The following is a 72,089-nucleotide window of genomic DNA, read 5'->3' as shown; positions in this document are numbered from 1 at the left end:
CTTGGTTTGTGGTTTGTTAAGTAAGAAGCTTTTCCTCTTTTTCAAGAGGTAAACTTTGAGCTCTTTTACCATCTTTCCTCTCTCTTTTCTTTGCCTTTTCATACTGATTTCAGAGCTATTTTAAGCTTAAAATTGTGATTAAAGCTTGGTTACAAGTGAGCGAGCTAGCCACCCTTTCATTGGCTAGCTCATTAGTTGTGTATCCCTTTTCTTTTTCTTCCATTTTTTTTTCCACATTATTTGGTTAAGTTTCAGTCCTTTTTAGCACTGTTTTAGGCTTGTTTTGTATAATATAAATTGAATATGGGCTTATGAAAGCGTCCTAGTCCTCTCCACTACTTGTTCTCTTACTTCCTATGCTTTGAATATCATATTTGTGTTGTTGTAAGTCCTCTCGGATTTGGCGTGTTTAGGATATAGCGGCCAATCCATTGAGTTGATTGTCTTTACCTTGTTGTAGCTTTACTTGAAACCTTGTGGTCATGGGAGGATTAGAGCTTAGGCTTAGCCACCCCACCACAAGTTTTCTTAGCTAGTGTAAATTTCTTGCTTTCATATTCTTGTTGTCCACCTTGAAGCTAGGTAGTAGCTTCCGTGTGCAAAGTGTTGAAAAACTCTCTTATCTATCATTTTTGACACACGAAAATGGATGTCTCATCTTTGTTCCATAAAAAAGAGAAGTTATTAACAACTTTGGCTAGTTGTGTATTTAAGCTTTGATAGGTAGCTTGCTCATTGATTTTGTTTTTTTTCTTTTTCTTTTTCCTTCCTTGTTTAGTTGCTCCGTAATCATCACATACTAGTTTGTGATGTTTGATGATTTGTGAGGCATGCCAACCTCTTCCTTGAACAAATTCATGATAGGAAAGAGGAAACCTTGTTTTTGTGTTTAGTTAAGTCTTCTCCAATTTGCTCTTAAGATCATCATGCAACAACCTTGCTATGATTGATGATTTGGAAAGCAAACCTACTCTCTCCTTGAAAATCCTCATGACAGGAGAGAGCACGAAAGATGAACAGCTTTTGGAAACCCTCTGTTTTGCTCTGTTCCAGCTCTATTGCAGCATGTTATTCCTCAGAAACAGTGGCCAGTCGACCATTATTTCATACGGCCAACCAGTTTAGTAGGTTGGCCGACCACAATATTGTACGGTAGTGGTGGTTTTTCAACAAAACAAAATAGAGGCACAACCATTTTTCATTAGATTCGGCTGAGCCTCATTGTGGGCTGGTCGGGCTTCAGTGTTAGAAAAACAGAGCATTGATTGAGGGTTAAACAAAAAAGCTTCTGGCAGTGAGCAAAGGGGGTTTCTGGAGGATGTTCGCGGTTGCGCACATGCAGTTCCTCGCCTCCTGTTCAAGTCCATTAGATTAGTAGCTTTAATATTCATATTTGTAATAATTTGCAATTAATTAGTTGCTTCCATTTGAATTTGTAATAATTAATTAGTTTATTCATTTTTGTTTGTAATAATTAGATAATTAGGACATTCATTTAGACTCTCTTGTGCGAGGACAAACTTGTTATATTTGTATGTCTTCCAACCCCCATTTCTTTCTCCCTTTTATTTATATGCTTACTATGGTTGCATATAGTATCATATTTTCGTTTCATATCGTTGCCATGCTTTGTATCCATTTTTTGCATGCATTGGGTTTGGTTCATCATTCTAATATTATTGTCATTTCCTACTTATTTGAACACGTGCATTGCTGCATGCTTTGAGTTATTCCATATGACATATTAAATGGCCGAACCTAGTAGTTGCGCTTTGTATATATTGCATTAGCCACTTGTATATCTAGGATCATGCCTTTTTCTAATTATTGTCTTTTCCTTTAGCTTACCTCGGAGTACTAGGTGACCAAATTTTGGCTTTAGCATATTTCATGTGTATGATTGTTGCCATGTCAAGCATACGACCATGAGGCTATGTGCTTATTTGAAATACCTCTTTGAATGCCTGTAGATGAAGACTATTTTGCTTAAGTTGGAATGATTTTGGTTGGTGTACATATGAGCTCGTTTTTTCTCCGAGTTGCACATATTTAAAACTCTTTCAAAAATGCATGAAATCAAAGCAATCCAAAGTAAGTGATGTGGTCTATATCTATTTCCTTCATATGGTAAGTTAGCATAATAATCAGAACATGAGCATATAATGTACATGAAATTCATATCATGATTAGTAGAGGCCGATCTTTGATCGGGTGAGTAGGGTGCTCAATTCATGACCTTCCCCTCTCATACCTAAGTTCCAAAGCCGAGAAACTTTTGTTATGATGGACAAGTGGCCTTTGGTATGAGCCACGAGTTTCTTAAATTTTCCAAAAATATTTAGGTGGCGACTCTGAAATTTGGCAATGCAGTGTATTTTTGGCATCTCTAATGATTAATGGATTTTCTAGGATCTGCCGGATTTGGACTCTCATTCATTTTTTTTTTTTGTTTCAAATTGCACTTATGGAACTAGATTCAGAACCACGGGTGCCCAAACTGTAGGGCTATCGTATCCGAGGAGCACGAAAAACTAGTTACAGTTTTCTGGCGACTCTGTTTGGGAATTAGAGAACTTAACTTGGACCTCATGGTGTGAACTTTTATTTACATATATATATGTTCATTGCATTGCATTTGCATGGTGCGCTTAGGTCATTGTGTTTATTATATGATATCCTAGACGATTTGTCAGAGGCTAGCCAAAAGCTTTGCCAAAAGGCTTGTCGGACGTAGACAATGTCACGTTGGGACCACAACCCTCGGATCTGGGTTACCGCTGTACTGTTTGATCCTCCTTTCACTTTTCGGTGTTAGGTGTGAGAGGCATATTAGGTAACCTCGTTGAGGCACCCTTTTGGACCAATCAACCTAGCGTATATAGTAAAGCTTAAGTAACTGTTCCAAACCAGGACATGAGGCTCACCAAAGTGCAGGATATTGTGAAACCACTTATTTGAAGTAGTGAAACACTAGATCATGCCAAAATTAGGACATGGTAACCTTACCCCCTCATAGCGGTGTTTTGGCTCTGTTTACCTGCTATGTGCTCTGTAGTGGATCTGTATAGGAGTGCTTCATATCAATGGTTTAGTTATATCCATTTGTGGGGCAGAATTCAGTGGTAGAGTATAGTCAGTCAACTATTATCATATCTATTCTAGTGAAATTGGGCTGAGGTGCTGTCTGTCTTCTCTTTTGCTAGGTAGTCCTGGAACCATAGCTTCAAAAGGCTTTGATATCCCCTAGGTACTCTGGACTCATGTCAATAGACTTTGTACGGTCAGAGATTTAGTCCAGGGACGGCCAGTGTTTACTTCACTATCGCCAGTGGCAAGACAAAGGAGGGCCAAATGGGGTATATCGGTTCCGACATTCACCAATTAGATCACCTCTGTTCAGCTCACCCTAAGCATAATCATCTACTCCCATAATGGCACAATATCTATCATCAGATCTGGAGGACTTACTAATTTGTCTGCAGCAATCAGTGGATTCGCTTTAGTACGACCTAACCCGTCAAACCGAGGTCATGAATAGGTTGCAACAATAACAACAGCAGCCGACTGCAGCTTCTACTTCGTACACACCTAACGTGGCTACTCTTATGCCCAGTACCACTGCCAACACTACTACAACCCAAGATCCACTGATTGAGGGTGTTTCAATTTTTCCCATCCAGGCAGATCCAATCTCGGTCAAGATTTCTAGAGCTCTAGTTCATCAAATTGTGGCACCTTTTGAGTTCGAGTTTGACTCAACCCTGCTCAAAGTCAACAAACTTGAGAAACTTTTCAAGAGGGTGCAGGGGGTTAACTCTATTCTAGATATTGAGGACGAATATACGGAGTCTGTTGTTACTCTGCCGAAGCGGTTCAAGATGCCGCATATTGACCGCTTCGATGGCTCTGGAGATCCAATGGTACATTTGTGTCTATTTTTTGATATCCTGGGACTAATGGGTTTGACCAGAATTCAGAAGCTGTCACTATTCGGCAGGACCATGTCTACGATAGCTGCTATCTGGTATGCTAAATAGGAGGACATAGTGAAACAAAGCTGGGAGGAGTTGGCTGAATCTTTCATTGCCCAATATTCCTATAACACGCAGATCGAGGTCACTACTTGTGATCTCGAGGTGACATGTCAAGAACTGAATGAGGGATTTTTAGAGTTTGTTACGAGATGGACGGCAAAGGCGGATACAATGGCAAACAGGCCTCCAGAGAAAGAGCAAGTCCATATCATTGTTAGAAATCTGCATGAAAGGCTATTGCAGAAAATGATAGTCCTCCAATTATTCAACTTTAAGGACCTCTATGAAATTGGGGTTCAAATCGAGGATGCCATCAGACAAGGGATAATTGTGGAAGGCAAAGAGCCTATGAGAAAGAATGTTATTCGCAATTTCAATGCTACTACCAGTAGTAGCACAACTGCGAAATGCTCAGAAGTAAACACTGTCACCAGTCCCATCAAAAACCCTTTTGCTAATAATAGCCTAAGGCCAACCACTTCAACTCGGCCTCAAGCCCGAAATTTCCATCCTCTTTACATGGATCTCTCTCAAGCCTTGAAAATTCAACTAGAAAAAGGGAACCTAGAGCTCCTAGAACCCTGACCTCTCCAAATTCCTCTTCCACCAAGACATAACCTCGCTAAACACTATGCTTATCATTAACAACTGGGTCAAGATACAAACTGTTGCATAGGCTTTCGTCATAGGATTCAGGATCTTATTGACGAAGAGATCATAGCTCCACCAAAAGACCTCAGGCTACCACTAACCCATCGCCTCCACACCTCAACCTAATCTATACACTGCCATCTACCTATAACCCTAGCATATACATCACTCTAACCCATTTACCTAAGCCTGAGGTGTTGATTCCAAAAAGCACATACTTGTGTATGATGGATGCACTTGAACCCTAATCATCTCAAACCCCATCAAATACACCGTAGGCACCAATGGCCAAACCCACTACTTTTGAGCTGTCAAGCATGATTGAAGATCTTTAGAGAATTGTGGCAGATTTAGCCTTTGGGATCTTGGAACCATCATCGACCACATCATATTCCAAAAATTTCATGTCAAAAAGCTCTCCAATCTTGGGGCGAGCTACAATAAGAAAGGGCCAACCCGAAACTACCTCAAGTCTGTGTGATGACATGACAACAACAAATGGGCTTCGCTCCGATATAGTGACCCAATCCCTTAGCAAAGCAGAAGTAAGTGGCGAGAACAAGACTGGGGCAAGTATTGATCCCTATGCATATCTCTGGTGGGCTATTGAGGCTTTGAAGGTCAAAGGGTTGAACAAAGAGCAAGTGCTTGCAATTGTTGCAAAAACTTTAGATAACACTTTTGTCGCTCGGGTTGGGGGCATTTTGGATCAGGAGGTAAGCCAGGCAACACCTGCCGACCCCTCCATCAATATTTCCAGGACTGGTAGCCGCACCTTTAATCCCATTTACATGACCTTGTCCAAAGCTCTTCAAATCCTCATAAGACAAGGCCATCTCAAACCCCTTGAGTCTCGGCCTCTCCCTAATTGCCTTCCTGCCAGGCATGATGCTGCCAAGTATTGCGCCTTCCATTAGCAGCCCGACCATGACACTGATCGTTGCTTTCGCCTTCGCCATGAAGTTCAAGATCTAATTAATAACAAGGTCATTGCGTCACTAGGTCCTACAAAGTCTGTCAGCACTGGATCAATGAACTTGGGGGACAATGCGATTGGTTTTGTGATCGGAAATGAACCACCTACTGATGGCACACATTTTACTCCCGGCACGGTGGATGGCACGCACTGATTTTAACAATTTGAGAATGTTGTTTATTTTACTTTTTGAACTGGGTGTTTGTAGACACGCCCGCGTGAGGCCTTCATGCTACAGTTCGGACTCGATTTGCGTCACGGTTCTTAATCTGAACCAAAGAGTCCAAATCTGGCAAATCGTTTTGAGAAAATAGATTTTTGAAAAGAAGTGCCAAACATGGACTGCTTTGCCAGATACAAAGTCGCCACCTAAATATTTTCTTTTATGGGGGAATTTAGGAAACCCTGACTCGGTGCCAAAGGCCATGTGTCCGTCATCACCAAAGTTGCCTCGGCTCGGGAGCTTGGGTACGATTGGAGAAGGTCAGCTATGAGCACCCCCTCTCGCCCGATCCGAAGATCGGCCTCTACTAACCGTGATATCCATTTTTGAAAACGTTATGTGTTCTTATTCCATTTATTAGCCTAGAATTACTATGTTATGTGCGCAGCAAACAAGTATAGACCAAATCGCCTAAATTGGAACAAAACATTGCATGTTCGTTTTGAAGATGGTTTGCTACTCGCAAGTAGGCTAAAATGCAGGTTTTACCACCCTCGAGTGGGCTTTTAGAAAAGATGGTTTTGCCACTATCTAGTGGGTTTAAAACTCACAGTTTTAAGGCATTATTCCAATTTAGGTAATTCAACCTCCATCCATAGGCACTCAAGCCGTTATATCACATAAGAAGCTAGCCTCATGGTAATCATGCTATTATGGCAACACTCACACGCATGCGGTATGCTAAAGCATAAATGCTTACCAAGTACTCCAAGCCAAAACAAGAACATGTTAGCAATCATGCGTGGTCCTAGTTCATGTTAAAGTGGCTAATGCAACGCATACAGAATGCAATTAGGATAGGCTCGGCTAATCTAGAAGTGGCATGTGAAATGCACCAACATCATGTATTCAAGTTAGATTTGAAATACTAATGCAGTTAGCATGATGCGCCGAGCCCAGTGCATGCAATGCTGATGAATGATGCACGCATGCATAGCATAAGGTATGCTAAATTAAACATGACCTATTACTAACCATCAAAGCAGGTAAGTAAAAGGAAGAAAGAAGTGGGGGTTGGAAGACATGCACACACACGCATCCACACTTATTACAAATTCGCCCTCGCTCGGAGGGACCAAAAGAATAATACAAATTAACTAACTCGTAAGCTAATTAATTATTACAAATCACCTAATTAATTAACAAATTAACTAAGCTAAGAAAAGCAATAAAAGGGGGGCCTCGGGAAGAGGGTCCAATGCACGCGTGCTCGGGTCTTGCTCGGAAGTCCACTGCCATGCACAAGCTGTCTCTGTTTTCCCTGCTCAGCTCCTCTGAAGGCTGCCAAAGTCTCAGGCTGTGCTCACTGGATGTTAGGGAATGCCACCGGCTGGAGGGAATCATCATCGGCTGTGATTTGGTGTCGATCGGCCAAAAATGAATCCATCGGCCACCGATGGATTGCCGGTCGGCACTCTGTGCAGTCGATCGGCAAAAAGTTCCTGCAGAATCTGTTTGACAGCAGTAGAGGACAGAGCTTTGCATGGCAATGCAATTCAAGCAATGTATGCACCAACCATATCCCTTATCATGTTTATGACTCAAAGGGACGTGATCCTCGATTCTCGGGCCACCAATCATGCATTTCGATGCATGATGGCCCAAAGAATCGAGTGTGCAACTTCAATTTCAAATGTAATGCAATGCAAATAAACAAGCAAAGGGGCTCAACCTCTATCATGCTGAACTCAAGAGGTATAGCATGCATGTTAATGCAATGCAATCCTAAGCATGTGAGCTAGCATGCAACATAGGCAATGCAATGTGTACATGCAAGTATGCAAGCAAACATACAAGAGGAGGATGCAAACAAGCAAGGAGACAGACTTAAACTAAATTAGGCCACTCTCAAACAAGCCTAAATCAGCGGCCAAAGTGCTCAAACATGAGGGCCAACACACATACACGCATGCACATGTTAAGACCTAAACACTTAAGCATCAAAGGATATCCTTGAAGAACACTTCAAGGGGAATAATCACGGACATATGACATGCATTGGAAGCTTTAAAATCATGCTAAATGTGATACCAAATCAATTAAACATGACAAGCCAAGGCATGCAACCAAGGTCCCAAAACTCAAAGTAAGCTAAGGGGCATTAAACTACCCTTGACAAAACCAAACATGGCATGCATTAAACAACTAAAATCAGATTTCTAGCATGTTAAAACAAAGCCAAAAGACTACTTAGATGATATCTAAGAGGCCTAAACATGCAAGCGCACCAAAGAGGCTAAACATGAAGCATGGAATGTCGACCTTTGAACACACTTAAGGGGCATCAAATGCAACCACACGAGCATGCTAAGTGGGCTAAAATAACATGGCAAGTGGTTCCAAACCACTGAAATGAGGCAAGGATGCATGCTACACACTCACACCCTTGAAGCCTACAAGCTAAAATGCAAAGAGGCTATGCAATGCATGCTAAAGTCGACCCGAACAACTAAGGACAGACCTTAAACATGGCAAAATAAACAAGAAAGCTTCACAAAGCTAAGCCTAAAGCATGCTAGAACAATCACTACAACAAAAAAGGTCTATGGTGACGAAAACACGTGACGAAAAAATATTTAGTCTCCAAATATGCATATTTTAGTGATGAAAATAAGATTTCGCCTCCAATTATATTATTTTCAGAGACGAAAATCAAATTTCATCACCAAATGCTTAAAATCAAATAAAACAATAGGTGACGAAAATTTATTCGTCTCTAAATTTTATTTTTCGTCACAAAACAATTTCCCGCCCTTGGAAAATTTGGTGGAAGATTTGGCGCCATTTTGGAGACGAAATTTGTCGTTACCATTGTAAAAAATTTTAGAGAGGAAATAATTTCGTCTCCAAATATATTATTTTTAGAGAGGAAAACCAAATTTCGTCACCAAATGCTTAAAATCAATAAAAAATACAAGAAATCTAGGCTATTGTGACAAAATTTGGTGACGAAATTTTTTTGTCTTAAAATTTAACCCAAAGATGACGAAATATTAATTTTGTCGTTTGTTTTAATTTTTCTCAAAAGTATAGGAGACGAAAACAAAATTTCGTGTGCAAAAATGAGGCGCCAATTTCATTTGCATTGGCGCGAATTATTTTAGCTCATTGGAGACAAACATTTTTGTCACAAAATATAATTTTTTTTGTGACGAACATAATTCGTCGCCAATAAATTCCATACCTATTAAACGATGTTGTTGCATATTTCCATTTATTAGGCAACAAATATATTTTTGTCTGTGAAGGATAAGTTATGGAAGACGAAAATATTTCGTCACCAATAAACACTCCATCATGCAGACAATGTCATTTCATCTTTCTATTAAATAAGGGACAAATATATTTTTGTTTCAGAAGAATAAGTTGTGGGAGACGAAAATATTTCGTCACTAATAAATTCTAATTGATTGCGTGACGAATATATTTTTCGTCTCATAGGGTTAAGTTGTGGAAGACAAAAATATTTCATCACCAATAATAAATTCTTTGATCTAGTATTGAAGGATACAAAAATATTTTATCACTAATCATTTTTCTTTATTAAAATGCCGTGGTTTTGTGTTTCAAAGCATTGGAACTGTGACCCCAAGAGATACACTCTGATGCTTATCACTCATTTTCATGTACAAGGACTTTGAAGTCGTGACCCAAGAAAACACTTTCTACAAACCCTCATTTCTCTCTCGCACTTGAGTCTACTTTTCTCTCACAAGTATTGAAGTTGTGACTCAAGAAGACACTCTGTAAATCATTTCTTCTATTTCACGCTAAAGCCCCTCTATTCTATCTCACACTAAGCCCTTCGTGCATGCCAGCATTGAAGCTATTATCCAAGAAGGCACCCTATGCAAACTCACTATTCTTTCTCACAGTAAAGGCCCCTCTTGCACGCAAGTAATTTTTCTCATTGTCTGAACCAACTCTACCCTTTCCGTCTAGAGCAATCATTTAGAAAAATTGAAGGTCAAAACCTCTCTCCACCAAAAAAAAAAAAAGATAATTAATGTAGTTATTTTTTTGTGAGAAAAAATATAGAGAAACAAATAATAAAAAATTTGTAATTTTCAAAATTAATAGAAAACTTTACCTTGTTTAGTATGGAGTTTTCAATAATTAATTTTTAAAATTTGGTGATAAAATTTATTTTCGTTTTAGAACGTAACCCAAACATGACCAAATATTACTTTTGTCGTTTCTTTTAATTCTTCTCAAAATTATAGGAGATGAAAAAATAAATTCGTCGGAAAAAAAAGAGGCGCCAATTTTTTTCTTGTTGGCGCCAATTATTTTAACTCATTGGAGACGAACATTTTTGTCACAAAATTTAAAGTTTTTTGCGACAAAAGGAATTCGTCACCAATAAATTCCAAACTTATTAGACGATGTCATTTCATTTTCTTATTTATTTGGTGACAAATATATTTTTTGTCTAGGAAGGATAAGTTATGGGAGACAAAAATATTTCGTCACCAATAAACTCTTCATGCTCATTTTATCTTTCTGTTAATTAGGCGACAAATATTTTTGTCTCGGAAAGATATATTTTGGGAGACGAAAATATTTCGTTACTAATAAATTCTCCATGTGTCGTATTGCATTTTGATTGATTGCGCGACGAATATATTTTTGTCTCATAAGGTTAAGTTGAAGGAGACGAAAATATTTCATCACCAATAAATTCTCCATCCCCACACAACGTTGTTTTTGTATTTTTGTTGATTAGCCAACGAACATATGAGTTTAAGATGAAAATATTTTATCAGTAATTATTTCTCTTTATTAAAATATCGTCAGAAACTTAGAGACACTCTAACCTTAATCACTTACTTTCACACACACACAAATACTAAAGTCATGACCCGAAAAGACACCCTCTACAAACCCTCATTTCTCTCTCGCACTTGAGTCTCCTCTTTCACAAGTATTGAAGCCGTGACTCGAGAAAACAATCTCTATAAACCATCTCTTCTATTTCGCACTGAAGCTCCTCTATTCTCTCTCACATTTAAGCCGTTTGCGCATGCAAATATTATTATCTAAGAAGACATTTTGTGCAAAGCTACTATTCTTTCTCACAGTAAACCCCACTCCACAAAAGAAAATAATAATAATAATAATAATTAAACAAGGAAACAAAATATAAGAAATCTAGGCTATTGTGACAAAATTTGGTGACGAAATTTTTTTTTGTCTTAAAATTTAACCTAAAGATGACAAAATATTAATTTTTTCGTTTGTTTTAATTTTTCTCAAACGTATAGGAGACGAAAAAAAAAATTTTCTGCAAAATTCAGCCGCCAATTTCGTTTGTATTGGTGCGAATTATTTTAGCTCATTGGAGACGAACATTTTTGTCACAATATATATATATATATATATATATTGCAACGAACGTAATTCGGTCACCAATAAATTCCCTACCTATTAAACGATGTCGTTGCATATTTCCATTTATTAGGCGACAAATATATTTTTGTCTAGGAATGATAAGTTATGGAAGACGAAAATATTTCGTCACCAATAAACACTCCATCATGCAAACGATGGCGTTTCATCTTTCTATTAAATGGACGACAAATATATTTTTGTCTTGGAAGAATAAGTTGTGGGAGATGAAAATATTTCGTCACTAATAAATTCTGATTGATTGCGCGACGAATATATTTTTCGTCTCATAAGGTTATGTTGTGGAAGACAAAAAAATTTTGTCATCAATAATAAATTCACTGTTCTTATATTTAAGGAGGCAAAATATTTTATCACTAATTATTTCTCTTTATTAATATGCTATGATTTTGTGTTTCGGAGCACTGAAACCGTGACCCCAAGAGACACACCCTGACCCTTATCACTCATTTTCATGTGCATGGACACTCAAGTCGTGACCCAAGAAGACACTTCCTACAAACCCTCATTTCTCTCTCGCACTTGAGCCTACTCCTTTCTCACAAGTATTGAAGTCGTGAAGCAAGAAGACACTCTGTAAACCATTTCTTCTAGTTTCGCACTAAAGCCCCTCTTATATGTCTCACACTTAAGCCCTTCATGCATGCCAGTATTGAAACTATTATCCAAGAAGGCACCCTATGCAAAATCGACTATTCTTTCTCATAGTAAAGGCACCTCTTGCATAAGCACTTTTTTTTATTATCTGAACCAACTGTACCCTTTCCGTCTAGAACACCCATTTTAGAAAAATTGCAAGTCAAAACCCCTCTCCACCAAAAAAAAAAAAAAAAAAAAAAAAAAGAAAAAGAAAAAGAAAAAAAAAAGATAATTAATGTAGCTATTTTTTGTGAGAAAAAAAAATAGAGAAAAAATTAATAATAATTTTTTAATTTTCAAAATTAATAGAAAACATTACCTTGTTTAGTATGGAGTTTTCAATAATTAATTTGTAATTTTTAATCTATATTTTTTTAGTGAACATTTTTTAATATTATAATTTTTTTTCTTTTTAAATCCCTTTAATTTAGATGAGGGAAAATTACAGAAGTTGTCCTGGTACTTTGGTCCTTGATATAAATGGTATGTGCCATATCTATATCTATATCTGTCTATAAGGAAAATGTAGTTTAACACTTACAAGCCTTGTGGGAGCTTCAATATCTCAATCTTAATTTTCTAAATTTTTGATTTAAAAAAAAAAAAACTCAGCATTTATTGACTTCTCTTAACCCACTTTTTGACTTCTCTCATATTTACTCCTAACATCCATTTCAACTTCTCTCATATACTATGACTAGTAATGAAATTGTTAAATTATTTTTTATAAAAAAATCTTTAAAAAAAAATAATTTGTATATTAAAAAAATATTTAAAACAAACATAAATTCTTATTAAATCTATCTATCTATCTATCTATCATCTATCTATACTATATATTAAGCAAAAGGGGGTTTTTAACCCCCAATGCTTGTAGGAGTTTCAATATCCCAATCTGAATTTTCTAAATTTTTTATTTTAAAAAAAAAACTCAACATTTATTGATTTGGTCAAAATTCCCTGATGAGCATTTATTAACTTTTTTCAACCCACATGTCTTTTCACATGCCTGCATTTATCAATTTGGTCAAAATTCTCTGATCAGTATTTAAAATCCCCTCATACAAATAATTATAGATACAATCCGTGTATAGTTACTGCAGTACTCTTTTCAACTTCTCTCATACACTATGGTTAGTGATAAGATTGTTAAATTATTTTTATAAAAAATCTTAAAAAACATAATTTATATAATAAAAAAATCTAAAACAAATATAAATATCTATAATTATCCCGTGCATAGCACGGATGATAGGCTAGTATATTATATGAAGAAAAAGGGTTTCTAACTCATATGTCTTGTGGGAGTTCTAATATCCCAATCTTAATTTTCTAAATTTTTGATTTTAAAAAAAAAAACTCAGCATTTATTGACTTCTCTAAACCCACAAGCCTTTTTGACTTCTCTCATACCTACTCCTACACCCTTTTCAACTTCTCTCATACATTATGGTTATTCATGAGATTGTTAAATTATTTTTATAAAAAAAATTTAAAAAATAATTTGTATATTAAAAAATATCTAAAACAAATATAAATTCTTATTAAATATATATATATATATATATATATATATATATATACATATTATATAAGTAAAATGGGGTTTCTAACCACAAGTCTTGTGGGAGCTCCAATATCTCAAACTAAAATTTTTAATTTTTTGATTTTAAATAATTAAAAAAAATCATCTATAGCTTTCATTCAAGCAAAATTACATCCTTTTCAACTTCTTCCGTACACTATGGTTATTAATGTGATTGTTAAATTATTTTTATAAACCAATCTTAATTTCCTAAATTTTTTATCTTAAAAAGAAAAACAACTCGGCATTGATTGACTTCTCTCATACTTACTCTTACACCATTTTCAAAAAAATAGTTGCGAACCTTAAAAAATAAAAAATAAAAAACAAAAGAAAAAGATTGAATGTATATTTAGCTTTGGTTGTGAATCTTTAAAAAAAAAAAATGGTTGTGAACCTTAAAAATAAAAAAAAAAAAGATTGGAGGTATATTTAGCTTTGGTCGTGGATCTTTAAAAAAAAAAAAAAAAAAGTTGGTTGTGAACCTGAAAAAATAAATAAATAAATAAAAGAAAAAAGATTGAATGTATATTTAGTTTTGGTTGTGAATCTTAAAAAAAAAGAAAAAAAAAAAAAATTGGTTGTGAACCTGAAAAAAAAATAAATAAATAAAAGAAAAAAGATTGAATGTATATTTAGTTTTGGTTGTGAATCTTAAAAAAAAATGGCTGTAAACCTTAAAAAATAAATAAATAAATAAAAGAAAAAAGATTGAATGTATATTTAGTTTTGGTTGTGAATCTTTAAAAAAAAAAAAAAAACATATGGGGAAATTAGTGGGTACCTATCCCAACCCATCCCCTATGGATATTTAAAGAATATTACTTACCCTACCCAATGGATAAGAAAAAAAAGGGAAAACCCATGTATTTGGGTTGGGTTTCCATGGATACCCATAGGATAGGTTATCCATTGACATCCCTATCTAATGAGCTGTCCACCCATTAAAAAAAAAAAAAAAAAGCAGTGAAGTAAAAGACAAAAAATGAAGAAGAAAAAGACAAATTAATGCTCTATTAGATATCTATTTTTAGAGGTCTAAATCATTTTTTTTTTTAAAAATAGGGGCAAAATAAAAATTTTGGGAGCCAAGCACCAAAAAAAAAATAAAAATAAAATCAAAAGCTTAAGTCCCTAATTCATTCTCACACCCAACCCTGCCCTAGTCTCTCTCTCGCAGTGGCGACCACACCTAGGCGTGAGCATGGTCCGGATTGGACCGGATTAGGATAAAACCAGGACCAATCCGTTATCTACGGTTCCTAAAAAATTGGAACCAATCCAATCCGTTTAAATCATGAAACCAATCCATTTAAATACGGATTGGATCGGTTTAGGACCACGGATTCACATAATTAAATAACAAAAATATATATATAACACTTTAATTTTATAAAAATTTAAACATAGCGCTATGTTAGTTCCACAATAACAACATATTTTTCTATAATAGCGACATACTGTTCTAAAATTTAAATAACCATAAGAAAACTGGTTTCACTATAAGTATTTAAACCATTACAAATTAAAACTAAAAAACAACAAACAAAAGTAATAAAAGAATATATTATATGGTTTTAGGTTTGAGTTTAGATTTTATATAGAATTAAGAGAAGATACTATGGGGGAGGATGTATAATAAAAATATAGACTATTTATATACGGTCCGGATCGGTTCCAATCTGGAACCGTGGGATTCAATCCGGAACCAATCCGTAGACTACGGATTTTTAATTATTCAATCCGAAACCGAACCGCGGATTCAAAAAACCAATCCAAACCTATCGGATTGGACTGGACTGGATCGGATTACGGATTTCACGGATTACTTGCTCAGCCACCGACGTGTGCAGTACCCCCTTCGGCGTCTAGGTAAACCTCACTATTACAAAAACAGTTAAAGATCACACTTTGACAAATAAAAATATCTCACTTTTATTAGAAGTGTGATAAAAAAAATTAGATTGACATTTTAATCACACTTAATTTGATTGAGTGTGATAATATATATTTTTATGTCATTTTTTAATTAAGTGTGATTATATATATATATATATATTTAAGCTCACCTTCTAAATAAGTGCGATTATATATATATTTTTTTAATCACAATTTTTGAATAAGTGCGATCAAAAGTTTTTGGAGGGATATTTGCCACCTAATTTTATTTTATGTTTAATTTTATTAATTTTTTTTAAAATTTTGTTTATTTCTCTGTATGTGTCGAATAATACATACACAAAGGAAATACCAATCAACACTCAGTGTCTTACTCTCACTGTCACTGTCACTCTCGCTCTCGCTCTCGTCGACTGCCCATCGGTCTCCTCTCATCGACTGACCATCGGCCACCGTCGCTCACCGTCTCATCGTCGTGATCGGTACACCATCTCAGGCCCATTAATTTTGAATCAGGTTTTTCTATTTCTCTCTCTCTGCCTCTCTTTGTCTCTCTTCCTTTCTCTATTTCCCTATTTGACTCTGGTTCTAAGATTTGTTTGTTTTTGTGTTTTGATGTTGTATGGGTTTGATTTATGGGAAATGAGTAAATGGGTTATGATTTTGATCTCCATTTAGGGGTTATTTTTTTTTTTTTTTTTTTTATTTTTTTTTTTTTTTGTAAACGAATCAAACCGTTGTATATTTGATCCCTTGACTTGTCACTAGCATCAGAACCCAACATGGCTAGGAATTGATCAATTTGAAACTGTACCCATGAATGCTGAATATTAATATGATATCGAAATGTATATCAGTAACTTAGCAAAATTTCCCAACAAAGAGTTCAAACTGAAGTTTAGAGCAAACATTTAGGTACAAATTGCAACAAAATTTTGAAAAAAAGAAGGGTTAGAGAAATCACCCTCATATTTTTATTATCAGTATCCGCATCTGTTGAAGTATCAGTCGTAGGACTGATATCTGCCATCTTGGACTTTTCTCAATCCTTAAAACAACCACTATTCAAACCAAATTTGGTTGTTAACTTTTCTGTGATGGAAATCAATCACAACCCAGTTCAATTGCAACACAAAAACACTTACTGAGATACTTATACTTAGCTTTGACTTGGTTAAGGGTAGTCATATGCAGAAGAGTATATATATGCTAGTCTAATATGGGAAAAAAATCAAATGAAACTTGAGCTTAAGCTTTGAATTAATTTTTGAAGTAAAACATATACAAAGAATAATGCATATAATAATCCAAAACTATATACAGAGAACTATGAATTTGAGACAAAACCCTTTTAAAAGAACCCTTGAACATTAAAATTTCTTCCACTATACAAATATAGACATGTATGTGTAAATACAAGGGGTTGGGAAGTAAATGAATCAAACCTCAGTTGGGCATGGCTTGGCTTGCTCTAGCATTTGCAGATTCTGTAAAGCCTACAGGTAGACGTTCTGGTTTTATTATTCGAAAAATTCATTATTATTAGCTCTAATCAATTTATGTACTTTTTTGGGCTTGGCTTGGCTTGCTCTAATCAGGTTATGGTGCATTATTCTTTGTTTTTCTGATATAATGTTGATAGTTCATCACTAATTGTCGATGTTTGAAGTACTAATAATGGATGTTTGATTTGATTATTTTCCCTAATTATGCTTAAAGAAGAACTTATTTTGAAAGCATATAGTTGTATCACTCATCACCATGAGGGCAGGCATTTGTGCAGCGCTGATTTTCTTTGCAATTATCTGCTTTAGTTGTTTTATATTGAAATGCTTAACCTAATTAATCATTATAGTAGTGTAAAGTTATGATTATGTCCTATTGATCTAGTAATTGGATTTGTGTCTAGAGGTTTAACCAATTTTATTTTATTTTATTTTGTTTGTTTCATGCCAGATTCAAGCTGCCTTTCGGAGAGATGAGATTCGGAGAACTTCTCCAACCCCACAAGATGAAATGAGAGCAGGAATGAGCTACTTCCACGAAACAATCTGGAAGGGTGTTCCTAAATTTTTATGGCGTGTTGATACAACTCTAAAGAACATAGGAATAAATGAATGTGTTCCTTACAATGCTCCCCTTATTCAATTCTCATCCTGGATGGGTGGCGATCGAGATGGTATGATCCTTTTCTTACCAAATTGAGAAGTTAAAAAGTACTTCAACTGCCATTTTTCACTAGTTATGAATACTTCCAAGTTTTCATTTTATTTAAGTGGTTTTATTAGTTAAGGGCAGCTTTTGAGACCAGATTCCTCTCTCTCTCTCTCTCTCTCTCTCGCTCTCTCTCTCTCGCTGTCATTTATTGCTTAACATATGTTTGGCATCAAATGTAGGTAATCCAAGGGTCAGTCCTGAGGTCACACAGGATGTTTGCTTGTTGGCTAGGATGATGGCTGCTAACTTGCACTATTCTCAGATTGAGGACCTCATGTTTGAGGTTTCAACTCTTTCAATTGTTGTTTATTTCGGTGATTTTATTCTTTAAGGAGCTCATTTTTCTTTATGTTCGATAACTGTTACTGATATTCTAATTCTTTTTTTTTGGCCAGTTGTCTATGTGGCGTTGCAGTGATGAGCTTCGTGTTCGAGCCGAAGAACTCCACAGATTATCAAAGAGAGATGCAAAACACTACATAGGTAATTAGATTAATAAGAAAGGTTTTGTCTAGCTAGTTCTTGTTTCCAACACAGAATTTACAAACCAAGGTGGTGTTTTATTGCTGCTTTCTCAGCCTTTTAAATGTGTGTTTTCACTTTGAATTCAGTTTGGTCTGTTGTATTTAAAATAAATACACCAGATAATCATTGTCAAAAGCACATAAAGAAGCCCACAGCCCCGTTTCTGTGTGTGCGCATTGTTAGCAGTGTTCGATTGTTGACCTTTATCATGATGCAGAGTTTTGGAAGCAAGTTCCTGCAAGTGAACCTTATCGTGTTATCCTTAGTGATGTGAGGGATAAGCTATATCAGACACGTGAACGCTCTCGCCATTTATTAGCCCATGATATTTCTGACATTCCAGAGGAAGGAACTTTCACCAATATTGAGCAGGTATCTCCTTCCCTTCTGGCTTCCATTTTTTCTCTGCTAAATATTTTATTATTATCCTAAATCTCCACCAAAACCTGTTTTCCACTTTGTCAATGCAATTTCATATATTTCATGTAAAGATTTATTCAACTGTTTCTAGTTGGCATTTGGCAAATGCATCCACTTTTGCCATGTGGTTTTGTTGGGTGTGCTCATCTGTATGGATTGGGCATTGACTAGGGTTATTATCCCTTTGGTTTTTAGTATGCATTGCAATGGAAATTCATAATTAATTTTCCTCTGTCTCTCTGTCCAATGGATTTCATCCTAATTAGGCTTTAAATTTCATGTAGTTCTTGAAACCTTTAGAACTCTGCTATAGATCTCTGTTTGTTAGTCCTTGGATGTATGACTAAGAGTTACCCCATCCTGTCCACCCCATCCATTCATCATATGGGCCAAGTAACTTTATTATTTTGATTTCATGCAGCTGTGAAGGAAGGTGCATGAGGTCGTTTCATGCCACTGTTGAAGCTGGTTCTGAATCCATGTGTGAATCTCTCTGCCTTTCTGATGAACTAGTAGAGGTACGCTATCCTTTGGTCTCTACTATATATTCTTTTTTGGCTTGCATTGTTTTGGTTGTTAATGTTGTTTGATAGATTGTTGGCACATTCTGAAGTACATGTGATGTATGTATTTTACAGGCAATACAAAAAAAAAATTCTGTGAGAACTGTCAAAAGAAGCAACACCAGTGTTTCTCTTGTGGGGAATTAGGTTCTTCTGATAAATTGTCTGGTGCTGAGGTACGAGTTCTTCTGGAAAATTGAACTACTATTTTAATGTTGACTCTGCATTTTCCCCATTGGATCATCATAGAATTCTTTTTGGTTAAGTTTAGCTATTATCATTATAAAAATTGAAGGTATTCCATCAAGAGCAGAATTTAGCGACTTATAGAATAACATTTAAAATAATCTTCTTGGTTAAATTTCAACAAATATTTTGAAATGAGATAGAATAATTATTTTACATTATAAATGAGTCAATCAATCCCTGGAGATGCTTAGTGTGAAGTCATATTGGATGATTTTGTGTTGCATAAATCTCCTCCCCTCCCCTCCCCTCCCCTCCCCTCGCCTCCCATCCTTCTCTTTTATGGTTTTTATTTTCCATGAAACTTAAATCTTAATTTTCAGAAAGGGGTGGATTTGTCTTCAATTACCATAGTGGATGATTCTTCAAAGAACAGTGTGTGAAAATGGACTGGATCCAATTATTCAAAGAAATAGAAAGTGGGGGATACAACCAGAAAGCCTCTAAACAACACTGGCTCTACAAAAGTCAGTAAGTCCTTCACCGATGGAAACAAGTTTTCCTTGGGGAATAGTGTGTACAACTTGATCAGCAAAGGTTCCAAAACGAAGTCTAGGAAAGACACACCTGATAGTGAATATAAGCAAACCTTGACCAATAAGCCTGTTGCAAAGGAAATGAGGGATTCACTGTCTCTGGATGCTGATGCAAAATAGAGGTAACTGTCATTTCTTTCCGTCACTTTATTGTTACATCCTGTGTTATTTCTCTTTTCTTTTTAATAATTCAAATGGGAATTATAATAACGTGTCCTGTAGTTTCAGTCGGTGATTGGAATTGGTTGTACATTTATTTGATTGCTTTATTTCTGACATTTATTTTAGGGTTGTACACAGTGTGGTTTGGTTTTGAGCTAAACCAAGAACCAAACTGTGTGGTTTGGTTCCAGGATTTTGTGAACCAAACTAAACCTTAGACATAAGTTTGGTTCTTGTTGAGAACCATGGTTCCTTTCCGAAACAACTAGTTTCATTGTATGATGTTGAAACAATCAAACAAATATATATATATATATATATATATATATCTTAAGTTGTCCATTGGATGCATACTTTGATCTATCTCTTTGATGTGGTTTCTAAAGCATGCTTTCTCATATATATATATATATATTGTGTATGCATTCAGGTTTTTTGGTCTTGACTATGACTTGGATCTCTTCAATATTGTTGCTGTTTCAGATTTTAACATGTAAGTCTCAACATCGTCTTCAATCACACTCTCAAATACCACACTTTAATAAAACTTGAAAAGTGTGATTAAAAAATATACATCACACAAAAAAAGTGTAATCTTTATTTACATTTGTAGTAGTGCCTCCTCCTCTCATGTCCTCTCATTCTCTTCTATCGCTCTTGTTGACGCTCACAATCTCTCTCTCGTAGACCGGCGTTTGCAGATCTCCCAACCCTCTCACTCTCTCGTAGACGTATATTGAGGTCGGAGATCCTTCTAGATTATTAATCTAGAAGGATTTGGATCAGCCGGAGTTTGATCGGCCTCCGGTGGGACATTTGTTGGATGAGAAAGTTATTATCTCGGAAATACGATGAAATGGGTTACATTGTTTAAAGATTTCAAAGAATAAGTCGGGTCTTTGTCAGCCTCCTTCCTCTTCTTCTTCATCTTCCTCGTCTATTAACCAAGACAACAATGTCACTTCAACCACACAAGTCTCATCTGCATCTTCATCGTCTTCAAGGTTTGTTTTATCATACTATCTAATTATTAATGTGTTTTATGTTCTCTTGTAATGCCCTAAATTCAATTTTACTGAATGATTTATACTGGGTTTTGTATAATAGTGTGTTGTTGGGAGATGTTTGAATCTGCAAGTGTTTGATTAATTTACTCATTGATTAGAACAAAGCTATCAACTGCAAAGTGTTAGGGGTTTCTAATAGATGAAAAGGCATGAAAAGGGGGAATAAAGCGAAAATGAGGGTGTTTGGGTTTCTAACTTCAATTATCCACTAAAGTTAGTAAGGACTTTTAATTAACTTGAGTTTATAAATTTCATTATCAAGTAGTGGTTTCTTATTAAGTAAAAATTCGTGATTTATGATGAAGCTCTGGTGCATTGCATTTTGAATTTCGTTTTGAGTTAGCATGAAGTTCAATGTGACTCATGTAACTTTGTTTTCTGAATTGATTCAAACATTCTAATTTGCTATATTTTTTTGTTAAAAAGGCTTCGTGATTGATAGTCTGATTTGAATTTCTGATGCATTGTGTTTGTTTTTGTATTGCTGTTTGTTATCTACTTCATTAGGCGTAGTTGATTTCTATATTGCTCTGTTTAATTCTGATTTCAAGCTCTGTATTGTTGTGCATTGCTTCTCTACACTCTCTACCAGCAGGTTTGATTTTCTTTTAATTTGATCCTGTGTTGTATGATATCAAATTTGTGTCTCAATTTGGTTGAATTGTTGTAGGAGCTGTATGTGTTTGTATGGGAAATGATGGGTTTAATTTCTGTTATTTAGATATTAATTTGTGTCTTAATTTGGTTGAATTGTTTTTTGTTTCACTGTCAAATCAAACCAAAGCAAGCTTGGTGTCCATATCAAGTGGGTTTTGTTATTGCTTTTGAGTAATAATGATTTTTTTAATGGCATTGAATTGGATGTCTGTTAGGCTTTCTTTGTACTTTTTTATAGCATTTTTGTTCAAAATTACTTTGTAGGCAGGCACAGACTCTAAATTGAGCCTATTTAAGAAAAGCAAAAAACCAATTCTAGGGGTCACAACTTCACTAGTTTGAAACCTTTTCAGTGTTTGGTAAAGCATTTCAGAAGTACATATGCCAACCTTTACTCGACAAAAATTCCCAAAACCTAGTTAAAATCCAACCAAGTTGGCTGGTTTTTCAAAATTTTTGATAAATTAATGAAAGTGTCTGGTCCATTTTTTTGATTACCCAAAGCAAAGTATATAATGAAATTGAAATGTTTTTCATTCTTAATTTTAAGAAATGAATGACTATCATTTTCCTTTTATTTGAGCATTGTCATGTTTGTTTTATCTTATGAAATTCTTCTCAAAAGTTCCCTCTCATAAAAAGGTAAGATCACTTCTGTCACACTCAAATAAATTTTCCCTTCTAATTTCTATTTAGGCAAGCATATCACTTAAGTGAAAGTATAAAAAGGTTACTTGAAATCTGATCATGAGTTGTCATGAAGAAATAATGATTATGCAAAATTCCTGATATTATGCCATTATGAATTTCCTAACAAACTTGCATCCTCTTCTATATATCATTTCATTTTGAATAATCGAAGTTAATGTGAACTTCAAATATAAACTTGATTTGCAATTTTGAGTTCATGTTGTTTTCTTTGTCTTCTTTGTCAGAATCTACTATTGGATGCCAAAAGAAAGCTTGGTGAAATTTTATCTGCATTTGAATTTTTGGATAGCAACTCAATGGATCTGGTAAATTTTCTCTACTGGATATGGATACAGATATTTGAACTAAAAAATCTTTCTTTTATTTGCATTACATTATTTAACTGCATTAGAGAGAGATTCTTCAAAATTAGAAGGTTTAAGATTAGTAGGACCAATATCAGTCAGAAACATGGGCCTTGTTTGGTTTGTGTTTGTAGAATAATTTATCACACAGCCATAGATTTGTATAGGAACCAACAAAAACACCTTAGGAGGGACCAATATAAGTTGTATGAACTTACAGCACATTAATGGGATGCACCATTTGTGAATTAACCTTAAAATTAATTATTTATTCTCATAATCTCGAAAAAAAGCTTGTTAGATGGATAACTTGTATAATTGATCTAATTGTAAATTGATGAGTTATTAATGTTTTTAATCTTTTGTATAATTAATTAATTACTAAAGTTTTTAATTTATTTTTTTGCAGATTGGATTGGGGTGGCATTTTTGACGTGCAACAATGATGTAATTTACTTTGAATGTTCTTTTTTGTTTGATAAGGATACACATACTTTGTGGAGTTGCACTAATTATTGTTGGATGTTTGGTAGAATTGTATAAGTTATAACTTTTGGATATTTCACTATTTTATTGTATTATGATGAAATTATTTGTAATGATGAATGAATATTTTTATTTTGTTAATTCGTAAATGTGTTGATGATAGGTTAGGTTAAGTTGTGATGAAATTGTTATATTCAACAGGTTTCAACATGAGCAGGGTTTTATTTGTTGAACTAAAATTCAGATTTTGATAAAATAGGTATATAATGTGGAAAAAAATATTATGGAATTAGTGACAAAATTTTCCATTCCTAAAGAAGGTTTTTTCGTCTTACTTGGCTTAGGTGGAAGATTAATTTTGTTATGAATTTTTTATTTCGTCACTAAATGAATTTGTCATGATGAAAAGTATTGTCACATTTTGTCACTATTACCCTCAATGTGTGACGATTTTTTTTTTGACATTATTTCATCTTTTTTAATGATAAATTTGTTTTTGTCTCTATTGGTAGCTTCTTTGACAAAAAATTTTCGTCTTTGTTTATATTAAACATAACAAAATTATTTCGTCTCTATTTCTTATATTTATGATAAAATACTTTCATCTCTAATTTCTTTCATTAATGAAAAAATATTTTGTCGCTAATTACTTATAAGTATGTTCCCAACAGAGTGTATTGGAGACAAAAAAAAATTCATCACAAATTTATCATTTTTAATGATGAATTTGTTTTTGTCTCTATTGGTAGCTTCTTTGACAAATTTTTTTTGTTTTCGTTTATATTAAACGTGACAAAATTATTTCGTCTCTATTTCTTATATTTATGACAAAATACTTTTGTCTCTAATTTCTTCTTTAATGACAAAATATTTTGTCACTAATTACTTGCAAGTATGTTCCCAACAGAGTGTATTGGAGACAAAAAAATTCGTCACAAATTTATCATTTTTAATGATGAATTTGTTTTTGTCTCTATTGGTAGTTTCTTTGACAAAAAATTTTCGTCTTTGTTTATATTAAACGTGACAAGATTATTTCGTCTCTATTTCTTATATTTATGACGAAATACTTTTGTCTCTAATTTCTTCTTTAATGACAAATTATTTTGTCGCTAATTACTTACAAGTATGTTCCCAACAAAGTGTATTGGAGACAAAAAAATTCGTCACAAATTTATCATTTTCAATGACGAATTTTTTTTTCGTCTCTAAGACCCTTTAGCGACGACCCTTTGGAGACAAAACGGGTGACGAAAAATGTTCGTCGTAATTAGTTTGGGTGACGAAATATATACATTTTGGGACAAATTTGTTTCATCTTTAAATCCCAAATTTGTTGTAGTGAATGGTTTACAACCCAAGGCATGTTAAGGCAACAAAATGGCATTACAAGGCATGCATACTAAGCAAGCATGGTGTACCAAAACCAACTTAAAACAATGCTATATCATGGCATAATAAGCACAAAAAACAGCCAAGGCATGGTCAACATGAGCCTAAGCTAGGTGCTCCCTCAAGAGGCAAAAAAAAAAAGATCCTTTTCAAGGACAACAAGGAGAGGGGGTGGCCCTCTCCTTCTTCGGACCTCAAGGCACCAACCTCACCTCTAAAATCCCTCAAGATTTCAGTAGTGAGGAGGCCCAAACACAATGATCCCAGAGCTCAACCAAAATGGCACAAAATGGAGCCTTTTAAGGCTTAAGAGGGGTCAAACAACCCCAAAGCTTGAAGTAACCTTAAACAACTATTTAGAGGGTATAAAAATAGAACTTTTTTATGTTATACACAAAGCTCAAAAACAGTTTGAAGAAAGGCTAAAAAGCTTTGCAAAAAATGGGGTAAAAAGGGACAAAAGTCTTACCCTTGTAGACCCTCCTCACAAATGGTGGACCAGTAGTCTCCTTAGATCCAAACCAGCTTCAAAACTTAAAAAAAAACCCTCTAGAACCTCAGTTCCAAGAGAAAGGTGTAGTAGTAGGTGTTTGTGTGCAATACTAAGGCCTAAAACACACACAAATACACCAAGAAAGAGAGATATAGAGATAAGATATATACAAACCCTAACCCTAGAACTCAAAGCTCTGAAAAATAATGCCTAACTTGTCTAATTTTGTCTAACCCCTCAACAAGAGAGAAGAGCCTCTCTTTTGTAGACAAAATGGTCTTGTAAAGCTTCCAAAGGAAGCTAACAAGAGGGCAATCCCTCCATACACGTGTATGGAGGGGGTGAAAGTGTATGCCAGCTGCACAAAAATATCTGCAAAAGCAGATGCACAGTAATCGGCCGGCCAAAAATACAATTAACGAAAAAAAGATAGCCGGCCGGCCATCTATAGTGCCGGCCGGCCAAACATTTGGCCGGTGGAAGCAAAACACAGCCGGTGGCCTCAAGCCCTGGCCGGTGATGTGTGGGGATGGCCCACAAGCCATTCCCTGCCCCTCCAAGGCAAAGCACAAGTGTTTGATGCAGAACCAAACACAAAACAGTCAAGTCGAGAGGTCCTGAGGCAAGGCGCGTAGCCGAGACCTCCGGGAACTCAAGACGAACACAAACATGGATGATCACCGAGTGTTCGAGCGGTGACGTCCAAGTCTTGAGGACGGTCAAAAATGGGGTGTCTACAGTTGCCCCTCTTTGACAGAACTCGAAAGTCATAACAATGACGGGAGTGAATGTCAAAGCCCAGAGACGACCCATTTTTGACAAGGCTGAAGACTTAGACAAACAAGCAAGACAATAAAGATATGCGCCCGAAGGCAGGGGCAAAATGCAAGACAATGCACAAAGCCGAACATAACTTATGGTCATGCAAAGAAAGCTGTAACGAAGCATAATAATGCAACAGTTTTAAGCTAGCATACACCAAACTACACTACAATGCATAAAGGATGTAAGAGAATTATGCAATTCTCAATACGTCTCACACGGAGAGTACAATACCTGTTCGGTTCGTCTGGTTGCACCAGCCTCAAATGAACCGTACATACAATATCGCGCCTGAAAGAAAGCAAACTTAACAGGTACAGATATCGTTAGCAATATGCAAAAATGAATGCAAAATGATATGCGATATACAAAACTACGTATAGTAATGCAGATGAAAATGCAATGCAATTGAATCATAATCAAATCATGAGCGGTTCAAAACCACACAAATGTCAAATAGATTGATGGAAGTAACAAGTCCGTCTACCATAGAAAAGGTGCCACAACCCTCAAACCAACATACCAACGTGGAATAGGCGCGTACACATGCAGAACTATGAGTGATGTAGACGGACACAAGAACAGGTAATTGGGTGGAATGACATAAGTGGGGAAATGACCTGCTGAAGAAAGACTAATGATCCTAATGCTGGATGCAAAAATTACACTACAATGTAATATATATAATGGATATGGTAAGCAGCCAAACCAAATCTTGCCGAGGAAAGGTATGGACACACACAAACCACGTCTAACATAGAACGGTCATACAGAACTATGAGTGTATAGACGTAAAAAGTATGGGTACATACCAGACCATGCTCAACATAGAAAGGCGCAAGCCCTAGATGGAGGTGATGCAGTCGATGCATGCAAACTACAATGCACTATTTACAAATATGCAATGGAATGGAATATTTATAATGGAAATGCATGACATATGCATTATATTACGGTGAAATGCATGACATATGCACTATTTACAATGAATGCATGACATATGCACTCTTTACAATGAATGCATGACATATGCACTATTTACAATGATCCATGACATATGCATGTTTTTTTTTTGTTTTCGTTTTTGAAATGCAAATGCATGATGATGCATGATTTTGAAGTGCGCGACAACGCGCGGCTTTTGAGATGCACGTGAACTTGAATATGCGACGATGCGAGTCGCTTGAAATACATGTATAATGCAACTTATCAAAAGTCCTTCGGGCACGACAAACACCGAAGGACTTGCACCTTCTGAGGATTTAGGGTCTCCTAGACCGTCGTATGCACAGGACGGTGTGATGCGCAAAATAGCGCAATTGAATGCATGCAAAATGCAATGAGATGCGCAAAATAGCGCGATTGAATCCATGCAAAATGCAATGAGATGCGCAAGATAGCGCGATTGAATGCATGCAAAATGCAATGAGATGCGCATGACAGCGCGATGCATTAGACAACGCGAGTGCACAAGACAGTGCGATGCGCAAGATAGCGCGATGGAATGCATGCAAAATGCAATAAGATGCGCAAAACAGCGCGATGCATTAGACAACGCGAGTGCACAAGACAGTGCGACGCGCAAGATAGCGCGATGGATTGCATGCAAAATGCAATAAGATGCGCAAAACAGCGCGATGTGTTAGACAACGGGAGTGCACAAGACAGTGCAATGCGCAAGATAGCGCGATAGAATGCATGCAAAATGCAATAAGATGTGCAAAATAGCGCGATGCGTTAGACAACGCGAGTGCACAAGACAGTGCGATGCGCAAGATAGCGCGATGGAATGCATGCAAAATGCAATAAGATGCGCAAAACAGCGCGATGCGTTAGACAACGCGAGTGCACAAGACAGTGCTATGCGCAAGATAGCGCGATGGAATGCATGCAAAATGCAATAAGATGCGCAAAATAGCGCGATGCGTTAGACAACGCGAGTGCACAAGACAATGCGATTGATTTGAAATGCACAAGACAGTGCAATTGATTTGAAATGCACAAGACAGTGCGATTGACATGCGATGCACATGGGGAAACTTTTGAGTTTTGTAAAAGCCAAAAGGATACGGAAAGGATACACCTTGCACAAATTTGAGTGCCACGCACAGAAGACACGATCCGAGGTCAAAACGGAGGCCGGTTGAGCGTCGGAGATGCACGTTTCTTGCACCGTCTTGAGCAATGAAGGCCCTGAACCACACATATAACCCAAAAAAGGATGTAGGAGGCTCCAAAACCACTGTAAGGGATCACCGGATACCCACTGGCCATCAAAATGCATCATCGGCCGTCCATCGGCCATCACAAAATTCCATCGGCACAATATTTTGCCGACCGGCCAACAGTGTGGCCGACCGGCAAAATGTTCCTGTATCGGGGCAGCTCAGTCATTTGGCCACGGGTCTTTTAAAATAGGGCTTCTAGCCCTATTTTCTTCACTTCCTCTTGCTCGAAATTTCACCCCCTCTCTCTCTAGATCATTTTCCTCCTTTGATTTCCTCGTTTTCTTGGGTTCTAGCCTCCATTTCGTCGTCCGATTCGCGAATACCTTCGCGTTTCGAATGTTTTGAACCGAACGAAACTTCGTTTCAGTGTCTCATTTTTTATTTTCGCTACTCGGGGCTTGTTTCCCTCAGTTTTTCTCGATATCTGTGCCTTTTTCGCACTTCGGCTTTTCCGGCCTTTTCCGGCCCTCTCGGGGTTGACTTTTTGTTGACTCTTCACATTCTCGCCCGGTTTTTCGTCTTCCGGCCATTTTCACATTCTCTTTGAGATGGCGGACGATCTTCCACAGGGCAGGACCCCTCCAGAGCGCGAGATGGATCCTGAGGCTGAGCCCTTGCCACTTAACATCCGGCCATTCGATCCGGAGACTTACAGGCCAGTGGTTCATGTGATGCTCCCCGATGGACTGCGCCAGTTCAGGGGCATTGAGAGGGACGTGGCACCCGAGCTATTACTACGTGAGCCTACCTCTCATCTATCTTTCGGCGCTTCCGAGGTAACATTCTTTCCTCTGCTTTACTTTCCGCAATGTAGAATATAAAACTGCCGTAGCTGGTCATATTCTGTAACTGCTTAATTCTGATACACTGATGCACTGTACACTGTAGTTGATCGCAAACAAACTTACAACCGGTATCTGTTTGAAACTTACACGTGCACACACACTGCACTGACCCTGAATCACCTAAACGCACGGCGCACACTGTATTTCATTGCATACACACTGGTACCCGGTATCTGATTGAATCTGAAAACATGCACACATGCTGTATATCTGTATGCTTCTAAAAATTGCATTTTGAATATTGCCTCGCAATTGTTATTTTTGATTACAGGGGGATTCCCATACCATTCGCGGGTATGGGAACGTCGTTGCTCGGGACTGGTACATAGAGCTGCCAGACGCGGTTCGCCATATCATCGACGAGGCCGGTTTTGGCATCTTTTGCAGGGGGCTCTCCCGGCTTACAACCTGCAGGCCCTTGCTTGCTGCTTTAGTGGAGAGGTGGTGGGATACCACCAACTCCTTCCACTTCTCTGCTGCGGGGGACATGACGATGACTCCCTACGATTTCTCGATGTTCACCGGCATCGTGGTAAGGGGTGATCTGATCCCCTTCGATACCGATATGGATGAGTGGGACGCCGCCCAGCTATACCTGCTCGGCACTCAGCCACCCCTTGCCCAGGCAGGGTTTGTCAGGTACTCGTGGTTCGAGAGCCACTTCCGGATTCAGCCAGCCTTGGTGGAGGAGGCGCAGATGACCCTGGAGGAGGTGGATCAGTACGCACGGGGTTTCAACATGTTTCTGCTCGGGACGACCCTTTTCACCGACCAGGCGAACACCATGCCTCTATGTCTGTTGAGCGCACTGGTGGATGTCAGGTGGATCCGCCATTATGACTGGGGTGGCGCAGGCTTGGCCACATTGTATGGTTACATGAGCTCTTCTTCCCTCCTCAGCGGACAGCTTCTTGGCGGCTACTGGCGAGCTTGGGAGGTACATCTTCTTCCCCTTTTACATTTCTGCTTCACGTTTTCTGTATTCTGTACACTGCACACACCACGGTTTGCCTCTCGCTGACTATATACTGCACACACGGCACACATATACTCTGCTTTACTTTGACTGTATACCGCACACACTGTATACTTTGTACAATACACTGCAAAACACACGGCTCTGCCATTTCTGCTTTATTCTGTATTTTGCTTTATCTGATAGTCATACTTATATCTGTTCTGCAGTTGTGGGTGTATGCCTACTTTCCCAGGCTTGCCCCAGTACCTGATGTGGAGACCCCACTCGGCGTCCCCTTTTCTCATCGCTTTGATGTGCGATGCGTGCGGAGACCACGAGAGCCTTTTATTTTCTTCCGCCGCTACTTCGACACTATCACCGCCGCGGAGGTATGTTCAACTTTAGAATTTGCTTAGGCTTCGCTTAGCACTGTATGTTTGATAACAGATAGATAACAAACTGCATATTTACCTGCAGATCACCTGGCAGCCCTGGGCTCCGTTGCTGGCCGTGGGGAGGGATCACTACGAGGGCGCAGAGGAGATTGCCCGTTGCCGGATTCTGTTAGAGGGCCCGGTCTGTCGGGCTTGGTACCTGGGTGAGCATTTCTTGCGTCAGACCCTGGGTTTACCGGAGCAGATAGTTCCGGGTCCGCCTCCTACACATATGAGGCATACAGAGGGGTTCTCCTTTGAGCACATGAGGGACTACACCGTCGGCTGGGGTGCAGAGCGTCACAGAGGCGAGGGCAACTACGCAAAGTACGTCCGGACCTACATTATGCGACCTTTGAGCGGTGGTCGCCGAGCTGAGAGAGGGGGACCTACGGTGCTAATAGCTGGAGCAGGAGCTGGGGCAGGGACGTCGAGGACGGCTCGTGTCCGTGGCAGGAGCGGAGCTCGGAGGGGTCGGGGGGTTAGCTGGCCAGCGCTACCCACGGCGATGACATGCCGAGGGCAGGGTGGGGCGATGTACCAGATTCCCTTTGCTCCTCTTCCGGCTGACCATGAGTTGGTCGGGTTCTATGACTTACCTCCGGTATGTATTACTTCATCTTGCATCTTGCATTGTCATTTTATTTCAGTTTATTTTGATATTCCGCAGAATATTGATGCCTTTGATACTTTTGCAAGCATCCTCCGAGTACACCCGGCAGTCCCTGGAGTTGAATGCCTCCATGATGGGGATGCTACAGCGGACCTTCGACCTCCTGGCCCTCTATAGTATTCCGGTATGTTCTTCTGATCACGGCCTCAAACCATACTCATAAGCTGCTTCACATAATCTGGTGCATAACACAACACTTGATAAGCTGCTCACGTCATTCATACACTGTACTCATTTACTGTATTCTGCACTGATAAACTGCTCACGGCATTTGTACACTGTACTCGTACACTGCATTCTGTACTAATAAACTGCTCACGACACTCGCACGTTGCATTGCATTATGCACTGATAAACTGCTCACGGCACTCGCACACTGTACTGCATACATTGCATTCTGCACTGATAAACTGCTCATGGCATACTGATGCATTTGCCTCTTATACTTTTCAGCCTCCTTTCCAGATTCCCACTGTGGGAGGTGTTCCAGCTGGACCTTCTATTCCTATCGGAGGAGATGGCAGAGCATACCCCCGCACTAAGGCGGGGCGCACTCACGTTGGGAGTAGCTCACGGGCATCCGTCCTTGATGATGATGATGAGGAGTCGGAGGCTGAGGCGGAGGCAGAGTCGTCGTCGGAGGAGACCGGAGACGGCTCGGACTCGGACTCAGATGACAGCGCTGATGATGTTCCTGGACCTTCGTCCAGGAAGAGGACGAGGACGGACCCCTAGACCCACGGCCTTTTGTCATTGATCCAGACTTTTGCTAGTTTTTCTTTTTTTCTTTTTCTTTTGTACTTTTTTGCTGGTAGTTAGAGTACCTTGTACTGCCGCAGGCAAGTTTTTCTTTCCAAAACTATGTACTTGAAAGAGATAATGAAATGAAACAAACCTTTTGTCTGAAAAAAGTGTTGTATTTGTACATTTTATATATTGCAACGCATTGCATCATGTTGCACCTCAATGTAAATGAAATTGATCTATTGTCTGAAAATTGAACACTTGCATTGTAATAATCAGATAACGAACCAGCCAACAGCAAAACAACCCATACCAACCACTGCACATTCCAAACATTCGGCTCATACTCTACTGGGGATTAATCTGCATACAACCCATAACACAGCGCTTGGCTCATTTTGCACACAGCAGATCCTGAACACAGCCTAAATCTGACAAGACGGACCATGAAGGTTGAATCCACTGAAGTTGAAGCACACTCAGATGCGATCTGAAAACCTAGAAGCTTCGAAAAGGCCGGTGTTTTCCTGTTCACACTTATCGGGGGTGGACCCTGCAGTTTGTATGAAAGAACCAAATCATGTTTTTGCACAAATGTGGAGAATGGCACAGCATTCTGAGCACAAAACGATTAATCTTTGAAAATGAGAAAAGGGTTCTCAACCGGGTATTGAGCCTACAACTGAACACAGCATACTATGACTCAACAAAAGGTACACGACCTAAACACATCGAGTAACACTTGAAAAAGACTCAAAACAAAAGTTGAGGTAAACAAAACAAAAGACACGACACACAAAGGTGTTACAAAGACAAGAGACCTCTCAGTTGGCGAAGAGCCAGTCTCTCCGGGTAGTGTTTCCCACCCTTTCTTATTTGTGGTCCTCACATCCTTCTGGCACTCAAGCTCGGTTTTTTTTTTTTTTTTCTTCACAAAATCCCTTTGGCTCGCTTTTTCTCTCAACTTACACCTCTCTATTCTTTATTCTCTCATTTTTTATCCCTCCCCGGGTTGTTTAATGGGCGAATAGAAAGTTGTGGGTTCATGCCCAACGCCGTTAGCTCACAGCTATTTCTTCTGGCGGGTGGAGTGCCCTCCTGGCAAGTATGTTGACGACGGGGGAAAGACAGAACGCCTGACTCAACTGTGCCCCTAGTTCATCATTTTGACCATTTTTTTTTGTTTTGGTTTTCTACTAAAACAATTTTGACCAATATGAGAGTTAGATTAACATGCTTATGTGATTTTTGGTTTGAAAATCATGCAAGTCAGGCTATGAGCACTGAAAATTTTCCTTTTTGGGTCCAAGAAAATGGTCCAATTTTGGAAAATGAAATAATTTTCGAGAAAATGGTCAACCTCAATAAAAATTCTCAAAAACTATTTTTTTTCTTTTGGCAAACGGCCGCCGCCCAACGAGCGCGGGACTCATTCTCGAGATGCACAACTTCGGATCAGAGGCAATGGAAAATTGCCTCTTGTTTGAAGGACGCTGCATGGCAACGGAAAGTTGCCCCTGGTTTGAACGGCGACTCATGGCAACGGAAAGTTGCCCCTTGTTTGGATGATGCCGCAACATATTGTAAACAGTCCTTACCAGTGATGATCACGGCTGAACTTTCTCGGATATAGAGAAGACGAAGATAGTCAAAACCAATATATGAACACAGTCACTTTGAAGGTGTTGAGGGCTGGACTTCAGGACGAAGTTGCCTATGTATCCGGTTGTCATAACCGAACTATCGGATTCGGGGAGGGCAAGAATAATCAAAACCATTACATGGACTGATGCGCTATGAAAGTGTTGAGGGCTGGACTTCAAGATGAAGTTGCCTACGTATCCCAAACATGGGAATCAAGCCTTACGTAGTTCCGGTTAAGGTACTCTCGGGTATTTTAACCTTCACTTTTTAGGCTCTAACTTTTGCCAAGGCGCCCGTTGCGGGTTTTCGACCTTGTGAGCCTTTTTTCTTTTCTTTTTTTATTTCTTTTGTATTTTCTTTTTTCTTTTTCATCTTTTCTTTTTATTTTCTTCATTTTTTGTCTTCTTTTTTTTTGCATTCTCTTTTTTTTTTTTGTATTTTTCTCTTGCTCTAACTTTTGCCTGGGCGCCCTTTCGGGTTTTCGGCCCAGCGAGCCTCTCAAAGGGTAAAAGTGTAACAAGTCCATGCCAAATGGTTTTGAGATCCCGAAATCATCTGAATCCAGGAGAATGGCTGTTGCGTTGATTTGCAGAAGGATCCATCACAGTTGCTTCACACGCTTCTTCCGGTGAGATCTGATCTTCTTGATCTGATTTTGGTGCCTTTTGTTCGAGGGCTGCTTCTAATCTGGCCACACAGATGTTACATGGCGGTTGACCGTTGAACGTTCTGAACGGGTTCAAGGTTCGAAAACGAACAGGTTGAATCTTGAGGCTGAGAGCGATCCTAGGCTGCACAATCTCAAGACCGATTCCACACAGGTCTTCACAAGGTTGCGCAAAACATTTGTTTTTGAAAGTTTTTAAGAAAGCGACAAATCGCTCGCGCCGAAGATAGTGTGGAACCAATCTGGATCAAGCCAGGGTCCTTCTCAGTACTCACACTAACAAGCATGGTTTCATTCATTAAAGGCTTAGCATGCCTCTCATTCTCTTAATTTGATCAAAGTTTGCAAAACCCGAGGAATTCCTTCCTCTTTGTTTTCACTGCAGTGTTCAAAAAGTTTTGAAAAACTTAGGTCAATGCAATGATTTTCAAGGCGCAAGAGAACAGGTGGAATGTACTGCTGTTCCATTCAAGTCCCCCGGCACAACTAATTCAGAATAGTAGTAAGCATGGAAACATGATAGCCGCAGCTGTTTCATTCAGATTCCCTGGTTGCAACTGGCTCCACAACAGAGACAGACTCAAAACAAAAGGGTATTTACAAAACCAAAACGGTGTTCAAGGCAATAACCCCAGAATCGCTTGACATCCTATACAACGGGACTGACTCGGTACCACAAGACTGACCCCAAAACAAAAAGACTGACTCAAAGTAAAGAGGCAGACTCAAAAACAAAACAGAGAACTGACTCAAAACCCAAGCCAGAAGCTACAAAACTGTATTTACAAATGCTCAAAAAGTGCGTGCCACATGCCACATCTGAAATGCACCGAGCGCCGCCCGCAGGTGGTCCAACCCCTGATCACATACTCGCAGTATCCTCAAAGTCTAACAGCTCGGTGGTAACAGACTTCGCTGAGGTAGGTGAAAGAATGACCTCATTATCGATCAGATCCTGAACTTCATGGCGAAGACGAAAACAGTTGTCGGTGGCGTGACCGGTCTGTTGGTGGTACGCGCAGTACAAAGCTGCATCATGTGTGAGAGGGAGATTCTTTGGGAGAGGCCAAGGTTCAAGGGGTTTGAGGTGTCCCCTTTCGGCAAGAATCTGAAGTGCCTTAGACAGGGGCATGTAGAGAGCATGAAAGATCCTGTGCCCTCGGGGCAGGTACTTTGAAGTCTGAGTATTCTTACTAGACGCACTAGCAAAAGGGTCGGCAGGCACTGCCTTGGTTTTTTAATCTTTCCCAAGTGCAGGGTTGGGAATAGGAGGAACTGTTCTGGCATGACGGGGCCTATCCCGATTTTCTGACTGACTTGAACTACCCTCAGGTGGAGTGGGGAAAGCATCCTCCACAGTTTTTGCCACAACTGCGAATATTTGTTGCTTGTTCATCCCCCCGGCTTTCAAAGCCTCGACTGCCCGTAACAGTTGTTCAATGGGATCAGCATCTGCCTTCATTTTGTTCTTGCCTCTGGCCTCAGCCTGATCGGGGGTTTGGGTTACTACATCAGAGCGAAGCCCGGTTGTTGTTGACACGTCGTTGCTGTAGCTGGAGGCAACCTCTGGTTGGCTGAGCTCTATCACAATCCGCCCCAGTAGCGCAGGCTCCTGTGTTATGAAATTCCTGGCATACGGTGCCGCTGGCGGCGAAGCCAACATTCCATAGGCCAGATCAGCCACGGATCTTTGGAGGTCGCCTATCATTCCCATCAATTCAAATGTGGTGGGCTCACGAGCTTGATACAACTGGGGGGTCCAGACCGGGTGCGCGACAGGTGACCTGGGTGGATGCGGTATATCGGCATTGGTTTCGCTTTGCAGAGTGATTCCTTGGTCTGATGCGGCCGTCATAACCACAATCTCCTCTGAATTCTGTGTCATGATAAGTTCGCTGTACTGAACGGTGACTGACGAATCAGATATCTGTCTTTTCTCAACAATGAGGAACACTAGCTATTCTGTATTAACTCTCTGAACTGAAAGAGAAAACATGCAGCATTTCGGACCAATCAGAACGGATGCTAGTATAGCTGAATAACTGTACTCTACTACTGATCACTTTTGCCTGAAATCACTGCACCCAAAATACTGAATCGGATACCCACAGATATAACTGATTCTCATAAACTGACACTGATGCCCTCAGGTCTAATACTCAAACTTGCGAACTGATATGTGTGTTCCCTTGCATTGATACACTCTAAAACACATAGCAAGTAAAGAGAGCCAAAACACCCCTATAGAGGGGTAGGGTTTCCCTGTCCTATTTTGTCAGGAGCTAGGGTTTCACTATGCACGCAGCAATTTTCAAACAACCTAACATCGGGTAAGCAACCTGTCCTAATTTGGAATGGTCACTATGGATTTCGATATGCACTAGGTCGAATGGTCGAAAAGGGTGCCCTGGTAAAAACTAGGGTTTGTGTTCCCATACTGTCAGAGCCCACAACCGGTCAGCCTTATGGCATGCTTTGACAAAGTCAAGCCTCCAGCAAACCGTTCAGGAATGGCAGATGGCAAACACGGCGTCTTAGGCGCACCAATGCACATGCAATGCAAAGAGACACATAAATGAAATCAAAAGAGGATATCATGAGTTCGAGTCAAGCTCTCTAAATCCCCAGCGGAGTCGCCAGAAACTGTAGACGCGCCCGCGTGAGGCCTTTGTGCTACAGTTCGAACTCGATTTGTGTCACGGTTCTTAATCTGAACCAAAGAGTCCAAATCCGGCAAATCGTTTTGAGAAAACAGATTTTTGAAAAGAAGTACCAAACATGGACTGCTTTGCCAGATACAGAGTCGCCACCTAAATATTTTCTTTTATGGGAGAATTTAGGAAACCCTGACTCGGTGCCAAAGGCCATGTGTCCGTCATCACCAAAGTTGCCTCGGCTCGGGAGCTAGGGTACGATTGGAGAAGGTCAGCTATGAGCACCCCCTCTCGCCTGATCCAAAGATCGGCCTCTACTAACCGTGATATCCGTTTTTGAAAGCGTTATGTGTTCTTATTCCATTTATTAGCCTAGAATTACTATGCTATGCGCGCAGCAAACAAGTATAGACCAAATCGCCTAAATTGGAACAAAACATTGCATGTTCGTTTTGAAGATGGTTTGCTACTCGCAAGTAGGCTAACATGCAGGTTTTGCCACCCTCGAGTGGGCTTTTAGAAAAGATGGTTTTGCCACTATCTAGTGGGCTTAAAACTCATAGTTTTAAGGCATTATTCCAATTTAGGTAATTCAACCTCCATCCACAGGCATTCAAGCCGTTATATCACATAAGTAGCTAGCCTCATGGTAATCATGCTGTTATGGCAACACTCACACGCATGCGGTATGCTAAAGCATAAATGCTTACCAAGTACTCCAAGCCAAAACAAGAACATGTTAGCAATCATGCGTGGTCCTAGTTCATGTTAAAGTGGCTAATGCAACGCATACAGAATGCAATTAGGATAGGCTCGGCTAATCTAGAAGTGGCATGTGAAATGCACCAACATCATGTATTCAAGTTAGATTTGAAATACTAATGCAGTTAGCATGATGCGCCGAGCCTGGTGCATGCAATGCCGATGAATGATGCACGCATGCATAGCATAAGGTATGCTAAATTAAACATGACCTATTACTAACCATCAAAGCAGGTAAGTAAAAGGAAGAAAGAAGTGGGGGTTGGAAGACATGCACACACACGCACCCACACTTATTACAAATTCGCCCTCGCTCGGAGGGATCGAAAGAATAATACAATTTAACTAACTCGCAAGCTAATTAATTATTACAAATCACCTAATTAATTAACAAATTAACTAAGCTAAGAAAAGCAATAAAAGGGGGGCCTCGGGAAGAGGATCCAATGCACGCGTGCTCGGGTCTTGCTCAGAAGTCCATTGCCATGCACAAGCTGCCTCTGTTTTCCCTGCTCAGCTCCTCTGAAGGCTGCCAAAGTCTTAGGCTGTGCTCACTGGATGTTGGGGAATGCCACCGGCTAGAGGGAATCATCATCGGCTGTGATTTTGTGTCGATCGGCCAAAAATGAATCCATCGGCCACCGATGGATTGCCGGTCGGCACTCTGTGCAGTCGATCGGCAAAAAGTTCCTGCAGAATCTGTTTGACAGCAGTAGAGGACAGAGCTTTGCATGGCAATGCAATTCAAGCAATGTATGCACCAACCATATCCCTTATCATGTTTATGACTCAAAGGGACATGATCCTCGATTCTCGGGCCACCAATCACGCATTTCGATGCATGATGGCCCAAAGAATCGAGTGTGCAACTTCAATTTCAAATGTAATGCAATGCAAATAAACAAGCAAAGGGGCTCAACCTCTATCATGCTGAACTCAAGAGGTATAGCATGCATGTTAATGCAATGCAATCCTAAGCATGTGAGCTAGCATGCAACATAGGCAATGCAATGTGTACATGCAAGTATGCAAGCAAACATACAAGAGGAGGATGCAAACAAGCAAGGAGACAGACTTAAACTAAATTAGGCCACTCTCAAACAAGCCTAAATCAGCGGCTAAAGTGCTCAAACATGAGGGCCAACACACATACACGCATGCACATGTTAAGACCTAAACACTTAAGCATCAATGGATATCCTTTAAGCACACTTCAAGGGGAATAATCATGGACATATGACATGCATTGGAAGCTATAAAATCATGCTAAATATGATACCAAATCAATTAAACATGACAAGCCAAGGCATGCAACCAAGGTCCCAAAACTCAAAGTAAGCTAAGGGGCATTAAACTACCCTTGACAAAACCAAACATGGCATGCATTAAACAACTAAAATCAGATTTCTAGCATGTTAAAACAAATCCAAAAGACCACTTAGATGATATCTAAGAGGCCTAAACATGCAAGCACATCAAAGAGGCTAAACATGAAGCATGAAATGTCGACCTTTGAACACACTTAAGGGGCATCAAATGCAACCACACGAGCATGCTAAGTGGGCTAAAATAACATGGCAAGTGGTTCCAAACCACTGAAATGAGGCAAGGATGCATGCTACACACTCACACCCTTGAAGCCTACAAGCTAAAATGCAAAGAGGCTATGCAATGCATGCTAAAGTCAACCCAAACAACTAAGGACAGACCTTAAGCATGGCAAAATAAACATGAAAGCTTCACAAAGCTAAGCCTAAAGCATGCTAGAACAATGGTTTACAACCCAAGGCATGTTAAGGCAACAAAATGGCATTACAAGGCATGTATACTAAGCAAGCATGGTGTACCAAAACCAACTTAAAAAAATGCTATATCATGGCATAATAAGCATAAAAAAAAGCCAAGGCATGGTCAACATGAGCCTAAGCTAGGTGCTCCCTCAAGAGGCAAAAAAAAAATGATCCTTTTCAAGGACAACAAGGAGAGGGGGTGGCCCTCTCCTTCTTGGGACCTCAAGGCACCAACCTCACCTCTGAAATCCCTCAAGATTTCAGTGGTGAGGAGGCCCAAACACAATGATCCCAGAGCTCAACCAAAATGGCACAAAATGGAGCCTTTCAAGGCTTAAGAGGGGTCAAACAATCCCAAAGCTTGAAGCAACCTTAAACAACTATTTAGAGGGCCTAAAAACAGAACTTTTTTATGTTATACACAAAGCTCAAAAACATTTTCAAGAAAGGCTAAAATGCTTTGCAAAAAATGGGGTAAAAAGGGACAAAAGTCTTACCCTTGTAGACCCTCTTCACAAATGGTGGACCAGCAGTCTCCTTAGGTCCAAACCAGCTTCAAAACTTCAAAAACAACCCTCTAGAACCTCAGTTCCAATAGAAAGGTGTAGTAGTAGGTGTTTGTGTGCAATACTAAGGCCTAAAACACACACAAATACACCAAGAAAGAGAGATATAGAGATAGGATATATACAAACCCTAACCCTAGAACTCAAAGCTCTGAAAAATAATGCCTAACTTGTCTAATTTTGTCTAACCGCTCAACAAGAGAGAAGAGCCTCTCTTTTGTAGACAAAATGGTCTTGTAAAGCTTCCAAAGGAAGCTAACAAGAGGGCAATCCCTCCAGACACGTGTATGGAGGGGGTGAAAGTGTATGCCAGCTGCACAAAAATATCTGCAAAAGCAGATGCACAGTAATTGGCCAGCCAAAAATACAATTGACCAAAAAAAGATAGCCGGCCGGCCATCTATAGTGCCGGCCGGCCAAACATTTGGCCGGTGGAAGCAAAACACAGTCGGTGGCCTCAAGCCCTGGCCGGTGATGTGTGGGGATGGCCCACAAGCCATTCCCTACCCCTCCAAGGCAAAGCACAATTGTTTGGTGTAGAACCAGACACAAAACAGTCAAGTCGAGAGGTCCTAAGGCAAGGCGCGTAGCCGAGACCTCCGGGAACTCAAGACGAACACAAACATGGATGATCACCGAGTGTTCGAGCGGTGACGTCCAAGTCTTGAGGACGGTAAAAAATAGGGTGTCTACAGTGTTGAGTTAGTCTTGTTGTGTCAGAGTTTGGTGATTTAGAGGGTGTTAACTCGGACATCACTATGTTGTTTTTGTTTGTCTCTTAACTCTTTCTTTTGAGTTTGTTTCTATCATTGAACCAGTTGAGAAAAAAGTTCTAAATAAAATTGCAGTAATTTTTACCTACTCCTCTATGCCTTTAAATCACTACATTGATCAAAGTTTTTCAAAATTGTTTCCACAACTGTGGTGAAAACAAAGAGTGAGGAATTCCTTAGGATTTGCAAAATTTGATCGATTGAGAGAAAGAGAAGCGTGCTAAAACCCTTAGTGAATGAGATAATGTCTGTTAATGTGGGTACTAAGAAGGATGCTGACTTGGTCCAGATTGGTTCTACATTGTCTTCACAGGAGCATGAGCAACAAATTGCTTTATTAAAAGATTTCAAAAATATTTTTGCGTGGTCCCACAAAGACATGCCTGGAATTGATCTTGTACAACATAGGATCACTCTTGACTTCAAGACTCGACCCTTTTGCTTTCAAACTTTGAACCTTAATTCAGAATATTCAACAATTAACCATAATATGAGGCTTGCATGGCCGGATTGGAAGCAGTTCTTGAACGAGGGGCAATAAGGTCGGATGTGATCGAAGGAAGCTTGCATAGCTGGATGGGAAGCAGCCCTTCAACTAGGGGTAAAAAATGTCAAATGTGATCGAAGATTCAAATATGGGTCATTTCTCAAGCCAATGGAGACCGACAAGAAAGCCAAATTCCAGAATTTGAGAAAAGAAAATTTATTGCTGAAGGACAATCAAGTTCTTATCCATGACACTAAGGGCAAATTCAGATCCAATTGAATGGGCCTTTACATCATCAAGACTACTTGGTCAGAAACAACAGCCATTCTTATGGATTTAGATTTCTTAGAGATCTCACAACCAATCAACCTAAACAAGTTAAAACTTTTCTATCCTTGAGAGGCTCGCTGGGCCGAGAACTCGGAAGGGCAACCTAGGCAAAAGTTAGAGTAAAAAAGAAGAAGAAAAAAAAAAGAAAAAGAACAAAAATAGAAAAAATGAAAACAAAGAAAAAAGAAAAGAAAAAGAAAAAATAAGAAAGAAAAATAGAGCTTGTAAGGTTGAAAACTTGAAAGGGCAGCCTTGGCAAAAGTTAGAGCGTAAAAGGAGAGAGTTAATACTCGAGTGCACCTTACTCGGGAACTACGCAAGGCCTGATTCCCATCTTTGGGATATGTAGGCAATTTTATCCTAAAGTTCGGTCCCGACCATTTTCAGCTTGCTTGTCTCATCCATGTTGATTAGCTTATCCTTATTCAACTCGGCTATCCTATGCATGTCCAAATTGGTTCATCTTTGTTCAAATTCGGTTGTCCTATTCCGATAAAAAATTCAGCGGGAAGACAAATCAAGTTCCGAATTGAGATTGTACATCTCAAGAGTTAGTTCCACGTTGGTCAGGTAGTGGCCATTTGCAAAATAGTTTTTGAGGATTTTTAGTGAAGCCGACTAATTTTCTTAGAATTTATTCCATTTTTCCAAGATCGGACCATTTCTTGGATCCAAAAAAGGAAAATTTTCAGTGCTCACAACTTGACTTACATGATTTCAAATCAGAAAGTCGAACAAGCATGTTAATCTAAACTCTCATGTTGGTCAAAATTGTTTTAGCGGAAAGTTGAAAACAAAAAAATAAAATCAAAGTGATGAACTAGGGGCACAGTCGAGTCGTTTTTTTGTCTTTTTCCCATTGTCAACGCACTCGCTAGAAAGGGTACAATTAAAGCTAGCAACAGGGGCCAAAAGCTCTCTCATCCTCCAAGCAATAAGGTATCGAGCCAAATACGAAGCACGAACTAGAAGTGAAGTTGGATATTCGACCCCCTCATAGGGTTCACAACCTTTATCTTATCCATTAACCACACCTGGGAAGGGATAAAAAGTAAGAGAGATTAAAGAATAGAGACATGTGCACTAAGAAAAAAAAGTAAGGAAAGGGCTTTTCAAATAAATAGAGATTGAGTGCCAAAATGATGTGAGAGCCATAAATGAGAAAGGATGGGAAATAATACCTAGAGAAGCAGTGGGCTCCCCGTGAACCAAGAGGTCTCCCACCAATGGAAAACAAACATCCAAGTGTTGTGTTTGTTGTTTTTGTTTGTTTTGATTCTTGTTTTGAGTTGTTTTGATTTCGGTGAGTGTAAATAGTTGTGTTTAGGTTGTTTTTACTTTGTTTTTCCTTTGTTGAGTTGTATTTTGACTACGGTCAGTCGTAGGATCAATACTTGGTTAAGAACTCATTCTTGGTTTCAGTTTCAGAAATAAATCGTTTTGTACTTAGAGTGCTGTGCAATTCTAAACGTGATGTGCAAAACATAATTCTTTCTTTCATAAACTACAAGGTCCAACCCTTTGAGAGAGAACAACAAGGTTCCGAACTACATAGGACCTATCAAGAGAGAGAGCAACAAAACAAGGACCTATCTAAAGCTACATAGGTTTTGAACTGCAAAGTAAAAGAGAAAGGGAAAAGTGGAGCATCTGAGTTTGTTTCAACTTCCAAAAATTCCGAGATTGCATTCCGGATGCACCTTCTCATGTCTCGCCATTGCTCTGGAGTATGAGTGTACCTCAACCTCGAGTTTGAGCCTGCTTCAAGTCAGAGTACCGATCAAAAGTACTCTTCCAGAACACCATTCCCCACCAGAGGCTTCATGGCTGTGTTTGCAATGAGTTCCTAGGAGACCAATTACAACGGTGGAAACTAGAGTTCGAATGGTGATGCCTAGAACACAAAGGTTTAGAATTTCCGAGACTAAAGTTTGGTTTGATTACCCAGGGGTGTAACCCCAACTTGAAATCTGTATGACAGCCCCATAGATTGCAGTAGCGTGTATGTGCCTCAATTCTGGATAGTGAATCAATCTAGTTTGTCACTCCATTGGAGAATAGGGAAAGTTATAAGTATGATCAGGCAGAAAAGCGGCGTCTGTGGCTTTTACATGTAGATGTTACCCCTTGTCAGCATTTGGGGACCTTTGAACTGTGAGTTGAAGGTAAGAGTTTGAAAAAACACAAGAGGGGAGATCCCCGCCAGAGTAGAGCGGTTCATCACCACTCATTCTATGAGGTGTTTTCTAAAGCGCCGTTTTGTTTGTTTACTGCATTTCCTAATCATCATCCATGACATTGCTTGTTATATATACCATATCATTTATCGCACTTATTGAATTTATTTGCATCATGCGTTATCTTGCATCATTTATCCCTTTACGCTGAATAGCGTTTAGGATCATTGTCCTCCGAGGCTTTTCTCAAGACGCATGAGACGCATTCTCGAGCGATTTTTTTTTAATTTTTTGTTTTTAATTTCTTTTATTATTATCTTAGGGTGTGCAAGAATGCGACCCTCAGCAGTTTTCTCAAGACGCATGAGACGCATTCCTGAGCAATTTTTATATTAGGGCATGCAGGAACACGACCCTGAGCGGTTCAGAACCGTTTCTCATGATTTCAGTGTGGTTAGAGTGTTCTTCATCCTCTCATGATTCCAGCGTGGTTGGAGTCATCTCCTTTTCTCACGATTCCAGCGTGGTTAGAGTATCCCAGGACGCATGAGGCGCGTCCCTGAATGGTTTTCTTAGGACCTCTTCCCAAGGTTTCAGCGTGATTAGAGTGTTCTCGAGCATTTTTTTTTAATCTTAGGGAGAGCAGGAACGCGACCCTGAGCGGTAGAAACTCTTCTTACGATTTTAGCATGGTTAGAGTGTTTTTTCTCCTCTCACGATTCCAGCGTGGTTGGAGTCTCTTCCTCTTCTCATGATTTCATTGCAGTTAAAGTATCTCAGGGAGTGCAAGAACGCAACCCTAAGCGGTTTTTTCATAGACCTCTTCTCACAATTTTAGCATGGTTAGAGTATCTCAGGGCGTGCAGTAATGCAACCCTGAGCGATTTTCTCAGGACGTGTGAAACGCATTCTTGAGCAGTTTTATCTCAGGGCGTGCAGGAACACGACCCTGAGTGGTTCAGAATCTCTTCTCACGATTTCAGTGTGGTCAAAGTGTTCTCCTTCCTCTCACAATTCCAGCATGGTCGGAGTCTCTTTCTCTTCTCATGATTCTAGTGTGGTTAGAGTGTGTCCTTCCTCACACGATTGCAGCGTGTTTGGAATTTGTTCTTCCTCCTCTCACGATTTCGGCATGGTTAGAGTATGTTACCCTTTCTGTGTGAGACGTAGTTCGTCCTGTGCCCCCTATTCATTTCATCTATTGTATCTATTACATCATACTCTACCTTGTTGCATTTATCCTTTTGCATAAACTCATTTAGGATCATTATTATCCCGTTGCATTGTTATTTCCTTGTAGATCATTACCCAACAGATCATTCCTCACCTATATCATACCACCCAACCACTTGTATTCTTTCTGCAAAAGCATAGTTTGCATATGCTCGCACCCCTTTTATGTTGAAACATGGTTCTGTTGTGTGTAAGCATCCGTGGTGCGTTGAGGCCAGTATTGAGGGTATAGGCACTTAGCCTATGTTAGGCATCATTTGGCTCGTGCCCACTTCTTTTCTATTTAAAATGTAGTTTGATTGACATCTCCATTCCTTTATGATATTTGTGTGGTAAGCACTGCTTGTGGTTTTGATTGGTGCATTGCATTGTGTAGTATTTGCATCTTGCCCCTGAACTACGCTGATTTGATTCCTTGCAAAGGGATACGTAGGCAACCCTAGGGTTCAACCAACTGCATCAGCATTTTGTTTGTTTGCCCAAGTCTTACAGCCATGTCAAATGGGTCATTTTCGGGCTTTGACATTCACTCACGTTATTTCATGACTTCGAGCTCTACCAAAGAGGGACAACTGCAGACACCCCACTTTAACCACTCATAAGACTTGGGCACCTCACTCTGAACACTCTATGATGAAATGTTACGCTGTGCAATCGTTCGAAACTTCAGCAAAAGGATTCAGTTTTGAGCTTCAAACCCAAACCTTAGACCCCATTTTGACCAAAATGATCTAGACTCTTAAAAATCCTTTTTCAAAATTTGGACCCGACCATGTGAATTTGGATCCTGTCGTGTTTATTTGGGCTCAGCTAGGTCTCATTAGCAACCAAACCAAAAAATGACAGGCAGGCAACTTTTTGGGCCGACTGTACAATTCATTAGTCGGCTGACCATGTTTAGCGTAACAGATATTTTACGGTAGCCAGCTATCCCCATGTGCATGCTTTGCACCAGCTGTTTCATTATAAATATTTCCGACGTGATAACTTGTTTTTCTATAAATATAGGACCTCCCCTCATAATTTGGGGTTATAAAAAATTTCTCAAGTGCCTATAGCTTGTCCAACACACTTCTCTCCTCTCTTGCAATATAGATACACAATACATACACCTTACAAGCTTAAACTTGAAGCTTCTACTGAGATTCTTGAACATAATTTCAGACCATTGATAGTACTTGGTTTGTGGTTTGTTAACTAAGAAGCTTTTCCTCTCTTTCAAGAGGTAAACTTTGAGCTCTTTTACCATCTTTTCTCTCTCTTTTCTTTTCCTTTTCATACTGATTTCTGAGCTATTTTAAGCTTAAAAATGTGATTAAAACTTGGTTACAAGTGAGTGAGCTAGCCACCCTTTCATTGACTAGCTCATTAGTTGTGTACCATTTTGTTTTTCTTTCTTTTCACATTATTTGGTTAAGTTTCAGTCCCTTTTAGCACTGTTTTAGGCTTGTTTTGTATAATATAAATTGAATATGGGCTTATAAAAGGTTCCTAGTCCTCCTCACTACTTGTGCTCTTACTTCCTATGCTTTGAATATCATATTTGTGTTGTTGTAAGTCCTCTCAGATTTGGCGTGTTTAGGATATAGCGGCCAATCCGTTGAGTTGATCGTCTTTACCTTGTTGTAGCTTTACTTGGAACCTTGTGGTCATGGGAGGATTAGAGCTTAGGCTTAGCCACCCCGCCACAAGTTTTCTTAACTAGTGTAAATTTCTTGCTTTCATATTCTTGTTGTCCACCTTGAAGCTAGGTAGTAGCTTCGGTGTTCAAAGTTTTGAAAACTCTCTTATTTATCATTTTTGACACATGGAAATGGATGTCTCACCTTTGTTCCATGAAAAAGAGGAGTTGTTAACAACTTTGGCTAGTTGTGTGTTTAAGTTTTAATAGATAGCTTGCTCCTTGATTTTGTTTTTTTTTTCTTTTTCCTTCCTTGATTAGTTGCTCCATAATCATCACATACTAGTTTGTGATGTTTGATGATTTGTGAGGCATGTTAACCTTTTCCTTGAACAAATTCATGAGAGGAAAGAGGTAACATTGTTTTTGTGTTTAGGTAAGTCTTCTCCAATTTTCTCTTAAGATCATCATGCAATGACCTTGCAATGATTGATGATTTGGGAAGCAAACCTACCCCCTCCTTGAAAATCCTCTTGACATGAGGGAGCAGGAAGGATGAACAACTTTTGAAAACCCTCTGTTTTGCTCTATTGCAGTTCTGTTGCAGCAGGGCATTCCTCAAAAGCAGTGTCCGGCCAAGCATTATTTCATATAGCCGACTAGTTCAGTAGGTCGGTTGACCACAATATTGTACGGCAGTGGTGGTTTTTCAGCAAAACATAATAGAGGCATGACCATTTTTCATTAGATTCGGCAGGGCCTCATTGTAGGCCGGTTGGGCTTTAGTGTTGAAAAAATAGAGCATTGACTGAGGGTAAAACAGAGCAGCTTCTGGCAGTGGGCAAAGGGGGTTTCTGGAGAATGTTCTCGATTGCACACATGCAGTTCCTCCCATTCAAGTCCATTAGATTAGTAGCTTTAATATTCATATTTGTAATAATTTGTAATTAATTGCTTGCTTCAATTTGAATTTGTAATAACTGAGTAGTTTATGCATTTGTATTTGTAATTAATTAGTTAATTAGGACATTCATTCGGACCCTGTTGTGCGAGGGCAAACTTGTAATATTTGTATATTTCTTTTTACCTTTTATTTATATGCTTACTGTGGTTGCATATAGTATCATATTTTCGTTTCATATCTTTGCCATGCTTTGTATTCAGTTTTTGCATGCATTGGGTTCGGTTTATCATTCTAATATCGTTGTCATTTCCTACTTATTTGAACATGTACGTTCCCGCATGCTTTGAGTTGATCCATATGACATGTTAAATAGCCTAACCTAGTAGTTGCATTTTGTATATATTGCATTAGCCACTTGCATATCTAGGATCATGCATTTTGCTAATTATTTTCTTTTCCTTTGGCTTACCTTGGAGTACTAGATGAGCAAATTTTGACTTTAGCATATGGCATGTGTATGATTGTTTCCATGTTAAGCATACTACCTTGAGGCTACGTGCTTATTTGAAATACCTCTTTGAATGCCTGTGGATGAAGACTATTTTGCTTAAGTTGGAATAATTTTGATTAGTGTACATATGAGCTCGTTTTTCCTTCGAGTTGCACATATTTAAAACTCTTTTAAAAAACGTATGAAATCAAAGCATTCCAAAGTAAGCGACGTGGTCTATGTTTGTTTGCTTCATATAGTCAGTTAGCATAATAATCAGAACATGAGCATATAATGTACAAAAAATTCACATCATGATTAGTAGAGGCCGATCTTTGATCTGGTGAGTGGGGTGCTCAATTCATGACCTCCCTCTTTCATACCTAAGTTCCCGAGCTGGGACACTTTGGTTATAATGGACAAGTAGCCTTTGGCATGAGTCACGGGTTTCCTAAATTTTCTAAAAATATTTAGGTGGCGACTATGAAATCTAGCAATGCAGTCCATTTTTGGCATCTCTAATGATTAATGGATTTTCTAGGATCTGCTGGATTTGGACTCTTATTCATTTTTCTATTTGATATTGCACTTGTGAAACTAGTTTTAGAACCACGAGGGTCCGAACTATAGGGCTATCGTATCTGAGGAAACTAAACCCCTCTGAGGAGCACGAAAACCCAGTTACAAGAGGTAAGGAAAAACTTGGCCCAAGCTGTGTAGAACACGTAAGAAGGAGTAGAAAACTCAAACTTGATGGATTCACAATCTGATAAGTTCAAATGTAGAGAGTGTGGGTGATTTTAAAGGAAAAAGGCTGTAGGTTGGTTAGTAATTCGAGGAAGGGAGAAAATCTAGAGAGAGAGAGGGAGTGAGAAACAGAGTGAGTGTTTCGGATGGTGTGAAGTCAAAAGAAACTGTCGGGTTGGCTTTATAAACATTTCGGGAGGTGAAAAGTCGAAACTATCCCTGAAAAAACCCGATCTGGCCAACCCAACAAATTCTTGTTCAACCAACATTGTTTTGTCCAGTGGCAAAATAAAGTAATCGACACAGTTCTTTTGTACGAGCAGAGTCCTATTTTGCTCAAGTGGTCTTTGTTTCTATCTGGAAGGGAAAAACAGGGTTAAACAAGTTCAATTCAGTCTCAGAGGATCAATTTGCACCTAGGAAATCAACCAAACAGCAATGGATTCCAATGTATACATAAGAGGTGTTATATTAAACACGGGAGGTTTACAAGAAGTTCACAAAGGCTTTTAGCCCATTACATTCAGTGGTATTTCACGAAGGGTTTCACTATACACAAGTCCTAACCATCATCCTATATATCGATGCTATATGTGTAGAGAACCATGCAAAGTACCCTCTTCTTCTATAAGCAAAATAGAGAAAATGTGCCGCCAAGACCATGCTAAGACGCGGGGGTGAGACTACAGTGCTTTAAGAGGTATCTTGGATGAATAGGGGAAGGGAAAAAGCGAATCGGTATGCTAATTCTTAATTCTCAAATCAATCCTTCCTATGGGATATTTTCTCAATGAAAACGAATAAGTAATTATAGAAGTGAAATCTTGCTATAATTTGAAAAAACAAACGAGAAGTCCAGGGCAATAAAATATGAAAAATATATATTTTTCACATTTCTAGAATTAAACAAAAAGATTCACAAATAAACGTGCTAATGCAACAACCAGTCCATAAATTGTTAAAGCTTCCATAAAAGCCAAACTAAGCAATAAAGCTACTGGAGACATTCCAGGTGTTAGGGCTCTCTTCAGTATCAGAGATTACATCCGTGTCATTACTATCATCACTGCTCACCACTAGAAGATCCAAAGTAGGAGGTCAAAATAGTTCCATGTCCTCGTCCTGAAACCAATGAAAAATTGCTCATTATAGAAAGGAACAACAGTATTAGATCAGAAATAGAACAAAGATTGAAGGTTCAGAGAAATAACCTTAGGTAAGTTTGGGAGGTATGGAGGAAAGAAACCTAGAGGCAGAGGGCCTTGGCCATATCTCTATTCTCTACCTTCACCCGATACCTAACTGAGTCCATAAAAGCAGCCCTGAGCCTAAGCATAGTCTACAGATCGTCTATGGTTTTCACCACGACCTCTGACTCTTCTTTTATCACTGTTGTTGGCCTCTCTTGGGATAACCCACTTTTCATCCCTACCTCTACGAACATGTCTTTGCCCACCTCCATAGCCTCTGGAATGAGCTCTTGCATGCTCCGAGTCCAAGTCTGGAACTACAGCATCACCTGAGCCATCTTCTAGGGAGTCACTGTCATCTGGGTAGTGAGGGAAATCAAACTTGGGAGGAGAATGAGGAGCAAAGGGGGAAGGAATGTTTCCATCCATGAAAATAGAGTGAAGGTGATGAGGACACCAACAACAATGGTTTTGTGCCTTTTCGTAATTGTCAAAAGTTGAAAAGTCAAATCTACCCCAGTGTTGCCCGAGTAGTTCGACTGAATGGTTATTTAAATGGCTAGACAAAATTTTCATTTGGCAGAATAGAAGAACTTGGGAAGCTCCCTGGTCAGATTAAGTGCACTTATACTGTGTTTGGTTGGGGTATTTAGAGAGGAATTTAAAAAGGGAAAGGGAAAAGGTGTGCAAAACTAGGTGAAACTTAGGTATATTTTATTCACATTTTACCTACCTTTTCCATTTTCCTTTCCAAATCCCTCAACCAAACACAACATTAGTGTATATGTAGACTGCCCGAACTTCCTCCGCGTACCCCACTTTTCAGAGAGGGTGCGGATTTGGGTTCATAGCTACTGCAGTTCGGACTCCTGTCACGGTTCTGAATCTAATCTCACAAATTACAATGTAAGACTGATAAATCACTAAAGAGTCCAAATCCGGCAAATCGTTTTGAAAAATCGATTTTAATCAAAAAGCGCCAAACATGGACTGCTTTGCTAGATTTTAGAGTCGCCACCTAAATATTTTATTTTTGAGAAATTTAGGAAACCCTGACTCGTGCCAAAGGCCACGTGTCCGTCATCACCAAAGTTACCTCGGCTCGGGAACTTGGGTACGAGAGGGGAAGGTCCTGAAATGAGCACCCCCGCTCACCTGATCAAAGATCGGCCTCTACTAACATGATATGTTGTTTTTGAAAACACATGTGTTCTTATTCCGGTTTATTAACCTAACTTACTATGTGATGTGCACAACACACAAGTATAGACTAAATCACTCAATTTGGAACAAAACATCTCATGTTTTTTTTTTCGAAAATGGTTTGAAGTTGCTACCCTCAAGTAGGCTAAAGTGTGGATTTGCCACCCTCAAGTGGGCTTAAAACATGATGATTTGCCACTTCAAGTGGGCTTAAAACTCACATTTTGATGAATTGTTCCAATTCAAGTAATAAAGCCTTCATCCACAGGTACTCATGCAGTTAATCACATAAACACATAGCGTCATGGCAAGTATGCTAAACATGGCAATCACTTACACTCATGAAAGGATGCTAAAGCGTAAACACTTACAGTGTACTCCGAGCCAAAACAGAGAACTAGTTAGAAACAATGCATGAATCCTAACTATGCTAAGATGCCTAATGCAACTAAAATAGGCTCGGCTATCTAAAATGGCATGTGAATGCGACATTTCATACATGTATTCAAATATGTATTGAAATAAGATGCAGTTTGAATGATGCGCTAAGCCCGGTGTATGCAAGACAAATGAATGATGCACGCATGTAGGCATAAGGTATGCTAATTGAGATATGTCCTAAAACTAACCATTGAAAGCGGATAAGTAAAAGGGAGAAGGACGTGGAGTTGGAAGACATTCACACACACACGCACACTTATTACAATAATACACCCTCTCACAAGAGGGTCCAAATGAATTAACTAACCTAATCTAAGCTAAGCTAACTAACTAATCTAATTTAAGCTAATTAGACTAATTATTACACAACAAAACGAATAACTAGTAAACTACTTACTAGTTATTACAACACTTAATTAATTAACAAACTAATTAATTAAACTACAAATTTAAGCTAACTAACAAGTAAAGCTAATTACAAAGTACACTGCCTCAGCTCTGTTCCAAGAGGTTGAAGATGCATGCTCGGTTGGTGTTCGCTTGGAAATGAATTGCCTTGCCACAAGTTGTCTCTGTTTGCACTCGCGGTGACCTCAGAGCATAAAACAGACTTTCAAGTTGCATCTGCCCCAAAATAGGAGCATTTTGGAAAATTTTGCTGCAAGTGGCCGGCAGGTTACCTCAACTGGTCGACCGGCCACTTCAAATGGTCGGCAGGCTAGTGCAAGTGGCTGGCCGGCCAGTTCCCTTTCCAGAATCTCAACTTTGCTGCAACAGAGATCAACAAAGGCACAACAATGCATTTACAAGGAAATGTGTGTGCAACTACTCTCCTTATCATTTCTAAGCTCAAAGGAGCGCAGTACTCGACTCTCAAGCCACCAATCACGCATCTCAATGCATGATGGCCAAAGAGCCAAGCTCGCACAATGTTAGTGAATGCACAATCAACACATAAGAGCCTCCACCTCTATTATGCATGATCAAGAGGGTTGGCGACCAAGAAATGCAACACGTTTCATCACTTTGAGTATGAAACGTGCCACATTCCTCATGTTTGGATTAACGTCCGATCCAAACACAATGCAATGCAAACAACATGCTCATCTTTCAATGCTAAAGTGGCATGCACATGACTCTATCATGTAAGCAATGCATGCAAGACATGTTAAGGGCCAAGAGCACTAAAGCTAGTGAAGTGTATTACACATGAGGCATGCACTATTAATCTCAAATGGTTAAACCAGCTATGAACAGACCTTATGCATGCCAAAACATTGGCCAAAATGCTCTAAAATGATATCATGGAAGGAAAGAAAATGATGTGCATGCATTGGCTCATCAACAAGGCATCAAACACAACTCTTAAACACAATTAGAGAGCGATATACATGAGAGCATGACGGAGGTATAAGCAGTGAAATTACTTGTCAAATGATGACATATCATGCGAACATCACAAGTATATCATGCTAGAGGACTTAAAGCATTAAAGCTAGTGAAGTACACAACACTAGGGCTATGCAATACAATGCTCAATGGACTAAACCAGCCCTAAGCAGACCTCATGCATGCCAAGAAAAAGGCAAAAACATGCTGAAATAGTAGCCCAAAAGCTTAGACAAGCAGACATACGTGTTGGAGTCATTAAGGTAACTGACTGTAGCGCCCAAAACGCATCGCTAACAGTTTGGCATCGTAACAGACTGTAGCGCCCGACTTTCTCCTCGTGTCCACCCCTTTTAGAGAGGGCGCGATTTGGTCGTCCTACAGTTCAGACTCTCGTCACAGTTTTGAATCTAATCTCACAAAGTGCAATGTGAGACTGATAAACACCAAAGAGTCCAAATCTGGCAAATCGTTTTGGAAAATTGATTTGAATAAAAAAAGTGCCAAACATGGATTGCTTTGCCAGATTACAAAGTCGCCACCTAAATATTTTATTTTTGAGAAATTTAAGAAACCCTGACTCGTGCTAAAGGCCACGTGTCCGTCATCACCAAAGTTGCCTCAGCTCGGGAACTTGGGCACGAGAGGGGAAGTTCTTGAAATGAGCACTCCCACTCGCCCGACCAAAGATCGGCCTCTACTAACATGATATGTTGTTTGATAAACACATGTGTCCTTGTTCTGATTATTAGCTAATTTACTATGTGATGCGCATAGCATACAAGTATAGACTCAATCACGAGAATTGGAACGAAACAACTTATGTTTGTTTTTGAAAATGGTTTGAAAGTGCTACTCGCAAGTAGGCTAAAGCGCGGATTTGCCACCCTCAAGTGGGCTTAAAAACATGATTTTGCCACTCCGGAAAGTGAGCTTAAAACTCACATTTGATGAATTGTCCCAATTCTGGCAATGAAGCCTTCATCCACAAGCATTCATGTAGTTAATCAATTTAAGCAAATAGCCTCATGGCAAGCATGCTATCATGGCAACACTCACACTCATGCAAGTATGCTAAAGTGTAAACACTTACAGTGTACTCCAAGCCAAAACAGAAAAACTAGTCAGAAATCATGCATGATCCTAACTTATGCAAAATTCCTAATGCAACACATGCAAAATGCAACTAAGTAGGCTCAGCTATTTAGGATGGCATATGAATGAAATAATTTGATACACGTATTCGAGTAGGTATTGAAATACGATGCAGTTTGAACGATGCGCCGAGCCCGGTGCATGCAAGACAAATGCATGATGCACGCATGCAAAGCATAAGGTATGCTAATTGAAATATGCCCTAATCTAACCATCGAAAGCGGTTAAGTAAAAAGGAGAAAGAAGTGGGGTTGGAAGACATGCACACACGCACGCACCCTTATTACAACATTGCGCCCTCTCGAAGGAGGGTTTGAATAAATAGCTAAGCTACACTAAGCTAAGCTAATTATTACAAACCAACTAATTAACTAACTTAGCTAATTAATTATTACAAATCGAATTGAAACTAGCTATGCTAAGCTAATTAGAATATTATAGAGATGAATTAACTAGCTAAGTAAAGTAGTAAAAAGGCCTCGAGGGGAGGGAGACATGCATGCTCGGTGTGCTTCGCCGAAAAATGCATTGCCTTGCCATGAGTTACCTCTGTTCGCACTTGCGGTGATCTCAGAACATCATATGAACTTCCAGATTGCATCTGCCCAACATAGGAACACTTTGGACAATTTTCCTTGCAAGTGGCTGGCCGGCCACCTCAACTGGTCGGTAGGCTACCTCAACTGGCCAGCCGGCCAGTGCAAGTGGTCGGTAGGCTAGTGCAAGTGGCTGGTCAGCCGGCCACCTCTCCTTACAGACTTCTACTTTTGCTGCAACAGAGAGCAACAGAGCCAAGGCAATGCATTTGGCAAGAAATGTGTGTACTACCACCCTCCTCATCATGTCTCAAGCTCAAAGGAGTGTGGTACTTGGCTCTCGAGCCACCAACCAAGCATCTCAATGCATGATGGCCCCAAAACCAAGCTTGTACAAGCTTAGTGAATGCTCAAACAATACACAAAGAGCCTCTATCCTATCATGCATGATCAAGAGTGTTGGCGACCAAGAAATGCGACATGTTTCATCACTTTGAGTATGAAACGTCCCACATTTCTTGTGTTTGGATTAACGCTCGATCCGAACATGATGCATTGCAAACAACGTGCTTATCTTGCATGCTTTACTTTGTCCATTTCGTGTTTACTCATTTTAACTTACCAATCAGTCCATTAACCGGTTAAGTTCAATGTGATTGTCCTCTAATGGGAAAGATGGCCTAAGCCATAAGCACCTTAATCATGGAAGAAGCCTCATGCTTTTGGTTAGTAGAAACGCTCAAGAGAAGGTTAAAACCATTAGGCATGAGAGCCTCGATTCCATGCTTAAGCTAACAAGGGGCTTAAGACCACTTTCGAAATCAAATTCAAAAGTGAAGCATGGAGGAAGATTGTAGAAATTCAGTGCTGAAATTGCATGCACAAGACTCTATCATTTAAGCAATGCATGCAAGACATGTTAAGGGTCAAAAGCACTAAAGCTAGTGAAGAGCATTACACAAGAGGCATGCACTATCAAGCTTAAATGACTAAACCAGCCATGAACAGAGCTTAATCATGCCAAAACAATGGACTAAACATGCTGGAATTGAAGCTCAAAAGAATAGACAAACATGCATATGTGTTGGCTCACGAACAAGACATAAGGCACAACTCTTAAAAGTAATGAAAGAGTGAAATATGTGAGAGTGTGAAAAAGTTATATGCTCTGAAATTACATACAAAATGATGCTATGTCATACAAACAACCCAAACAAAGGATGCTAGAAGCCTCAAAACACAAAGCTAGTCAAGGCCATTTACACTATAGCTATACAAAGCGGAGCACATATGACCAAGACCACTTGAAATAGAGTTAAAACATGCTGAAGAAAAGCCAAAAACATGCTGGAGTGGAGCCAACACATGCTAGAATAATAGGCTAAACCATCAAGCACACTAGGCTAGTGAGCAAGATTGCACTACAAGTGTAAGAAGAAAACAACAAGTGACTAAACCAGCCAAAAAAAGAGTTTAAACATGTTAAAATATAGCCAAAAACATGCTTGAACTAAGCTAACATAAGCCATAAAAACATGCTACTTTGTAATGCTAACAAGGCATGGCATAGAGAGACAAGGAGGGGAGGCCATCCCCTTCCATTTTGGGCCTCAAAACAAGCTTTCCACCACTGAAATTCCTCTGGAATTCAGTGGTTTTAAGGTCAAAAAGAGATTGTTTGAAAAGCTTGAAAGATAGCTCAAAAGGCTTTACAAGCCAAAGAGCAAAAGGGAAGAAACACCCCCTAACCAAACAAGGCTTAAACCACCATTTTTGGGACTGAAAAATAGAGGTTTTGGTAGTTGAAAACCAGGCCAAAAACAGTTTGCAAAGGTGGCAAAACAAGTGTGGAAAAATAAGCTCAAAAGAGGTAAGAGGTTACCTTTGAAGCACAACAGCAAAAACAGCCCCAATTCTAAGTTAAAACCACCTTTTGGAGCTCAAACAAAGTCCCAAGCTACCTCAACCCAAAGATGATCAACTTTGGTTAAAGAAGTGTATGCAAATATGTAGGGAATTCTCACTTTCAAGCCTAAAACAAGAGGAGAGAGAGAGAGAATTCTAGAAAGAGGGAAGAATTTGCTCACAAATCTTCTAGAGAGAGAGAATTTTTAGAGAGAGACACTCCCAAAATTGCTAACCTCCTCAAATAAGAGATATGGCTTCAATATACAGCAAAAACATGAGCCTTGGTTGAAATATCTGATTACAGGACAGCTGGAGCTTGTGTAAAATAGCTGGAGGGAAAAGATCTGCAAAATATCTGAGTTTTGGACATAAGTGGCCGGCCGGCTACCGCAACTGGTTGGCTGGCCACCCTTGGTGGCCGACAGCAAAAATCTGCTCTGCAGGTGAAATTTCAAATGGGCATACCGCCTTCATATGGACTCCTTTTCATGTCATTCTTGTGTCCAAATTGAAGCCCCTGAAGTAAGCTTTCCAATGGTGGTAGCTTCACATCAAAATTCTAACTATGCTGAGAGATATCCCTCTTTTAGTGAAGACTGCTCAGTTTTGTTCCTCTCAGATTCATGCCTAACTGCTCCTCAGCTAGTTTTCCTCTCTCATCTCCTCTTTTCTTCAACTCCAAACCTCTAACACAGGTGTTTTGAAAGATTTTTCAATGAGCTCACCTCTCTTTCATTCATTTCCACTTTGTCCTTGCTCGGTTTATCGAAAAGCGCAATATTTAACAAAATGTGAGCCTCGGAACGTCGTAGGAACTTTCTTTCAAAAATGTTTTGAAAGAGAGGGTTTTAAGGTCTAAAATCTTTTGGTCAAAATTGTTTTGGTCCAAAAATGGGGTGTGAAGTTGGATTTGACGCTCCTCTTGTTGAAGAAATCGAATCTTTGCACTGCACAACTTTCATCACCAAGTAAACCATCAGTAGCGCCCAAGTCTTAAGGGTGGTAAAAAATGAGGTGTCTACAGTTGCCCCTCTTTGACAGAGCTCAGAGTCATAAAATGACGTGAGTGAATGTCAAAGCCTAGAGACAACCCATTTTTGACAAGGCCGAAGACTTGGACAAACAAACAAACAAAATACAGATGTAGAAACAAATGGTTGCACTCGCAGGCTGCCTACGTATCCCTTTGCAAGGAATCAAACTAGCATAGTTCAGGGGCAGAATGCAAAATGATACACAATATAACGAAACAATGCAAACGATATGCAATGCAATTGAATCATCAAACCACAAGCAGTGCAAAATCACACAAATATCATAAAGAGATGGAGATGTAAAATCAAACTACGTTTAACATAGAAAAGAAGTGGGCATGAGCTGAACGACGGCTAACACAGGCTAAGTGCTTACATCCTTAGTGCTAGCCTTAGCCCAGCATGGATGCTTAGACATAATAGAACCGTGTTTCAACGTGAAAGCGGTGCGAGCACATGCAAAACTATGTGTTTCGCGGAGAGACCACAAAATACAAGTAATTGGGTGGGATGACATGAGTGAGGAATGATCTGCTGAGGAAAGATCGTGATCCTACATGCTGAATGCAACAAAACAACTACAATGTAATGGATGCAATGGATGAAGTGAATAAGGCGCGCGGCCAAACCACATTCTACCTAGAAAAGGCATGGACACAAAACAGACCACGTCTAACACAGAAAAGGTGCCGAAACCCTCAGGCCCCAATTCTCTTAGTGGAATAGGCTCGTACACATTATCACAGAACCATGTTTCAACGAAGGAAATGTATGAGCACATGCCAGACTAAACTTAACATGGAAAGGATGCAGGTAAAACAATGCAGTATATGCATGCGATAAATGCTATATACAATGCGATAGATCACTACAACAAAAAAAGGTTTTTACGGCGCGCAATGCACGCCGTAAAAACCCTTCTACGACGTGCAGCGCGCGTCATATTATAACCAGTCATGGAAAGTCATTCACTTTCAACGACATGTTTTGTACGCCGTTAAAAACTATTTAACGATAGATTTTGTACGTCGTCGTTACTTTTTCTACGACATGCTAGAGTACGCCGTTAAAGACTATTTAACAACAGATTTTGTGCGTCGTTATTACTTTTTCTATGACTACTTTTGCATGTCGTTAATTAGTGAGACAAATTAACGACGCTAATTGCGCAGCGTAAAATATGTAATACAACGACTTATTATGCCTGTCGTAGAATATACAATTTAAAAAAATAAATAAATTAATTAAGCAGGTTTTATTTGACCAATTTTGTACAATCTAACAAATATTACAAACAAACATCACAAAACATCAATCAACCACCAAAATATTGTTTGAAACATCAAAAAGAAACTGTATCCATAAATTATAAACATTTAACAATTGTTTATACATTCCAAACATTTGAAAACTATATCATTAAGTTCTAAACTATACAAAAAGTTTAAACCATCCAAAACTATGCATATCTAACTTTCTATTAAGAGATTATTTAAAACTACGGGCAACAGTTCCTATAGCAGTTGCACCTGTAGCAAATCCACTTGCTCCTATCACAGGGACGAGGGTGCCCAATGTATGTGTTAAGGCACCTAAACCTATGGCAATAATTGGAGCACCTAACCCTGTTGCATTTCTTGTTTGCATGACAAAGAAAACTTCACATAAGTACAAAAACCAACAACTAAGGGACAAAAATATTTCTTGAGGTATTAAGAAATGATCAAGAAATTTTAAAATATCAACAAAACATTTCCAAAATTAATAAGACAATTCAATGACCCCATAAAAGCAATGTCATAATGAAAAATTAGCAAAAATTCAATATCTCAATAGTTTGCTACTAAATCCAGGCCATAAGAAGCTCAAGAGAAAAATCAAATTTAAAAAGAGGAAGAGGTGGAATTAATCTACTTCAATGCATCACCTACTTGGGACTTGCATAATTATGTTAAAGGATCTCTATGTATGAGGTTTAGGTTTGTATAGGTTTTATCCATTACCATTGCAAGTTCCAAAATAAAGAGTCCAAGTCAAATTAGAGTCTATATTATTTACAAGTTTAAAAAGAAACTTTCAATCCATTATTGAAGAAATTTAGGTGAGTTTTAGTAGCTTTAGAGGCTTTTTGGGACAATGTGATGTAATTCTACTTGAGTACTTAGTAGCAAATACATAAGATAAGGAACTATAGAAATAATCCCTAAGCTAATCTTTTTCTTCTTCTCTAATTTTTCACTAGTATCTAATTCAATCACAAACTATTACTAATTCCATTGACTCTTGAACCTTATAGCCTATTTCTTGATATTATATGTCTTTTCTCTAATAATTCAACCCTAATTTAGCAACTCATGATTAAATTTCCATTCAATCAGAGTTTGTTTTTTTTCTTTCATGTATCGCACTACAAACAAGTGAACAACACAGATATCAATCATCAACGATGATAACATGTCAAAAAAAAGAAGAGACAATATTTAGATTTTCACCTACCTAGCTAACAACAAGGAAAGAAAAAAAAAAAAAAAAACATCTAACAATAGACACTTCAAGCCCCCAATGATTTGCTTCAACCTTTCAAATTATTTCAAAGCACCTGACAAATTCATGTGAATTTCCTGAAAAACTCTTCAGGACCAAAGTCTCTAAAAAGAAATCAAACAACAGAAATCCAAGTTATCCAAACATGTACCCGTGAGATGTAAACAACGTGACCATAGACTGCAAGACACATTTAATCCCTAATAGAAATTGTCAAACCTAATCACATTCAAGTTTTACACAAAGTACTACAATGAATACATAAGATGATGGGATTTAATCAATCAATGATGTTGAATAGCCTCTTCTACATTCCACATATCTTCATAGATGTATGTGACGGCCATTTGTTTGTCATTATCAATTCCCAAGTGCTACCAATATAAGTCAAATATTTCTTTTACCCCTTTTAGTTGATTCCATATTATAAATCTAGTTTTGCAGAACTCTTCATATTGCCAAAACAAATGATTGGTTAGAAAATTGAATAAATAAATGCATTAAATTAAGCCATCGATAACTGATAACTTACTCTTGTCTTTTTATTTTTAACTAGTAAGGAGTGCCACATTTTCAATGTTGTTCCATATTCGTACCTGTAACATGCCCGGGGGGTACCCGCGTGCGTTAAACAGTTCGGACCCCCAAGATCTCTTTGATCTATTCTCACGAGTGCAATGTGAAACGTAGATGAGAGTCCAGATTTGGCAACTTTTATTGAAAATCCATTTTTATTGCAATTTTGTCAAAAATGGACTGCGTCATCAGATCTCAGAGTCGCCACCTAATATTTTGGGAAATTAGGAAACCCATGACTCGGTGCCAAGGCCACTGTTCGTCGTAACCAAGGATGCTTGGCTCGGAACCTTAGGTATGAGAGGGGAAGGTCAATAATGAGCACCCCCGCCCACCCGATCAAAGATCGGCCTTTACTAACCACGATATGAATTTTATTTTACTTATATGTTCATGTTCTGATTAGTTAATAAATCCTAAAATTTACTATGTGAAGCATACAAGTATAGACTATGTCACCCATTTTGGAACAACTTGATTTCATGTAGTTTTGAAAGAGTTTTGAAAATGTATAACCCAAATAAATTGAGTTTACAAACATGAAAATCAACATCATTCCAAATTAAGCGACACAACCTCCATCCACTGGCATTCATACAATTATATCACATAAGCAAATAGCCACATGGTAGAATGCTTAAACATAATAAGAAAAACATACACAAACGGGATGCTAAAGCATAAAAACTTACATGTTTGACGACCCGCGAACAAGCTAGAAAACAAAGTTAGTAAAACATGCATGATCTTATATACAAAATCCTAATGCAATTCACTCATGAGATGCAACTAAAGATTCAGCCTCTAAAATATGATATGTGAATCATCTCAAGAACATGAGGTAGCGCACATAATCACATAGGAATTGATTAAATCCACAAATGCAAACTTAGCCGAATCAAGATGCATGAAACATGGATGCAAAGCATAACTATGATGAAAAATAAATATGATGTTTATGTACAAATAAAGAAAGCAAGTAAAAGAACGGGATAGAAAGAAGCGGGGCGGGAAATTATTACAACGCTCTGAATAAATTATTACAAACCAGATAAGAGAGAGAGAAAGGAATATTACAACAAAATAAAAAACCTCACAAACTCTCAAAATAAAAAAAAAATAAAATAAAATAAAATAAAATAAAGAAACTTCATGTGCGCCGGAAAATATTTTGCCTGACGTAGGAAGGCTGCTCCGTTCTGTTCGGGGAAACTTATTTTTGCGGGAGCACTATTCATCCCGAGATACTATTCACTGCCGAAAGTTACTATTCATCATGACAATTACTATTCACCTTTCTTGATCGTTATTCATCTTACTGGGCATTTTTCATCCGCTGTTACTATTCACCGCCGGAGGTACTATTCATCGATGGGGCTATTATTCATCGTCGGGGTTACTATTCACCGCCGGAAGTTACTATTTACCGCCGGAGGTTACTATTCACCACCGATCACTATTCATTTGGCGGGGTCACATCTTTTAACAAATTAGGTGGTTCGACCAACCATTTAAAGTGATAAAATTACAACAATTTATAAATAGTAAACTACAACATTTTATGTAAATTACAACGGTTTATATACAACAGTAAATTACAGCAGATAAAGTAGTAAAATTAGGTGGTTCAACCGATCATTTAAAGCGATAAAAAAAATTATGAAAAACAATAAATAAAGTACTTAAACAAATTATATCACATTTTGAAATTAAATGAAAGTTTGTGAAAACTCACCTTTCGGGGACATGATGAATTTTCTGATTCACAAACTTTCTTTTGATCACCCTCAAGTTTGTGGAATGTGTTCTCAATTCTCAGTCAAAATTTAGAATTACAACTTTAGCGGCTCCTTCTTTCTGATTCTTTTTCTCTCAAAATTTCCTCGTACCAATTCCCTTTTTTTTTTTATTCTCTCTCCCAATTTTTTTTTGACTCTTCTAATCTCTCCCCTGCCAAAATCCTCCTCTTCCTTCTCTGATCTTCCCCCTTTTATAGAAAATAATTGTAAGAAAAAGACAAAAGAAGAAACGGTGGTGGAAGGAGTTGATTTCAAAAGATGCACAGTAAAATTACTATGCACTTTACAATATAATAATATATAAAAGAGATTATTAGCATAAATACATGTACAAATACCCAGAAAAATATATAAAAACACACAAATACGTAAAATTAAAATACATGGACTAATAAAATATATTTGAGTAGGCCAAATATGCAACATAATTTGACCAAAGCGAGTCTAAAGGCACAGAAAACAAAAAGACGCACGATGGGAGTGTAGTGAATTTTTTTTTTTCTTTCAAATGAGGAATAATACCCTTATATAATATAATATTATATATATACAAAAGCATGGTGCGTGGGTGAAACCAGGGTACTGAATAAATTTAATAAAATATTATATAATAATATAACATAATATATATATATATATATACATAATAAAGGGAAAGAAAATGGAGAAGGAGTCTAAAATAATTTGGCAAAAACAGGTGTAAGACTAGAATTAAAGTTTATATTCCATCTTTTTACTAAGAATTTTGTGAGATAGCATATTCCTGTTTTCATCATTGAGTAATCAAAAGAAAGCGCCCAAGTCTTAGGGCCGGTCAAAATGGGGTGTCTACAGTTGCCCCTCTTTGACAGGGCTCAAAGTCATTTCATGACGTGAGTGAATGTCAAAGCCCAAAGACGACCCTTTTGACAATGCCGTAAAACTTAGGCAAGCAAACAAGATGCAATGCAAGTGGTTGAACCCGAAGGTTGCCTACGTATCCTTTTGCAAGGAATCAAACCAGCGTAGTTCAGGGGCAGAATGGAAGTGACATGCTCAAAATGCAGTTTGAAGGTTGGACTTACACGCTTCGCGAAGCCAGTTGTTTGAAAATTCATGATTATGCAATGCAATACAATGCCATGGAGTGATGATAAAGATATGAAGATGACAACAATGAAAAGGCAAGCTTCGTGCAAATGATATGAAACATAACAGGGAGTGCATTGCATTAAATGTGCCACAAGATCACATACAAATGTGTCACAACATAATTTTAACTGAGTGAAACAACAGCCTAACGCGTCTCACGCGAAAGGAGGAATGATGGTGTAAACACCAGACGCACTTGATGTTTTTAACCGAGTAAACTTGCAATCCCAACGCGTTTCACGCGATAGGAGGAATGGCGGTATAACCAACAATCTCATACGGAGAGGAAGAATGTTTTAACCAAGTAGAAAATGACAATGGTGTAACCAACAGGCGTATCTCAACGTATTTTATACGAAGAGAGGGAAGGTTTTAACCAAGTAGAAAATGACAATGGTGTAACCAACAGGCGTACCTAACCGTATTTTATACGAAAAGAGGGAAGGTTTTAACTAGAGAAAATGACAATGGTGTAACCAACAGGCGTATCTCAACGTATTTTATACGGAGAGAGGGAAGGTTTTAACCAAGGAGAACAACAATGGTGTAACCAACAGGCGTACCTAACCGTATTTTATACGGAGAGGGGGAAGGTTTTAACCAAGTAAAAAATGACAATGGTGTAACCAACAGGCGTATCTCAACGTATTTTATACGGAGAGAGGGAAGGTTTTAACCAGAGAAAATGACAATGGTGTAACCAACAGGCGTATCTCAACGTATTTTATACGGAGAGAGGGAAGTTTTTAACCAAGGAGAACAACAATGGTGTAACCAACAGGCGTACCTAACCGTATTTTATATGGAGAGGGGGAAAGTTTTAACCAAGTAGAAAATGACAATGGTGTAACCAACATGCGTATCTCAACGTATTTTATACGAAAAGAGGGAAGGTTTTAACTAGAGAAAATGACAATGGTGTAACCAACAGGCATATGTCAACGTATTTTATACGGAGAGAGAGAAGGTTTTAACCAAGGAGAACAACAATGGTGTAACCAACAGGCGTACCTAACCGTATTTTATACGGAGAGGGGGAAGGTTTTAACCAAGTAGAAAATGACAATGGTGTAACCAACAGGCATATCTCAACGTATTTTATACGAAGAGAGGGAAGGTTTTAACCAGAGAAAATGACAATGGTGTAACCAACCGGCGTATCTCAACGTATTTTATACGGAGAGAGGGAAGGTTTTAACCAGAGAAAATGACAATGGTGTAACCAACAGGCGTATCTCAACGTATTTTATACGGAGAGAGGGAAGGTTTTAACCAGAGAAAATGACAATGGTGTAACCAACAGGCAAATCTCAACGTATTTTATACGGAGAGAGGGAAGGTTTTAACCAAGGAGAATGACAATGGTGTAGCCAACAGGCATACCTAACTGTATTTTAACCGGGGTGGTATAAACAGACAGGCTCACCTGACTGTATTTTAACCGGGGTGGTGTAAACAGATAGGCACACTTGACTGTTTTTAACCGATTTGAGTGAATGCGCAGAATAGCGTAATGCAGCACAATGCGAGTGCACAAGACAGTGCGATATGGGTGAATGCGCAAGATAACACAATACGGGTGCACAAGACAGTGCGAGTGAGGGATGCACAAGATAGTGCGATGTAGGGATGCACAAGTTAGTGCGATTGAATTGGATGCACAAGACAGTGCGATGCCCAAGATAGGGCGATTGAATTTGATGATGCACAAGACAGTGCGATGCCCAAGATAGGGCGATTGAATCTGATGATGCACAAGATAGTGCGATGCCCAATATAGAGCGATTGAATTTGATGATGCACAAGATAGTGCGATGCCCAGAACAGGGCGATTGAATCTGATGCATTTATGTGATAGGTGCATGAAGTGAGATTATTGTGCGATAGATGCATAGAATGAAAGAAGGAATTGTATGTTCAAACCAAATACCATATACATATACCATGTATAGACAAAGTACATACAAATACGACAATATACACAGACATGCATATACGGTATACATATATTCATATACAGACAAAAATACAAACAGATATGTACATACGGTATACATATATACATATACAGATATATAAATATACAGATATGTACAGACATATACAAAGACATACGGATATATACATAGATATATACGGTATATGACAGCGTGCGTACGCAAAACACACAAAAAGAAAGGATAAACACAAAATGCATGGATACAGGGGGTTCGACCCTCTGATCTTAAGCTTAGTTTCCTAGTCCTCAACCACTGAACCGAACCACTCTTGTGACAAAATATGCAAACAAATATATATATATATATATATATATGTAGGTATACGAGACATATATATATATAACCAAAAGAAAACAAAAGAAACATTTTTTATGGGATTCGAACCCCTGACCTCGGGCTCAGCCTTCCATCCTTCAAATATCGAATTAGACCACTAAACCTAAGCCACTCTTGTGACCAAAACGTTCAAACAAATATATATAATACATAGATATACAATATGTATACATATATGTATAAATATACAATTCTCCCGCCTCTCTCTCTGTTTTTGTCTCACTCTCTCTTCCGTCATCTTCTTCGAGCGTTGTGTCTGGCGCACGATTTCAACAATCGCGGCGCCTGACCGACAGGCTATCTAATCGTGCCCCGATTGTCAATGATCATCTCAGCCTTCCTCCCTCTTTGTCTTCTTCTTTGGCTTCATCCTCTTCTTAAGTTGAGGCCTGCGAAAGAGAGAGGCAGAGCAAAAGCCTGCAAACTTTCTCTGTCACCACTCTGCAACCTCTTTCTTTTGCATTACTCTTCTTTGCCATGGCTTCTTCACACGGTTCTCTCACTCTTTTTTCCAGACCTGAACGAGTCCACGATAGAGATGACCGATTCTGAATCTCCTGAACCTCAACCACGAGCTCCTCCTCCTTCCCCCGTTTTCAACTTTCCAGCGATATCAGCTGAACAAATCATGGCGGCACAGTCTGACATCGAAGCAAACTCATATACACTGAGGTCATGTGTGGAGACCGTGACAGCGGTCACCAACTTGTCCCGTCGACTGCAGAACAGGACGTGTGAAGTACATCGATTGAATGCACAACTTTTTTTACTTCAACATATGTACAAAGATTCTCGAGGGGAAGTTAGTGGCTTGAAGAAACAAATCAAGGAGTTGAAAAGACAGGTGACCGTCGCAACTCGTCATGGGACTACCTTTGACGGCCAGCGAGGGATAATCTCCTTCGGAAGCTCTGCCAAGGCCGAGGCAAAGTCTTCAAGAGCTTCGAAGAAGTAAAGATGAAGCGAGCCAGCTGATGGTAAAGTCAGGCAACGAAACTGTGTGCAAATGAAGCTGGTTGTAATCTTCGCCCCGAGCTACTGCCGAAAAACTGAGAAAATGCTACTCTCTCTTTTTTGTTTTTTTGTTGTTTTTGTTTTTTGTTTTTTTTTTTTGTGTTTTGTTTTTTGTTTTGTTTTTTGTTTTTTTTTTTTTGTTTTGTGTCTCTGTGATCGGGGATGTCCTTCCCTGACTACAATAAAATCAGTTTAGTTTTTGCACATCGATGGCGTGACTAGCATATCACTTTGAACTTGAAAACATTTTTGTTTGATTGAATTTGAGAGTAATCGAATTTTGAACTCTGAATTGAACATTGATTCTATATTGACCTGAATCAAAGAATGACTTAACGAAAGAAGAGCGAAGCAAAAAAAAAAAAAAAAAAAAATCCAAACACACTTATATACACGGACTGGTATGAATACACCGACTGGTATGAAAGGAATACACTTATATACACTGACTGGTATGAATACCCTGATTGGTATGAATACACTAACTGGTATGAATACACACTTATATACACTGACTGGTATGAATACCTTGACTGGTATGAATACACACTCACATACACCGAGGAGTTGACTCGAGTGGTGGAGAAGACAGAATCTCTAACTCGACTATGCCCCTAATTCATTACCTTGAATTTTTTTCTTTTATTTTATTTTTTTTTGATTTTTTTTTTTCATAAAAATGTTTTGATCAACATGACAGTTAGATTAGCATACTTATTCCATTTTCTGTTTCAAATCATGTAAGCTAAACTGTGAGCACTGAAAATTTTCCCTTTTCAAATCCAAAGAATGGTCTAAGTTTTGCAAAAATGGAACAATTTTTGAGAAAAATTAGTCAGCTTCATTCAAATTAATCAAAACCTATTTTTGCAAATGGCCACTACTCAACTAACATGGAATCAACCATTGGGGTGCATAGTCCCAAACCAGATAATCAAAGGTGATATCTGAACCAAGCCAACCGAACCAAGCCAATCCGAACCGAATGAAGTCGAGCAAAACTGGACTAGACCGAACCGAATCGCCAAATCGAATCGAACCGAACTGAACCAAGTTAAATCAAACCAATTGAACTGAGCAGAATGAAGATACACCAATCAAACACGGATAGGACAACCAAGTCGACTAAAGACACACCAAGCAAACATGGACGAGATGAATGAGTTGAAAAATTATTAGGGCCGAACTTCAAGATGAAGCTACCTACGTATCCTCAAGATAGGAATCAGGCCATCGTAGTTCCGGGTTGAGGGTCACTCGGGTATTGACACTCTCCTTTTGTGCTCTAACTTTTGCCAAAGCCGCCCTTTCGGGTTTTCAACCTTGCGAGCTTTTCATTTTTTCATTTTTCTATTTTTTTTCATTTTGCTCATTTCTTTTTTTTGTTTTTCATTATTTTTGTTTTTTTGATTTTTTTTTCTGCTCTAAATTTTGCCTGGGTCGCCCTTTCAGGTTTTCAACCCAACGAGCCTCTCAAGGATGATACTTTTATTTTAGCTTGTCCATGTTGATTGGGTGTGAAATCTCTAGGCCAATGACTGCTACACTTGACCAGTAGATATGATGATGTAGGGACTAGGCTAATTGGGTCTGAATTTGCCCCTAGTGTAATGGATAGGAACTCGACTGTCCTTCAATAATAAAATTCATTCTCTAAAATTCTGGGTTTTGCCTTTATGGGTGGTCTTCATTGGGAAACGATTCAGTTTTAACTCTTTGATCACATCCAACCTTTTGCCCCTAGTTCAAGGACTGCTTCAAATCTTAAATCACATCCGACCTTCTTACCCCTGGTTCAAGGGCTGTTTCCAATCTGAATCACAGGCCCTACATAGTTTTGGCTAAGGTTCACTCGGGTATTGACACTCTTCTTTTACGCTCTAACTTTTGCCAAAGCCGCCCTTTCGGGTTTTCCAACCTTGCGAGCTTTTCATTTTTCTTTTTATTTTTCCTTCTTTTTTTTTATTTTTTATTATTATTATTATTATTTTTTTTTTGTGCTCTAACTTTTGCCTAGGTCGCCCTTTCGGGTTTTCGGCCCCGCGAGCCTCTCAAGGGTGGTACCTTATTGCCCCTAATTCAAGGGCTACCTCCATTTTAGCTAAGCAAGCCTCATACTTTTGCCCCTAGTTCAAGGGCTAAGCAAGCCTCACCCTCGACTTCGGAGCATGAGACAATGCAGGCGATCATGGAACAGGCAAAGCAAAATGAACAGAGGTTAGAGAACATGATCGCTGAGAACGAACGTCTCCGTTAAGATCTGGCCTTGGAGGTGGCGAAGTCCAAACAAGCTGTACGCCTAGATCCCGAGCGACCCCCGAGGGTAGGTGGTCGACGACCTCGAGCTCGACAAGACTACACTGAAAGTGACTCTGACTCATTATCCCCGGAGCCCAAGAAAAAGGGGCGACCTGAAACTACCAGTTCTTCTGAAGAAAGTCCCCGTATAAGGCATAAGCGAAGAAGAAACAGTTCAGAGGAAGAAGACCAGCACGATCCCTTTGTACAATGGATTGCAAAGACATTGCTTCCCAAGAAATTCAAAGCACTGTCATTCACCTTGTACGGCGGTAAATCAGACCCCACAGATCACATCCGCCATTATAAGCAAGCCATGACGCTGCATGCAGACGATGACGCTCTCACGTACAGAATATTCCCGAGCAGTTTGGGACCACTAGCTGTCAGGTGGTATTGTAAACTGGAGCCGGCTTTGATTAAAAGCTTCCACTAACTCCAAAAATCCTTCAGGTCAAGGTTTATCACTAATGAGGTCTAGCCAAAGCAAGTCGATTCCCTCTGGGCAATGCAAATTCAACCAGGGAAAACCCTTTGCGTGTATTCGGCATGGTACTGGGAATGTTTTAATCTGGTAGACGATGCTTGTAATGACTCCATGGCCATCACCACCTTCAAGATGGGGCTACATCCCGACAGTGCCCTCCGCAGCTCTTTGACCAGGCGACCCCTCAAAATAGTTTGGTCGTTGATGAAGAAAGTTGAAGAATACCGTAAGGTGGAAGATGATGCCTTGCGGGTTAAAGCCAAAAATTTGCCAAACAAGACGGCTCCTGCTGAAATTGCTCAGTCGTTATACTCTATAGCACCTCAGAGCCCTGAACCACGGCATCGGGCAAAATGAGATAAGAGACGAGATTCCTACCGATCAAGCGACCACTGCTCCCACCAAGAAAGCGAACAACTGCAAGTTGACAGCAGGCACACGAGGTGCGCTGACAAGAAATATATGGAGTTGACAGAGCTAATCAGTGTGGTTATGTCCAAAACCCAACACCTTCCGTTCTTCAAGTGGCCGTCAAAAATAGTAGGACCTCCCGACACGAGAAGACGGGATAAACGGTGTGAGTATCACAAGGACCATGGCCATGATACTGAGAGTTGTTATGCACTGAAGGATCACCTGGAGGAATTGGTACAAGATGGCCGCCTACAACAATACGTCCGAAAAAGTAACCCAACCAAAGCAATAGCCTTAAGACAGGATTCACCTCCGCTCGGCGTGATCCACATGATATACTGCCTACCAATGTCATCGGCGGTGCATACGATTCAGTTGAATTCGGACTCTCAAAATCAACTCACTCCGGCTAAACGGCCCTATGAAGCCGCAGGCATTACTTTTGATGATTCAGATTTAGCTGGAGTGACACTGCCGCACATTGATCCCTTGGTAATTGAGTTACGCATAAACCGATTCACAGTTGAGTGCGTACTCATTGATCTAGGGAGCACATCGGAGGGCATGTACTACAAGACATTCACCAAACTCGGCTTCTCCGAATCAGATCTCTCTCCGGCTCCTTATCAACTATTCGGCTTCAACTCCAATCCAGAGTACCCGTTGGGGAAAATCACACTACCTGTTCGAGCGGGCTCCCGAACAGTGGATGTAGAATTTTTGGTCGTCAAGCTGCCATCGCCGTACCATCTCATTATGAGGCGAACTTGGTTGCACACCATGCAGGTCGTGCCAAGTACATATCATCAGCTACTACGCTTCCCGACGGAACGCGGAATTGAGCAAATCAGCGGCTCCCAGAAATCAGCACAAGCATGTTATCTCCTCGCTGGAAAGACGACAAAGGAGTTGCAAGTAAATTCCATTGAGGTGCCGGATCGGGAGTGCCTCGACGATGTTGGGCGGCTTCCAAGTGAAAAGGCCACGGAAGGCCTAGACCGAGTTGAAATTGACGGAAGCCCAGAGAAGTTCTTCATGGTCGGCGCCTCCCTGAGCCAAGCCGACAGACATCATCTAATCTCTTTCCTGCTCAACAACCTTGAGGTCTTTGTGTGGACTCCATACGAGATGCCTGGTATAGATCCATCTAATTCACAACACCGTTTGAATGTTGACCATAAATGCAAGTTGATTATTCAAAAAAACCGACGGTCAGCCGCAGAGCACACTGCCGTCGTTGTTGAGGAGGTTGACAGGCTGCTTGACGCCGGGGCAATCAGGGAAGTGACCTACCCTACATGGCTCTCTAATATAGTGGTTGTGAAGAAGAAAAATGGGACTTGGTGAGTGTGCATCGATTTCATGGACGTAAACAAAGCCTGCCCCAAGGATTGTTTTTCCCTACCCAGAATTGACCAACTTGTAGATGCGACGGCACGCCATCAGCGCATGAGCTTCCTCGATGCTTACTGAGGCTACCATCAGATTGCCATGCATCCTGAGGACCAAGAAAAAACTGGATTCCTCACCCCAAGAGGAACCTACTACTATAAGGTTATGCCTTTTGGGTTGAAGAATGCAGGGGCAACTTACCAAAGACTGGTCACGACTATATTCAAGGAGCAACTCGGCCACACTATGGAAGTGTACATTGATGACATGGTAGTCAAGTCCAAAGAAGAGCAAACCCATCTAGCCGATCTAGAAGAGACGTTCGGCATCTTACGCGAATACAAAATGAAGCTGAATGCTTCGAAATGTGCATTTGGGATTGGCTCCGGCAAGTTCTTAGGTTACATTGTCAACCACCGGGGAATCGAGGCCAACCCAAGGCAGATCACAGCAATCTT

At 39.3% G+C, this 72,089-nt stretch overlaps 1 protein-coding gene across 1 annotated transcript; it reads left to right on the top strand.

Annotated features, from left to right (window-relative positions):
* The first annotated feature begins 15,639 nt into the window (after positions 1 to 15,639).
* Positions 15,640 to 23,424, top strand: LOC114322006 (phosphoenolpyruvate carboxylase 2-like). The gene is made up of 12 exons (XM_082915987.1): positions 15,640 to 15,932; positions 17,373 to 17,595; positions 17,813 to 17,916; positions 18,029 to 18,116; positions 18,376 to 18,530; positions 19,000 to 19,096; positions 19,217 to 19,317; positions 19,711 to 20,045; positions 20,516 to 20,578; positions 20,773 to 21,089; positions 22,745 to 22,825; positions 23,274 to 23,424. Exons 2-6 carry the CDS (start codon positions 17,433 to 17,435, stop codon positions 19,003 to 19,005), a joined length of 516 nt encoding a protein of 171 aa, XP_082772113.1. The 5' UTR covers positions 15,640 to 15,932; positions 17,373 to 17,432; the 3' UTR covers positions 19,006 to 19,096; positions 19,217 to 19,317; positions 19,711 to 20,045; positions 20,516 to 20,578; positions 20,773 to 21,089; positions 22,745 to 22,825; positions 23,274 to 23,424.
* Positions 23,425 to 72,089: the final 48,665 nt, after the last annotated feature.

The sequence above is a fragment of the Camellia sinensis genome, chromosome 2, assembly GCF_055761805.1.
Source record: "Camellia sinensis isolate YWXY chromosome 2, ASM5576180v1, whole genome shotgun sequence".
NCBI classification, from domain to species: domain Eukaryota; kingdom Viridiplantae; phylum Streptophyta; class Magnoliopsida; order Ericales; family Theaceae; genus Camellia; species Camellia sinensis.
This window is presented reverse-complemented; position numbering and strand designations above follow the sequence as displayed.

Bases quoted from the DNA above. Each gene is read 5' to 3' on its own strand.
- LOC114322006 (XM_082915987.1), top strand. From the start codon at position 17,433: ATGAGAGCAGGAATGAGCTACTTCCACGAAACAATCTGGAAGGGTGTT. The intron at 17,596-17,812 runs GTATGATCCTTT...CATCAAATGTAG, and splicing joins GATGGGTGGCGATCGAGATG to GTAATCCAAGGGTCAGTCCT. The intron at 18,117-18,375 runs GTAATTAGATTA...ATCATGATGCAG, and splicing joins AGATGCAAAACACTACATAG to AGTTTTGGAAGCAAGTTCCT.